This window comes from Bolinopsis microptera, chromosome 4 (genome assembly GCF_026151205.1).
Source record: "Bolinopsis microptera isolate Bmic1 chromosome 4, MBARI_Bmic_1.0, whole genome shotgun sequence".
Lineage (NCBI taxonomy): Eukaryota > Metazoa > Ctenophora > Tentaculata > Lobata > Bolinopsidae > Bolinopsis > Bolinopsis microptera.
In genome coordinates, this window is record NC_087075.1 from 526,103 (window position 1) to 598,191 (window position 72,089).

Here is a 72,089-nt window from a genome sequence, read left to right on the forward strand (position 1 = left end):
AGAAATAAATGAAACTGTATCCTAATGTATGTCGAAATCGCTCAGCATGACAAGGCCTCATGTGACAATGTGCCCTCTATTTTTCACGTAAGCAAGGCTGTACCACACATAGTAGAGCACGGCACCACATTGTCAATCTGATCCTTAATACAGGTGTTGTACCAACCCTTTGTAAAAAAGCTAGAGTACTCCATCCTTAGTCATGGAATGAAAAGTGATCCTAATATTTACAGGCCAATATCCATCCTTCACTTGTTTTTTTTTTAGGAAAACTTATAGAATACTTTGCGGCAAGCAAACTCACTGATTAAGGGAAGAGAACAAACCTTTTCATCAGGCATCAATATGGCTTTCGGAAAAATCTCTCACAAAATTATTGATGTACGATCTGGATGGACGAAATTTATATGAGTAACTCTAAGTATTATAAACCAGGAATCACCCTTTCTTGATCTTAGAAGGCTTTTGACACAGTGAAATCATGAAATATGCTCAAAATTGGCATATTATGGAATTGGAGGCATTGCTTTAACCTGGTTGTTTAGAATTCTTATCTTGTAGATATCAATGCACTAAGGTAATCAATGGCAATCTAAGCTCATTTTAGAAGTTCTGAGTGGTGTACACAAGGAAGCATCATTGGGCCTATATATTTAGTATCTTCATAAAATGACCTCATTATGCCTGTAACCTATCTAAGCCTTTCTATTTGCAGATGTTGGTGCACTATTCTTTGATTCAAACCTGCTGAAGCACATTTTAAACATGAAAATGAACTTATGACAATCTTTAAATAATGGCTCAGTGTATAAAGATCTTCATGAAAGAAGATGAAAATTCCTATTGTTTTGATTCTGTTGACCATCATGATGAAATAACCATTGATTGTAAGGAGGTAACTTTACAAATCAAGGGGTGCAAAGAGGACAATATCTTGGGCCTCATTCTTGATAGTAATTAAACTTCCAAAAGCCATGTAGATTATTTTATTGGAGGTCATGAAGACGAATTGGAGCCAGGTAAGAAGTATAGCCACTGCTACCCATTTAAATATAGGAAAATGTTGCCCAATCGCAACTAATGTTGCCACAAATTCGATTATTTAGACACGATATGATTGTAGAGTGAGCAAGACGAAACTTGCTGAACTGTCATCTGTACTAAAAGGTAGCCAAAATAGTCTCATCGTTCCAAAAACAGAGAGCAGCTTAATGGTTTATAGAGACAATGAAATGGTTACCACTCCATCTTAGACGACAACTCCTTCTGTCAAATTATGTTTAGAATCATCCATGACAATGTCCTCAAACTTTATGAACACATTTAGTTACATATCAGGAGGTAGAGGAGCGGCGAAAGCTGCATCCTTTATGTCAATAGCTCAACATCACATAATAATCTTTCAATTCTTGGGGCAAATGTTGGGAATATGTTCCAAAAACAGATCTACGGAATCTGCCCGTTGGTAAAAGCTGTAGTTGTTTCGTATAGATAACAGCTTACTATTCATCTAGAACATAGACCTAATTATACGTCGACAATTTCATATGACAATTTTTTACACTGCATCTTAGTCGCCGATAACTAGTAACTTCAAAAATTCTTTTATTGAGGCATATAGAATTGATGTATCAGAAAAAGATATTCCTTTTTTTACCTTACCACTTCTGATTGATTTTGCACTTGGACTGAATGTTTTAACTGGAGAAAGGGTTCCCAACAGTTGGGAGTTTGATAAACACTTTATATTTATTGAACCTATTATACTTAGTGGTAGTTTTATAGACCCAACATTTACAATTTTATTTAAACTTACATACTTTGTTTTTTTTTGGTGACTGTATCACCCAGTTTTTAACATTTGATATGGTACAGTTTATTGACGGTCACATTGACAGAATGGTTTGTTATATTCTAATATAATATTCTAGTTATTTTATTTATTTACAACAGACGACAACTTCATGTTTTTTCTTCTTATATTAGATACTCTATCTCTTGTACAGACTTTTTTTACAAGGTACATGGAACAAATGATACTCAAATTTAGGCATTATTATGCCTAAATATTTCACTTGCATTAGGCTTAGTAATTTATTCTTGGTCTACAGATGTTCAAATGTTTATTAATTGTTGTATGAAGTAAGGTTATAACGAGGTTATTTTAATTTGCTTGGGTATTATATTGGACTAGGTATTGAGGTTTAATGATGATAATGATTTGATTTCTATTTAAAATTACACTATGTGGTTGGGGCATTTTGCCATAGTAAAATATGGTTTACTACTCATATTATCATATTATTGATTGGTATTCGATTTCTGATTATTTCTCTAGGGATATGATTATTTTATCTCATTTGGCTTTAGGTAGGGTGCCGCTAAAAGAACGGATTTTCAGGAAGCATCCCGTGCACAGTGCTTGGTCTACCTATATATTTAAATTATTAAACCATTCATTTCTGTATGTGCGCGAAAATTTATTTCAATCAAACTCTTCAGCCAAATAAATAATTATTCATCTAGTCTGGACTTTGTCCTTCATATTATATATCTCTTAGATTGATGGGTCCTTGTAAGTACTATTTATCAAAAAATTATACCTGTCACTTTCCCGCATATTTGCAACCATTTCAAGGCCACTCAAGGTTAAGGAAATAGCCACAAGGACCTTATATGTTTTGTAAGCTCTCAATCTTACAAAAGCAAGCTCTAAACGCTTTTGCTATGAACGTTTACTTTAGGGACCCATTTCCAAATGGAATCATATTCCTCTGCTATACTTGAGATAGAGATTAATTTCTGAGTTCAAAAGCCAAATTGACCTCTACATGTGGGATAAAAATTCTGCCGGAGGGACTCTGATTATGATATAGATTATTCTCTCGAGGGAGATAGAGATCGCATGTGAGGGCTGTCTACCTAATGCTAACAATATGTTCATAGAGCTTAAATCCCTGTTGTCTGTTATTTCTCTTCTCATTTAGTGCATAATCCCTTCATGGATTTCGCTTTATTATATGATTGATTGCTTTTGATATTTTTGTGTGATTCTTTTGATATCTATTTGAAATTCACGATTCGTGGGCCCATACTTGTGCAGGGGTGCATTTTGCTCTCACATCTGTGTTTTGGTGGACCTCAGGTCCTTTGAATTTCATACATTTTGTACTAGAAAATTCTGATTTTATCGGAGTTACTTTTGAGAGATTTATTGTTATTCATTCATTGTGTAATTTGGTTATGTTTTTGATTGACATAAATTTTCGTGGCACATACAGAATGAAATGGTTAATAATTTAATATTTATGTAGACCAAGGTTGTGCACGGGATGCTTCCTGGAAGAATTCATTTCTTTTAGCGGGGCACCCTACCTAAAGCAAAATTGAGTTTAATAATTATATTCCTAGAGAAATATCAAACTCGAATACCAATCAAATCAATTATGATATATAGGAGTTAGTAACCATATTTACCTATGCAACATGCCCACCCCCATATAGTGTAAATTATATAGAATCAACTTCCATCTTCCATCATTAAACTCTCGTCAATATAATAGAATGCAACATTAAATCACTTCTTTATACCTTCTGTCATACACCACCAACAAACCCATTCTCAACATAACACCTATACAACATACAAATCCTACATCATATCCCACCAAAATCTTCACCATCATTCACCATATATAAACAAATACACATTCAATAACAAATTATACCCCTCTCAATATAACAAACACAATAATAAAAACCCACACACAAAGCGCACAGCTCTCTACTAATCCTTATTTAACAAATTAAATATCAACTATCTATACACCTCCACCATATCTAAACAAACCAATTCAATGATTTCGACAATAACACTTCTCCACATAAATCACAAATGATAAAAACAGTGACTGATCACACACGTCAACCACCCCCATACCACCACTACCTCACTCCGCAATAAATAAGTACATAAAATTAAAAGTGGTGACTATACAACTACCCAAGCTTAAAACTAGGTCATCTCTCTTCTCTTCTCGCCTCGCCTCTAGTCTCTCACCTACACTGTGCGACCCTTCTCCAGTTAAAACATGTCAGTACATTGTGCAACATCCAATCAAAATGTAAAGGTGGTAAAAAAGGGGCAAATCTTTCGATACATCAATTATATATGCCTCAGATTTATAAGAAATAGGTCCAGATACCTTAGTAATCGTCGACTATGGATTGCAGTGTAAAATTTGTCATATGAATTGTCGCGGTATAAAATATGAGTCTGTTGTCATAGTTGAGAGTAAGCTGTTTACTTATAAGAATCATAACAGCCTTTTAACATTCGGGCAGATTTCGAAGAATCTGTTGGAATCATTTTCAAACATTTTGCCCCCAAGTATTGAATGTTTTTATGTGTGATTATTGATCTATTAAAAATATTCATGGGACGTCCAAATGAAAATACCCTGGACAACAGATCGTATGGGGCTTGCCACCCCCCATTGACACATTAACAATATATCGACTCGATACTCGTTCTTCCCTGTTAATATTAAACACGTTAAAAATGAACTGGGATCTGGCACTACTAAACCTTAGTCGATAAAATATGTACAGTAATTGTATAACTAGGACTTAAGTAAAGTCTGGAAAGAATATCGAAAACAAAATATATACGTGCTAGAAAGCTAATAATAAAACTGACCAAAGAATCGTTAATCGTGATATAAAAGTTGTTCCAAAACGATCAAAGGGGAAAGTGAATAAGATCACGGGGACGAGGTAACATGCATAAGGAATTACAAGGTTGGCCTCACACACAATTTAATTACATGAAGTCAATTCTTACCTGTGAAATTGTGCCAGTGTTTAAGATGCACGCTGGTGACTGTTAATAATAAATTAGATGTCTATGTAAGTTTTTCTGTTCAAAATTCTGGTTGTATCAGTTTATCGATTTAATTTAATGTAACATCAGATAAATTCATTCACTACGGAGGAGGATTTGCATATCCTATATAGTTCACCTACAAATATTCATATGAAGGTTTCCACAGGTACGTTGGTGGACGGTAGGAAAAGTGGACGACCTTTAAAAACTGAAATCACGTCGTTTTGTCAAATAATTTAGTGTAGAAAAGGACTGTTCGTAATATAAAATGTCTAACTCAAGAAAAGTCGTAGATAAAATGCTAGAGTTTGTTGACTTTACAAATCTTCAACTCTACTGAGTAAAATAATCTTTGCAAATTATCTCGACAGTCTATGACTGATTTTAGGGGTAGTTAAATCATCCTCCTATCGACTAGCATGTTTCAAGTGGGAACCACAGGGTCTTGTTTTTTTAAACTTGCAATGTAATGGTAATCTGCTCGTACCAGTATCGGAAATAGGTCAGCGACCTGAGAGGCATCAATCACTCCCATTGGGATACCAATTACCTGTCTGTAGATCACACTCGAAAACTTAAATAAACTATTATCCATTAACGAATTTAAACATATCTATCGGTACTACATGTAAAAGACCACTTAGTCTTATTCAAACTCCGGCCATCTTGCCGAACTGGTCGTTGATTTTGATAAAATCAAGGGTTTCTTTCTAAAACATAATTTAATCAAGATGAAAATTCTCAATAGTTTATCATGGGGAGGTTGGTGTAAAAGTTTCTTAAAATCAAAACGATATACTGATTAGCGATCAGGTATTATTAGATAATATAAGTTTTGTAAAAAACAGGGGGGGGGAATATGTCACTTTGTCTTTATTGTTGGACAATTCCAATAACCAGAAGCGTCTAAGAACTTAAAGTTAAAATTTTCTTGGTATTTTAAAGTAGGTACCAAGCAGTTTAAATACCCCATCAGATCTTAGAAAGAACTTTTGTGGATGATTTAAACCCCAGCTGCAATTACCTGAAATCCAGGTCGGTTTATGAATTTCGGCAACATATAGGTTGCAGCTTTCGGCCGGATCCTACTACCTCCTGATATGTAACTAAATTTGTTCATAAGTTTGTAGGAACAATTGTCATTTGGATGATTCTAAACATTTATTTGACAGATGGAGTTGTAGTCTAAGATGGAGTGGTACCCATTTCAGGTCTCTATAAACATTAAGCTGCTTCTCTGTTTGTGGAAACGTTGAGAGCTATTTGGCTACTTTTTGTACAGAGTGTCAGTTCAGCAAGGTTTCTTGTCGTGCCAGTCTACAATATGATCTGTCTAAATATGAATTGTGGCAACATGAGTGATTGGCAAACTCATTTCTCCTATATTTATGGGTAGCAGTGCTTTACTTCTATACATGGCACCAATCTCCTTCATGACTTCCTAATAATATAATCTACATGGCTTTTGTAAGTTAATTTACTATCTGAATGAGGCCACGATATTTTGTTCTCTTGCATCCTTGATTGTGAAAGTTACCTCATTACATTCAATGGTTTAATTCCATCATGTTGATCAACAGAATCAAAACACATAGGAATTCAGTCTTCTTTTCATTGAGTGATAAATTTATTTAACACTGAGCCATTTAAAGATTGTTCATAGTTCTATTTTCATGTTTATAAATGTGATTCTGCAGGTTTGATCAAGGAATAGTGCACCATAATCTGCAAATACGAAAGGGTAGATAGGTTATCAGGATAAATGATGTCATTTATGAAGTACAAAATATATAGCCCAATGATGCTTCCTTGTGGTTACACACTCAGAACTTCTAAAACTGACTTATTTAGCCATTGATCTAGGGCATTGATATCTACAAGATAAGAAGTTCTTAAACCAGGTTAAAGCATTGCCACCAATTCCATAATATGCAGTTTTGAAGCAATATTTCATGATCACTGTGGCAAAGGCCTCTTAAGATCAAGAAAGAGGATTCCTGGTTTATAAGGACTTAGATTTACTATTTATATTTCGTCATCAGATCGTACATTCACTAAGTGTGGAGGTGATTTTTCAGAAAGCCAATGATGTCCGGATTGAAAAAGTTTGTTCTTTCCATGCTAATCAGTGTGTTGCTTGGCCGACAAAGTATTCTATAAGTTTTCCTACAAGTGGAAGGGATGGCTTATTGGCCTGTTAATTATTAGGATCATCTTTCATCCTGCCTTATGGATGGGAGTTACTCTTGACTTTTTTACAAAGGGGTTGGTACCAACACCTTGGTATTAAGGCTCAAATTGACAATATGGGTCAGTGGCTCAACTATGTGTGTTTACAGCTTGCTTAGTAAAAATAGAGGCACTAGTCATATGAGGCCTTGTCATTCTGTGAGCGTTCGAATTACATTAGATATCGTTTCATTTATTTCTTGGAATCTATCAAATGAGATGTTAGAAGTTCCTAGGAGGGTAAAAATCAGGTAAAATTAACTCTTTCATATTGGGTGGCCTGATTTTGTAAATCTTGATCCAACATTTGCCAAAATGAAGTTAAATAGCTCAGGATCATTCTATTGATAGTTGACAATTAGTTGTACCAGGGGTCATTATTGATGCCGTTTGATAGTTTTCCATACCCTTTTAAGATCATTCTTGGGCACTTTTACCTGGAAGATCATCCGAGTACATTAGCCTTTTTGCAGGTTTTAGCTAAATTTATTTTCTAAATTTCTCTGATCTTGTTAGCAAATCCAGGCCTCATTTACACGTTATACATTTGCTACATAGACCCACATTTATTGCAATTTCCATTGTTCTCTCTTATCCTTCTTTTTACGAATTCTTTAAGAAGAAAATGTGTATGAGTAATGCTATTTAAAAAGTTCAGTAGAGGTTATGTATGTACTTGTAATGCCTTTCTATGGTCTTGCAGGGAAGCAGGTTGCTTTTGCCTGTTCATTATGATTGACAAAGGCCTGGCAGTGATGCTTAAACATGGTACTTTCCAATAGTGGACTGTAAATCAGAACCAGGTGTCTAGATAGTCTAAGAATTGTTTAACATTACGTTACCAATGATTTCTGAATTTCTACACCTTTTCAATTTAGGAGCGTTATAGGACTTTACAAAGCTATCTCACCACATAATAGCTTGATGATCCAATACGTTCATCAAGAACAGGGTAGATTGAACAAAATCTGCATAACAGTTAGAGAATAAATTACATTCAATAGTAGTCTGGGTAAAAATTGTCTCCACGTTTAGCAACTCTAGTTATCCCTTGAATGGTTTGAACTAGATTGTAAACATCTCAGGTTCTATCTAATTTTTTGTATGGGTGGATTGAGGATATTATTCTGGTCAATGTTTATTCCAATCCAGATAAACCTTTTTCCCGTTCAATTTTTTTCATGCAAAAATGAATAATGATTAACTCATAAAAGTGATCAACATGCAATAATTTCCAGAGGAGATAGAAGCAGCAAACATTGATCTGCTATTCTTAGCTTCACCATAATGCTTCAATGTTATCAGCTTATCTCCCATAACCTAATTTCTGTGTAAGCTAGTTGTTTTGTTTATCATTTAAGCACACCACCCCTAGAACTGTTTGGCCTGTCGCCTCGCATGATGTAGAAGAGAGGAAAGAATAGTTATGTTGTCTGTGTCAATATGTATCATTAAAGATTCATTCTCATTAGAAGTATGTCTAGCGTATGATCTCGAATGGAGTTGATTAAGTCATTACTTTTAGCTTAATTTAGGAGACCCCTTGAATGTTACAGTGACCATGCAAAGGTTATGAAATTTGTCAGCTGAGTTGTGAATATTTGTCAATTTCACAAATCGTGTTAGTCGTTGTGTTGATTAAACTAAATTCAGTGAAACATTATCCGCCTGTAAATATTCTTCAATAAGAAAAGTTTTAAACTTGAAATCAAATTAAATATTCAGGTGGAAATGTCATGTCGATTCAAATGGTGAGGCATGGTACTTGATGTTGCTTAGCTTGTTTAAATATGACCATCCGCTGTTTAGTTGCACACTTGGTCTTCCCCCAATCTATAAATACAAGATGATTCCTAAAATCCAGATCTTTCACTAAACAAAAATTCGATTGTTCTCTTGTGGGTATAAAGCTAACAACCGAGTATTTCGGGAAGGAATCTTAGATTTAAAAAGATATTGATGTCATTTATCACTTTTATTTCTAGCATACTTTCTCTCTGCGTGAAAAATGTTTATGTCTGAATTTTTGCAGCTGGAGCCCGAGTGAGGACTGGTCAGATTATCAATAGAGCGATTGGTGTTATCAAGGGCCTTTGCTTTTCCATGTGACACTATCGGGTGACAATAAATCTATTTCCTCATGTGTCGAGGACTCTCTGGATTAAGTACAATATTAGTTCCACAATGAGTCGATGGTCTTCACATTATTTGCATCATGACCTCTTTCTTTCATCTGAGTGGAAGCGTTCATTGATACCGTTTTGCAAATGCCACCCCGGATAGTGAAATACATGTGCTTCTTTGATTGAGCAGAGGCATTGTTTTGTGCATCTAACTTGGAGAACATGCTGTGAGATAACATACACAGCAGGGGATTTGCTTTTGACCTGAAGCAGGGGGTATGGTGCTTTATGAGTGATTGTTGGTGATGATTTCCCTTTGATTGAGGTTCAGTTTCTTCTTACAGAATAACGAAAGGCTACTTGAGGTTTCGGGTGGAGGCAGACAAGGTTGCAGCCATCATTCTGCGCAGAGTAATGCTAAGTCTCATGTCATCAGTATGGTCCTGAATAGGCTGGTCAAAGCTTGTCCTGAGATTTTCTGGTTTCATAATCATTATGTCGCCATGGGAGAGAGTAAGATGGCAATGTGGGGCTTTTGCTTTTGATATCAATGAGACTCTTGTTGCTCCTACAACGATTTGTGGAAAAATCATGGCGCCTGGTGAGATGGACTCTCATCATCTGGATGGAATGGTATTCCTTGCTGCCATTTTAATCGTAGTGATCATGGCGCTGTTAAATTTCAGAACTGGGAGCTGGGAGCGTTAAACGTTCTAAAATAAGACTTTAATAAGGGTTTGTCAATTTACGGCTTTGTTGTTATGGAAGCTCCTTGTAGGCAATAAGGGAAATTCCCCAAGTATTGCGAAGTCCGATTGTTAAACGTTGTGTGATTGGGTTTCCATATCCAACTTGAGTGTCTCAATACAAAACCGGATACACCTCGGACTCAAATCATGATATGGATTATGGACTTACCACAACGTTAACAATGTTGAAGATTGTTGTTAACATCTGTAGAATTCACAAGAGATGGTTGCTATTAAGTTCAGTCACACTGCTAACTTCACAGTTTTGAGTTTTGCTTATGTTCAGAGTTAAGACACTGTCCCCGCAGAGAATGGAACCGCATTTTGTCATGGCTGAGCCTTGGGTACGTTTGTTAGAACGAGCAATTTGTCTCTCAAATTGGTCGTTTTTCTAGATCTTAGTGATACACTGGTAGAACATTTTGCTTTTGCACTGTTAGGTCTGTCACGAAGGCTGTAATTTCTGATATGGATACCGACATAGTTCAAATAAAACACAATATGCAAGAATTCAGGATAGAGTCTAAAACCGATGCTACGGTTTTTAGTTATTTTGTGGTGATTTCAGTACCTTTGCAGCAATTCAGAAGTTGGGATGAGTGGTGTCTGATATTCTTTATGTGATAGATGGCGTGATAGGTGATAGATGGGAGTTAACAGCTTTAATACGATGTCTGTAGTCTTTAGATGTCTTTATAAATAAATTATCATGCAACAACCATTTTGACATCGGACATACAAACTGTAATGGTTGCTACATTTGATTGAGGTGTTTATTTCCCACTAGGTGTCCTATTATATGTAATAGATTTGTAGTGTTGTAATTAGTTTAAAACTGTAATTGATTGATTTGAAAGATTTCATAAAAAAAAGTGAGGAATTTGATATTCAAGCTGTTTTAGTTGAGATTAAATTTATAAGCTGGATAATATTGTTTTCTTTCCAGGCCTTAAATGAGTATTTTTTAATGTCGAGCATGTATTTAAATATTAGAATTGTTTAATTATTTATAATCTTATGAGGAAATTCCAATAATACATCCTTTGTCATCTCTGATGGTAATATAATATTTTCCGTGCAATTTCATGATCTTTTGTGCTCATAAATGTCCCATACTAGGTAGTGGATTATGATACAACTGCTGTTTCTTCTAAACAATAATCCAATTATTTATCAGTGTTTATGGGATTGTCTGGTAATATTAACAAGCAAGAATGTCAGAAGGACGGACTTGCCAGTCTGAAGATCTGGATTCTGCCAGGCTCAAAAAACCTCTCGTGGAAACGTACCTAAGCTCGCTGAGTCTCTCCAAAATGTGTAATAACATTATTAATTATTCTTCATTCTTTAAACATATAGATCTATGAATTTATTATTTAGTTTAGTTGTCTCTATTCACCTAAAACTGTCAATTATTAACGAAAGAAAAAAGAAGGCTCACAACGAAGCTAAGTGAAATAGGTAAGTACTAAGTACTGCAAATACGTCGTTATTAAATTTTATTTTCGATGGCACTTCTCAATAATGGTAATAATCGCGTCAAAGATTGTACCTTCAAAATATGCTATGAGACTAAACACTGAACAGTCTGCAGTTTTATTCTATTTCTCATATATTTTAACACTATGTGACAAATAATGCATTGAAAATAAACCAGAGTTAGATGCGATGAATCACTCTTTCTTTTCCACGCTGTAGCGCTAAAGAGGTCTACATTAACTTGAATAAGGAAGGCGCATCAGAATTTGTGTCCCAGATAAGACGCGCACGTACGAATTTTAGCTAGTTTTAGCCAAATTTAACTGCATCATGCATAGCTCACGCGCTGTTACCATAGCAACCGCCCTTAGTTGTCACTCACTTTACACTTACATGAGTTTAAGAAGGTTCCGGTTAATTTCCTCCTATTACTCAAGTAATCTTTAAATCACATGTCCCCCACCGTGTAATAAATTATAAGCTCAAAGTGCTGAGAAATTAGAAATGTTTTCATTGGCTTATACCTTACCTTTAAATCTTACAACAATGAACAATCTCCATTCATCAATCATCGCGTCAACAGGTTTTCGTTAGATTAAGTGTTAGCCCGTCGAAAAATCGTGATTGGTCGTAATCGACTCGTGATATAATGCAATGTGGCTCGTATGACAATTGACATGGAACATTCTGAGAAATTGAATGAGCGCCATCAAATTCTCACGTCGAATCTGACCACATCTTGCCATATTGAGCCGGAGAACGAAAGGCAATTTTAATAATACAACTTATTTCAACTGCAGTTATTGACAAGCAGAACAAAATTTCCTCGCGGACTACTCGCTCACAGTTTTTTTTGTATAGCTACTCTACGGCCGTCATTGCTTCTTTTAAACTTTCAGTTCATAGTTGTTTTAATGCATTTAAGATTCCGCTTTTAATGATTTTCACATTAAAGTTGACATAATTCAATCTCATTTGATACCAATTGATATGTATCAAATCTGTCGTAAGTCTTCCATGATTTTAAAGCAGCAATTTTTCTGTTCCCCTGCGAGCTAAAAGTAAACAAATTTTATCAGTTGATGGTAATTTCTAAACAGTCTAAGCTGTTCAATAAGCTACACAATCGCCTAGTTACATCCCATGTTCCAAAACACGAGCTAGGTTTGTACTTCCAATGAACATTTAAAATCTTAGTGTTCAGATACTTCAGGTGAATCTGTGATCCGATATAGATAACATTAACAACCCAAGTTAATAAAATTTGGACAGGTTGAACATCTCAATAATAAGTGCTTACCCATCGGATAATTGAATAATTAAGTAACTTACTCAGTACTCACTGTTACTATGTTCACATATTACGTAATCATCTGAGGGGGGGGGGGGGGGGGGTGGGGTTTCCGAATGATTACGCTAGTGTAATTTTGACACAATAGCCATGTGTAAAACTTATTACGGAGGTGGGGGGGGGGGTAAAAATGTTCCAAAAAATGATTACGTAATATGTGAAGCCCAATATTGTTATTAAGAAGAGAATGATGGGATGGGAACCTCAGGATAAGAATACAAGGTGTTTCTGCTTACCTTATCGGACCTTATTTGGACGGACATTACTTGAACGCTGGAGGCCCTAGCGTTCATCTTAATGTCCGTTCAAATAAAGTCCGTTCAATTAATGTCCGTCCAAGTTAAAGTCCGTTGAATTTTTTTCAAAACTTTTTTCATTTCGAACTTTTTGTCCAGAATATAATGACAATTTTTTAATTTCAGTCAATTTCAATAGCTATCATTAGACTAAACTATATTGTTGAATTAATAAAAACAAGGTATTATAAAATTTTAACAATCTGAATTGTAAATATCACATTATTGCATGATCACTATCTTGAAGTTGATCTTCGGCTTCTTCTACCTCCACATTTTCTCTTACAACTGGTTGTCTGTCCAACTCGTAGTCGTACCGGGCAATGCTCGATCCCAACTGCTCTACTAGAGAGATACTTGAATGCCTAAAGTACAGCTTAAGCTGTATCTCTAGCCCCCCACTTGGTATAGGCGACCTTCGGTGGCTTATGTCAGCTACGATGCCTTCTACCATACCACCCATCTCGATAAAATAGAAGACAAACTGGGATATCTCCCTAGGTATGTGACCAACGGTATCTAATCTAGTCCTATAGGTACCTTCGTACCTTATCTGCACAGCGCAGATAAGCTTACTGTATAAAAAATGGATTTAAAAATCATTTGCTAAAATTAAAAAAACTCCAAAAAAAGATGAATAAAATTCGGATTTTTGATGGTTTTGATTGCCTTCTAGCGTTCATATTAATGTCCGTTCATAATTATGTCCGTTCAAGTAACGTCCGTCCAAATAAGGTCCGATAAGGTAATTGATGGTTCCTGGTCATTGTTAGTTTTATCATCCCACCCTTTAATTTAGATACAGGACGCTCGCCGCTCGCGGTATTAACCGGATACCCCTGGCCCTCCCACTAAATCGCTCGCCCAAATTCTAAGAAAGTTCTTGTGAAAAGGCCCTGAAGGTATACAAGTAATCTTGTTCGGTGTATTTTTGGACGCTGATTCCGAATCACCCCCCATGACGTCGGATAAAAATGCTTCCCTGGAAAGTTATGGGAAAAAAACTGTTTTGGTCACGTGACATGCTAGTAAAACACGAATTTGATTGTTTAGGGCTCGGGTTATAGGGTTAGGGTTTATATAAACCGTTTTGTTCCGCTGCAAAACCATAAAAACCATAGTCACGTGATAATTTTTGGGCGAGCGAATTAGTAAAAGCCACCGAATACAGCACAACTCGATCATGTGAAATACCGAGGACGTTATTGTTTCAGTTAAGTTTCGGGACGAGCAGAGGAAGAAGGATGAGCTCGAAAAGAGGAAAGGGCGAGCAATAGCTGAAAGAAGAGAACAAGAGTTGCTCAAAATCACCCAGAGAAACGAGGTGGGTTATAACCGTTTGGCTGTAGGCCTGGGAATATTTTGCCAGGGTTGACTGAAAAGCCGTTAATTTGAGCACTGTTTTGTCGTTTTGACTATTGTATACCTTTTCAGGGTCGTTCACATAATGTTACGTAATCATTGAGGAGGGAAGGGTTACTTCTCTGGATACTTTCATTAAACTGGTGTAATCTTTTAGAAAGCCCTCTCCCTCTCAGTGATAAGGGGTCGTTCACATACCCCCTACCCCCCCCCCCCCTCGGTAACCAGGTTTACACATAGCATTGTGTAAAAATTACACTAGCGTAATCATTTGGAAACCCCCCTTCCCCCTCGGCTGATTACGTAATATGTGAACCCCTAACGTAGTACCAGTATGTTACTATAAAATTCCCTGTTATATTTACTAATGAATGTTTCAGATTTACGCCCTCAACGAAACAATGAAACGACTCGAAGGCGCTAACTTCAAAGAATACGCTGCCAAAAGGAGTTCATGTTGCCATGGAAACGATAACAAAGTTGGAAATCGTTTGGGGGCTGTATGATGTAGATATTTAATTAGAAATGTAATTAACCAATTAAATAATCATTAATCAAGAGTATTTAAGTTCAAAGGTTTTAGTGATTTTATTATTTGTTATTTTAGACAGCCTCGTCAGCATCTCTTTTATATTCGATAAGTATGCCAATGTAAATTTCTTTTTAGCTGAATTGTACAAACGGAGGACTTGCAAAAATTTTCAGAGATTTTAGAATTGTTGCAAACGTGATCACATGTCCATTGTCCAGCTCCAAGCACAGCATATTGATTAATGCGATGATATTATACATGATATAATTACGATTGTGATCGATACTTGTGGGCGAGTAGTCTACCTTTTGTTTTGAATGGGTTCCAAAAGTATTATGATTGTACAACTAACTGTATAATAATTGTAAATATTTCGACTTTTACGATATTTAAAGAGATTGGATGTTTATTTTTTAGCGATTCTAGTTGACGGATGATACGAGTATAAATTCCAAGTTCACAATTTCTATAAATGATGAAAGCATTACTGGGGTACGCACCATCGGTTTTGTTTTTTTTGGATTGAAATAAATCTCGTCAGTTTTGTCATGAATGATGGAGGTAACGAAAATTTTCCAAATACATAATCACTAGAATATTATATTATAATCATTCGCGACGAATAACCCCCCAAAACTAGGGGGGAGCCAAGTGGATATTTGTAGATATTTGTAGATTAATGTAGAATGGATAATCCACGAAAAAAGTGGATGTCATTCTACAAATTTATACATTTATGTCCAAAAATTCAGTAGAATTTCTAGGCACATATTTGAGATTACATTTTTTGTAGATAAATGTAGATATTTGTAGATTATTGTCAATGGATAATTCACGAAAATTCTACAAATTCTACAAATTTATACATTTATCTCCAAAAATTCAGTAGAATTTCTGGGCACATATTTGAGATATACATTTTTTGTAGATAAAATTGTAGATATTTGTAGATTATTGTAATGGATAATTCACGAAAAAAGTGGATGACATTATCCAAATATCTACAAATATCCACTTGCCCCCCCCCCCCCCCCCCCCAAACTACCTATGGGGTCGTTCACATATTACGTGATCAGCCGAGGGGGGATTCAAAATGCTTATGGTTGATTATGAGGGGGTTTGGTCGTTGATTACGTAATCAAAATTTTCTTTTTTAACCCCTAGAATAATAACAATTTGACAATATTTTAATTCAAATTCCACTCAATTTCACTCTGATAGTGATAAAATTTAGAAATTTATCGGATACCCGACTATATAGTAAGTAGTTTGAAAGGTGCTTGGCCGGAAAGGTGCTTGGCCGGATGTTTCGGCTCAACATGATCAGGCCGGTAGCATGAAACGTTAAAAAAATTATTTCCAGGGAAAAAGTCAAAGGGGGGGGGGGGGGGGGGGGGGTCAGGCCATGATTACGTAATATTGCTGTCAGGAGGGGGGGGGGGGTTGGGTCTTGATTACGGTTGATTACGGAGAGGGGGGTAGAAATTGCTAAAATATTGATTACGTAATACGTGAACGACCCCAATTCAATGTACCGCAAATTTCCGACAGGAATACAAAGGAAATCTTCATCAACTTGCAACATTCTGCCGGAAAAGGTATAAATCATAAGAAAATTACAATCTTATCTTCAATATCATCAGCATTAAACACGCCTACCTGTTGTTTTGACTAGACAGGTGAATATATGTCACGTGTCAAGACAAAAATTTACGAGATTTGCACCTTCTATATTGGGGTCTTAAGTAAACCGTTCAAGATACAAAATCAGAAAAATGTGATGAGTTAAAAGACGTTGAGAGATGATGCAAATTTGTTTTAATGTGTCTTGTGACGTTACAGCGATGCCGATACTGCCCCCCCCCCCCCCCCCCCCATTCCCCCCGATACTGGGGTTCCCCGCTAAACCCTATTGTTTAGTACCTAAAAGTAAACATATCAAATGTAGCGATTCATTTCAAATAACATCAGAATAATTGTCACGACCGCAATGTTTTGATCATCTCATTGGTATGGAAGGGAAATGAATATAATGCCATGCGGCTGCATTCTTCTCATGACATACTAGTCAACAACCACTTTTTGTCTTTCTGACGTCGTCATCAATCAGATGTGACGAAATGAATCAGAACTGCATGGGCTTGTTGTCATATGGAACATACCAGTCCCACCAATCTGAACTTTGAACCCGCTTTTTCTCCGTTTTGAAATTGTCCTCTCTGAGTTTTATTATAGCTTTCTGTCTTTCTTTTTCTTTTGTGTCCCATAATTTCTGGAGTCTTCTTCTCTTTCTCCTGCAATATAAACACTAGGTAGGTTACCATGGTAACACAAATCTTAATAACCTTATGTTTATAAGTAGTTTGAAACCCTTTAGAAATAAATAAATACCAAATATATATATATATAATATATAATTATATATATATTGTTAGTCAGCCACAACTGTCATTAAAACAACGCCTTGACTTCAAATGTCGGTAAAATATACCTTTACAGTCATCCTCAATAAATGAAATAGATTTGTAGTGTTGTAATTAGTTTAAAAATTAGTATATATATATTATACAAAATGAATAACACAACAAAATTAACCACAGACTTACCTGATTCGCTGGGTAACCTGCGGTTTTGGCCTGCCGCGGATAACTCTGAGTCTGTGCGTACCTTTCTGTCGGGTTTTATAAGTTTCTCTGGTAACTACAGGATCTTCAATCAGCACCTCTGGATCCTGGAGGAAGAAATAGTTTTTATGGACACGTTCATTGAAGTTTGAGGATATTGGTAAATATTAGTGACCCTATTAAATAGCACGATGAGGTAAAATTTGTCGCACTATGAAACTATATAAACCCTCAATATTGGCTAGGATAATCGTCTCATCCTCTAGCAAACTTTGTCACATAACGATATCTTTATCAGATGATAAGATATCGTTTAAATTTGGCCGGCAGTGAGTTGTAAACTTTGTCACACTATAAAAACGTGACAGAGTTAACATGGCCCCTTGCTGCCGTGTTTGACCAAATTTTCGAATTACCAGTTCATAGGATAGTTGCATATGACTATTATCTACATATTTAGCGACTTTTTTAGTTAAATGGTATCACCAAGTAAATTCCGTCACACATTTAAGAAATTTATATGAGGGATGTTTATGACATCCTGACAAGAAATGCCGAATAGTCTAGCATTATTTTGCGAGCTGAATGTGTTAGAAATTGTTAACATATCTCATTGTTATAAGCAAATAAATTATTATACGGCAGTGATATGTTAAAATTGGCGAAATTCGAACACCTGAACATGGTAAAAATATGTAAATTTCGTCACAAAAAATATTATAACTTTATTTGCTTTTTGTTGGAAAAATAACTAGTTTATCGACATATATATGGTGATAAAGTAACATTATATTCTAATATGAGGTATGATTCTTCAAAATAGGGGCAACAAATGTAAATTTCGTCACATCAGTCATTGCATATTAGTTACTTAGTTAGATAGATTTTCTTTCACATCAACAGTCCTTATTATAGTTGGAATGGATTTACACAGGAAATTTAGAAACCCATGCTAATTTTTCATCACATTGAAATTACACTGTTAGGAAAAGTGAATTTCGTCACATTTCGGTAACTTAGTAAAATTAAACTCAGCATTGTTAAACTTGAGTTCTGATTTGCTGAACAATAACCAACCAATAATTCCTGGAAGAATATTGAATTCTAATCGAGGTATGGTTCTTCAAAATAGGGTCAAGAAATATAAATTTCGTCACATACGTTATTAATTAGCTATTTATTTTGTGGTGAATCGACAATTCACCACACTTTTTATAATTATTAAACGATCACCAAACATTTCTTTTGATTACGGAGGGGAGGGGGGGGGGGGGCGGAGGGGGTAACAATTTCCAAAAGTGATTACGTAATTTGTGAACGACCGCTTAATGCTTTTAAAGTGATGACTCAGAACAGTTCTACGATTAACAATGATAAATATAGACTTTCGCAAACCTGATAGCTCTAACCTAAATTATAATTAATCCGTTGCCATAACAACAGAATAAGAATTGCTACCTCTTCACAAACCTGTTCCGGTGCTGATATATTTCCCCAAGACGCTACCCCGTTCGGTGTTATTATACTAGGTGTAATCAGGCTTATAGAAGTCTGCATACGTAACAAATTTGATACTTCTGAAAAAGTGATTCGTGAAATCGAAAGCACATGACGTTACATGTTGGCAAGTCGCCAGCGTTGAGAGTAGAATAGAGTCGCTATTTCAGAGTCAAACGATCTATCGAGTGAGACAAAATAATATCATAAATAATATTAGTGTAACCCGTGCCTACAGCCGGGATTTCACTATCGAAGTTGAAATGCAAAAGTATAAACCCGCCCATAATATTCGAAAACACGCATTGCTTTGTCGAGTGAATGTATGAACTCTCTCTATAATAGTCCAAACAGACTGCAATGAGCCCCCCCCCCCCCCCCAATAACAGTAAATCTTGCGGCTGATACACTGCCAAATAACCTAATTATGATTCATGTACCAACGCTGCATATGGCAGAGAGAGCGAGGAGGGAGAAAAAGTGAGCCATTCAGTGGCGTAACGACCGCCCCTGCTAACCCTGCTAGCAGGGGGGCGGCACCTTAGGGGGGCGGCATTTTTCCGCCCCATTACACAATTTTGCCGCCCCCTGTAGCCGGTGATGACCCGTGACTCTTCATACCGAAGTAAAAAAAAGTAAAGAAATTAGTTGAACGTGTCTACTACTCCAAAATTCTACACGAATTTATAGCGCAACTTAACCACGCGCTGAGAGTTGCGCAAAAAGTGATAACGATACCACACTTTCATTGTTTTAACTTTAGCGCGGAGGCCAGTTTCTAATGATGCGCGTTGTGACTAAAGTTTATACGACGGTAATTGTGTGAACTCTAACCTTCGAGGTTTGCAGTTTGCGACTTTTCAATAATTTTAAATCCGGCTCCTGAGCTCTGGCCATGTTAGTTATCGTAGTAGAACAAATAGAAACATACTTATAAATTATGTTAAGTAAAATAAACATCATGATCACAGATCAAGTCAACCCAATTACAACAATTTACAAAATACAAAAAATAAATAAATGTTCAGTGGAAACGCTTGATGCGCCCTGCTTTTGCACTGGCAAATTTTTGTACCAGCTTCGAGCGATCAAGTTTGTCAACCTCACTGTTCTCAATTGAGATGAGAGCTAAATCCTTAAGTCTAGATTGTGACATAGTCGACCTTAGATAGGTTTTTATCAACTTTAACTTCGAGAAGGACCGTTCCGCCGATGCAACAGTGACTGGTATAGCTATGAAAAGCATCAAGGCTGCTACCAACTGCGGACACAACAGCGGAAGGTCTCTCTCGAAGATAAAGTTGACCAACTGGAGAGGACTTGTCACATCTTCGGTCCTTAGCTCACTCCCGTAATCTTCCTTCAGGTCAATTAACTCGTCTGCCAATGATGGCTGCAAGTCCTTGTGGTAGATCTTTACCAACTCATTCGCAGCAGTTCGGAGGTCCGTGCAACTCTTCGTCAGTATGTGTTTGGGCTGCAAACACGCGAACTTGCTCACTATCGAGTTGTGTCCCTCAAATCGAAGAAGGATTTGTTCCCGACATGTCTTCAGTGTGGGAAGAAATATCTGTACCTTAAACAAATCCTTCTTCGATGGTTCTGGTAAGTTCTGGCCACGAAGTTGACCAGAATATCTGTAGAGGTTCCGGGCCATGGTGAGCTGGAATGACTGCTCGGCCCCAGCATAGATGGCTTGCTGCTGAGCTTCTACTATGAGAGTATCCCAATTTCCCTCTAGATTTCGGAGAAATCTTGTAAAGCTGCTGAGAGCAGCTGGCACAACTCCAATGTCCAGGTTTTTAGCCTGAAGCATGTTAGTAATAGTCTGTGCCTTGGAGAGCAGCTTCTCGCAAAACACCAGAGTAATGGTGAACTCGAAAGTTCTAACTCGACTCAAAAGTCCCGCAGATGTTCGGCAGTTGGTGAGTGATAGCTTCGTCAGAAGTCTGATGATATCTGGCTGCCGATTCTTGATGGCCCGAACGCTTTCATGACGAGACGACCACCTCGTTGGGCAAAGTTTTTTTAGGTCTAAGCCCGGAGAGTTCATCTTCAGCTCCTCCCAGCGTAATGAGCTCGATCCAACAAACGTAAAAACCTGGCCCAGACAGTCGAAGAAATCACTGGTGTGGTTGGTAGCAGCCACAACATCTTTTATCACCAAACACAGATTGTGGGTCGAACAGTGCACGAAGGGAACAGGGTTCGTGGTTCTGTTCTTCAGTATCGTCTGTACTCCCCCATAAACTCCCGACATAACACTGGCTCCGTCAAATCCCTGTCCTCTAAGTTTGTCCAGCGTGATTCCCAGCTTCTGGAGTTCTTCAATAGCGAGATTAGCAATAGCCTCTGCTTTTCCAGATGACATTGCGATGAATCCGAGGAAGGTCTCATGCACCTGTACTTGAGAGTCTCGAACGGAAACCCAGCGCACCACCAAACTTAATTGGTCTACCTGTGAGGGAAATATGTCAATAAAATAGCTTCTAGATTCTAATACACATCCGATGGAAGAAATAAATGTACAACATAGTGAAAAGGGAAGGTGCAACGGTATTTTTCTTTACCATTGTCCACTGTACAGACATAATCATATTACATAAACAAATTTGAAATCAAAATGTATTTGACCAAAAGATGGAACGAACCTTTCCCAGATCAACTGTCGAATCAAGGATAATCGAAAAGTAGGGGCTCTTTAGGATATCCGATACCAAGGAGATCCGCATTTCCTCGGCGATAAGGGAGATCAGCTCGTTTTGGATCGCAGGGCTCAGATATTTAGTCTTCCCCTTGGGCGTGGCGATCACTTGCTTCAGGAGACCGTCAAACTGGGCAAGCAGTTTGACCAACTCTAGGAAGTTGGCTGTTGGATCCCTCACAAACTCCATCCCCCACAACCTCTCTGTGTCCACGTAATCCAATGTTCATAGAGGCAGCAGCTATTATGATGGCAATAACCCGCTCGACGACCAGAGTCCACTTTTTTTCGTTCTCCTCGATGATCTTCAGCTCTTGAAGATCGACTGGGCTTTTGATGAAGTGCAGTCGATTTTTATGCGCCTCTGCGTGGCTCTCGGACGTCTCATGTGTCTTCATCTTCTTGGAGATGCCATACTTCTTACTGGGAAGAATCTTGTCTGCCCACGGTGATTTGGCTTTATCCCCGAACAGCCAGCATGTCTCGCAGTAGGCATATTTGCCTAGTGGTGAATAGCAGAGCCATTTTCTTCGCAGTTCGAGTCCATTCTGTTGCTTACTAACATAGTAGTTCGACAACGTTGAGGGTTGACAAGGTCCGTGTTGCAGTATCGCCCGCTTGTCAGCGATGCTGAGACATTGTCTGTCTTTGAACAGCTCCTTGTCGCTCGGCCAGTTCACCTCCAGTGATAGAGCAGCTGCAGCTTCCACTACAGCATCGACTTCGTTGCTTCCTTCACCTGGCGCAGATTTCATGATCAACTGTAAAAAGCAAGCCAAAAATGAAGATGTTTCTGTGAAAAGAAATTTAAGGATGTGGCAGTCAATCTATGATGTAGGTAATATCTAAGATCACACCATTCACGACGAGATAATAGACTGATTATCGTATCATACTCCGTATTACTATTTGTTAGTAATTAGTTATGAGTTATGATAACAAGTCAATTATATGTACTATCTTGCACTAACAGGAGTTTTAGAGAATCATGTCACTATTTCAGTAAATTAGTAAAGACCTATTATTTTGGGGTTCCTCCAGTAATTTTCTTACCTGTTTCGTCGTCCGATTCAAATAGGAGAGAGTCCAACTCTTCATCTGGTTCCTCGACTGGATCGGGACGGCTCTCCTCCCGCCAATACACGTCTTGTGCTGCTACTCGGGCTTCTGCGGCAGTAGGGAACGCTGGTCCTGCAGTTGCAGTGAAGCTTGTTATCTTGGGATAGGACTTCATAAACTCCTCCTTCTTCTTCTTCTTGTTTCTGTACGCTGCCCCAGATTCTTTAGTACGCTTCATGTTAACTGTTGTGAAAAAATAATCAATCAAGAGGTTGGTCGTCGTCAATTACAAATTGCAATGCGATTGATTGTCGAATTAGATATATTGTATACATGATGATGAGTAGTGAGCAGCCTGCAGCTTATTATCATGTTAATAATAATAATAATAACAAATTATTATATAACCAAGAATGGTACTAGCTACTAATGTCAGAGCGGCTCTCCTAACAAAGAGAAAACTATAATAATTTATAATAATAGTATTGCTAATTTTCAAACCTAAAAAAAGTGGCTCTCGGGCGGTAGGACAATGGACATATCACATGAGTGATGAGTGACGGAATGTTGGCTATCGCGGAAAATCACAGACTATAACAAAAATGTACGCATATGACACATGTAGATTAAATTGGTGGACAACAGTCATGCAACATGCTTTAAAAATCTATGTCAAGTGATGAGTCAACTACATTAAAGCTAATTTTAACACATGCTTCAGTAGGGGTACGAGGGTAGGATATTGCACATCAGTACAGGAATAAACGTTATTACTAATATTAATTAACTTACGAAGTTCACGTTGGAAGACGAAAGTCGGGTGGCCCAAGTGGGTACGTGACCAAGAATACAGTAGCGCTTGCAGTCCTTCCAGTTTCCCATTTGACCGGACGGCGGACTCTGAAAATATCCATGCGACAGTAAGATTCTATGCAAAATGCAAATCAGCCCTCAGGGATTAAATCCTAAGGGCTAAGACCTAACTTATCAACAAACGTCATACAAAAACATCATTAATACTGTGACTCGTGAACCGGCCAGCGCAAAGCTGAAAGGCGAAAGCACCGCTGACCTTAGGCAATTCCGATCAATGATCAATGATCAATCAACAAAATTGAACGTCGACGGTCGAGTTCACAATATTGCAACTCATTACTAAAAACTAGTCATAGCAGTTAGTCGTGGCAATCTGCACACTGCAGGCAGCAGGTTAACAATGGAGTCAATTGAATTGATTATTGATCTATAAGATTAACAACCGTTTACACTTTACTATACCGTTAATAATACGAGATCTAAATGAGCTGTTGAAATACTTAATATAGAATTGATCAACAATTTACTTAAATTAAAACTTAAGATTCAAGATTAAGATTGATAACTTTTAAGTGATAGCAGATAACGATAAATGATAACTGTTTACTGTCAACTGATAGCTCATAGGCATGGAACTTATCAGATAACGGCTTAGTTTCTGCACTCAGCAGTCAGCAGTGAGCAGTCAGAACTCAGATTTCAGAAGTCACAAGTGACAACAAGTCTACAGTTTACACAATTACAATCAACAATCAATTATCAACAATCAACAATCAACAATGTACACGTATGACGTAGACGCCACTCGCCAGAGCCCAGACGGTAGACGCAAGACGTAGTAAAGTACATTCTAGGGCACACGCCATACGGTAAAACCAAGATAACAAACGATTAGCATTCTGATAACTACACGTGCGTCGTGTATCGGTGTCTCGCATTGATATCATCGACCGACATGCAATTTCCCACAGTGGAAAATGTTGGGATTTTAATTTCGCAGAAAACGATTAAAAAATAATCGTACGATAATCGACGATAATCGTCGCGCGCGCGTTAAACGCACAATAATCGTCTAATCTGACGATAATCGTCATATTTGGCGAATAACGCTATTTCGCGACGTTTATTAGGCGATAATGAGCGATATCACGATAATCACACAATAAATCATGGAAATAAAATGTATTTGTTATTTCATGTAACGAAGGAAGTATTTCGGTTATGCTTCAATATGGAAATCAGAAATCGGATTCATATTTACAGTCTACTGGTAATGTTCCGCAAGCTTCGTAATCGTAGTGAACGCAAAACGAATAAAATTGAAAATGTCATGTTTCACAATGAAATTTGATACTTTAATTTATTGTTATTGATAAGATTAGTTACATATATGATATAAGACAGCGGTAGTAAATATTAAATATTTATCATCTATCTAAGTTTGGCACGCAGCGCGCGGGCCGGTATCTTTTGTATAATGTATAATATGTAGTTTCCTAGTGTAATGTTTAACCCGAGAAGTAATTGCCACAGTTTAAAACTTTAAACCACATTTAAACTTCTGTTCAATTGTATGGGGGTTTGCAGCAAAAAATCACATTGAATCACTCTTCTCACGACAAAAACAGGGTATCAGGGCAGTAATGCCAGGTCACATTAATTACTTTTACAAAGACGGTCGACTGCCAGAACACACAAAACAATTTTTCAATAACAATGGTATACTCACGGTGCACAGTGTTGTTGTAAAAAACACACTAATTCTCATGCACCGAATCAAACATTTCCGCAGCTCAGTCCCTCAACAAATCTGTATGACTATCCCAGAAAATGCACCCACTGCAAACTCAGATCACGTGACTGCAGCATCCTGGTTAGCCGAGTACAACACCACACATTTCAGATCTTCGATGTTCTTCAAAGGACCTTTACTCTCAATTTATGCTGTAAATGCAAATGTGAGCACCCTACCCACACTTTTTTCCATAAACCTTTTTAAATCGGCTACAAAACGCATGCTCTTGAACCTGCAGAGTGAAAATGACGATGACACGTGGCCCAGTTTCTTATTACATAATATTCCAGGTCTAAGAAGGTCACAACGTGTCTGAAAGTTACTGGACACAACGGTCATTATATCAGTTTAGTGAATTAGTTAATTAGTTAATTAGTAAATCAGTTATTAGTCATATGGTTATTATTAAGTACTATATATTATATGATATTACAAAAATAAACTATGAATATATATTTGCACACAAAAAAAACCAGAACAAACTGATCACAGACTAGCGGCAACTAATATTAATGGATAAGCCACACATCCTAAATTCCAGGTCCATATTTACACTGCCACATTCCCCACTATCACTATTTTCCTATCAGCACAAACCGTAATTAATTGATTTCAACAATCACAAACACTACATATCCAAACTAATGACATGGCATAGCAATATCTACGATATCCTAAATCAGTCCCTAACAAACTTAGCGCGAGTCTGAAAGGCTGTTGGAAGCACAGAGTGCTCCATATTTTGTTTTATCAATAAACCTTTTTTTTTCATTTTCATTTTCTTTTTTTTATAAATTTATTAACTGCGTGCAAATTTGTGTTTCAGATTTGATCTATTTATGATATATATTTATGATTATGTAATAAAGTTATTAATATTATATTCGTAAACATTGGCTGGCTTACAAACCAGTCCCCAAACAGTGAAAAATTAGATTTTATAAAATTATATTATTTATTTTAACTATTGTGTTTAGTGAACAAATTTTAGCGATCATTGAAAACATTTGTCAAATTGAATTTAAATTAATGTCTAAGCGGCGCGCCAGCGCGTTATTCTGAGCCGCGCACCAAAACAGATTTTAATGGACTTAGAATTCATAATACGAATCGAGCGCCTGTAATGTCGTTCGAGACAGATACGCTCTCCTTGGTAACGAGCCAAGTCTATTGTTTACATTTTGTACGTGATAAATCTGATCGGGCCTTGTGATAGGAATTTAGTAGTCGGCAGTCAGAACTTTAATGACGATTATTTAGATACATGAAATTGTGTAATTTGCAATCATAACTGTTTTGACTTTTGAACCACGCAACTAAATTACTCTTGGTAATCAGTAAAAGTAATAACACATTCACAATAGAACTCAAATGGATAATTCGAGACTGGTAATGTTCGCCGGGCTTACTGAGACGAATCAGCTGAAGCCCCTGGGCTCAAATGAGCTCAGGGGGAAATGCTGGCAGTGAGTTATCTTACCTCAATTATGAATATTCAAACATAGCATCAAAAAATTTCATTTTGAACAACACTTTAATAAAAAGATTTTATCCGTTGAGAAACTAATAATCACCAATTCAATCCGATTTTATTGAATCATAATTTCAGACACTTTCGAGCACGGTACCCCGGGCTGAAGGAGACATCCTATGGTGAGTTACATGAGTGCAATGGTGTCTCTGTCGCACAAAGCGGCGGCTCATGACAAGAACGAGACCAAAAGCGGCGATATTCTGGCACGGAGAACACCAGTGGCCTACTGCGATGGCCAAGAATTGCTGACAAAAACACTTGTAACGTTGAAGAATACAGGTGGTTAAGTTTTCTCTATTTCTGTTCGTCATAGTATTAACATTAGGATAGAGGCTGTCTTGTTTATTATTATTATCAATATCAATTTGGAAAATCCCAAACACTCTGTAAATGGTGACAATGATGTGACCAACTCTATCAATCCATACCAAGATTTGAGTCGAGGAGTTTTTCAGTTTGTTGACACTGCCAAGTTAGATATAGAAACCCACTATACTCATAAGTTTGAGAATAGGGCAGTTGCATATTACGGGGACTTTCCCTACGCTTACAATGGAGGCTTTCATAACACAAGGCCAGTAGCAGACAATCCATACCTAAAGTCTATTTTAGAACGCTTACGCTCACAGTTCCCAAAATTGAAATTCAATAGTGCTATGATTACAAAGTATAGAAATGGTCAGCAAGGAATTCCCTTTCACTCGGATGACGAGAGGTCAATTTCACCAGGCTCCATGATCTCCACCATCTCTTTAGGGGCTACTAGAGTCCTAAGCTTCAGATCCAAACTTAGAGCTCATATTGCTGACCTCACCCTCTCCCATGGTGACATAATGAATATGACCAGACAATCCCAGACCAGCTTTGAACACAGCCTCATCCAGGACAAGTCTGAAACCATGAGAATAAGCATTACTCTGCGCCTAATTGATGGCAGCGCAACCTTATCTACTCTGTCTGATGTTTCCAGTCAAGTTAAGAACACTGAACCCTCGGCCCCTAAGACTAGATCAATAGAACATTCTGGTAAATCTTTGTGTGTCTACATTAGCTCTAGTATGTTCTCCAAATTAGAGGGAGAAAAGCTATCGTCCAAACATCATGAGGCACATGTATTCAGCTACCCTGGTGCCACAGCCAATGCAATCAATGAACGGTTTCAATCAGATGTAAGAAAAGACACTCTTAATACCAATAATGTGAAAAGCATTGTACTTATGTGTGGTACAAATGACGTGGACTCTATCCTGAACAGCCCTCGCAACATGAGGACTAAACTTCTGTGCCCTGATAGTTTTTCTGGTGATGCTAGAGCTCTTGACTTTACAAACAATTGTATTGAAAAACTTGTACTTTTCCTTCACAAGTGGGCACCTGGAGCTGATATTAAAATTGTTAACTTATTACCTCGGGAGAGTTTCTCCAGAAACAAGGTTATAACTGATATCAATGAGTGTATATCAAATCTGCAAAGAAAATACACCTATGTAAAACTGCTCTCAACCGAGACAAATCGTTTCTTGTTTAGTGATAAGAAAGGCTTTAGAAAATCGTCATTTTTTAGTAGTTATGGAGAGGATAATGTCCATCTCAATGATTATGGCATAGTTAAATTAGCAAGGCACTTGAAGTATCATGCACACCATTAGAATACTGCTGAATACTGACATAACACTCCTACCATCAGTTTTATTTTTACAGTACGACATCCAGACAAATACAACCTGCTTTTATTCTGTTTTTTAGTTTAAACACAACTTTACAACTTTTATTCATTCCATTGTGAATTAATAAGATTCACAAGATGACAAATTTTAATAATGCAGCTGATAGGTTTCACAACCTCTGCATTGGTCATTGTAACATTCAAGGAGGGCTTCTCAATTTAGCTAAAAGTAATGAACTTTCCCAACTTATTAGAGATCATAAATTAGACATACTTTCCCTAAATGAGATGAATCTTAATGATACTATTGACACAGACACCATAAATATTCCTTCCTCCTTCAACCTTATGCGATGTGACAGGCCAAACAGTTCTAGGGGTGGTTGTGGCTTAATGATAAACAAAAAACTAGCTTACACAGAATTAGTTATGGATAGTAAGCTTGATAACATTGAAGCATTATGGGTGAAGCTTAAGAATAGCAAGATCAATGTTTGCTGCTTCTATCGCTCTGGAAATTATTGCAGTGTTGATAACTTTATTGAATACATTCATTTTTGCATGAAAAAATTGAATGGGAAAAAGGTTATCTGGATTGGGGATATAAACATTGACCAGAATAATATCTCATCCACCCAGTACAAAAAATTAGATATGACCTTGAGATGTTACAATCTAGTTCAAACCATTCAAGGGATAACTAGAGTTGCTAAACGTGGAGACAATGTTACCCAGACTACTATTGATGTAATATTCACTAACTGTTATGCAGATTTTGTCCAATCTTCTGTTCTTGATGAACGTATTGGAGATCATCAAGCTATTATGTGTGAGATAGATTGTAAAGTACCTATAGCTCCTAAATTTGAGAAGGTTGAAATTAGAAATCATTGTAAACGTAATGTTAAACAATTCTTAAACTATCTAGATACCTGTTCTGATTACAGTCCACTATTGGAAAGTACAGATGTTGAAGCTATCACAGCTGGCCTTTGTCATCATATTGAACAGGCATATGCAACCTTCTTCCCTTGCAAGACCATAGAAAGGCATGAAAAGTTCATACATAAACCTTCTACTGAACTTTTATATGCCATTAATCATACACATTTTCTTCTAAAGAAATTCCGTAAAAAGAAGGATAAGAGAGACAATGGAAATTGCAATAAATGTGGTACATGTAGCAAATGTATAAAGTGTAATGAGGCCTGGGATTGCTACAAGATTCAGAGAAATATTAGAAATAAATTAGCTAAAACCTGCAAAAAGGCTAATGTAATCGATGATCTACAAGTTAAAAGTGCCAAGAATGATCTTAAAGGGATATGGAAAACTATCAAACTGGCATCAAATATGACCCCTGGTACAACTAATTGTCAAACTATCAATGAGAATGATCCTGAGCTATTTAACTTTCATTTTGCAAATGTTGGATCAAGATTACAAAATCAGGCCCCCAATATTGAAAGAGTTAGTTTTACTGATTTTTTACCTCCTAGAACTTCTAATATCTCATTTGATAGATTCCAAGAAATAAATGAAACTGATATCCTAATGTATGTCGAAACGCTCAAGAATGACAAGGCCTCATATGACAATGTGCCTCTATTTTTACTTAAGCAAGCTGTACCACACATAGTTGAGCCACTGACCCACATTGTCAATCTGAGCCTTAATACAGGTGTTGTACCAACCCTTTGTAAAAAAGCTAGAGTAACTCCCATCCATAAGGCAGGAATGAAAGATGATCCTAATAATTACAGGCCAATATCCATCCTTCCACTTGTAGGAAAACTTATAGAATACTTTGTCGGCAAGCAACTCACTGATTACATGGAAGAGAACAAACTTTTCATCCGGCATCAATATGGCTTTCGGAAAAATCACTCCACAACTTATCTGATGTACGATCTGATGGACGAAAAATATATGAGTAAATCTAAGTCTTATAAACCAGGAATCATCTTTCTTGATCTTAAGAAGGCCTTTGACACAGTGAATCATGAAATATTGCTTCAAAAATTGGCATATTATGGAATTGGTGGCATTGCTTTAACCTGGTTTAAGAACTTCTTATCTTGTAGATATCAATGCACTAGGATCAATGGCAATCTAAGCTCATTTTTAGAAGTTCTGAGTGGTGTACCACAAGGAAGCATCATTGGGCCTATATTATTTAGTATCTTCATAAATGACATCATTTATGCCTGTAACCTATCTAAGCCCTTTCTATTTGCAGATGATGGTGCACTATTCTTTGATCAAACCTGCAGAAGCACATTTATAAACATGAAAATAGAACTTATGACAATCTTTAAATGGCTCAGTGTTAATAAATTATCACTCAATGAAAAGAAGACTGAATTCCTATTGTTTGATTCTGTTGACCAACATGATGAAATAACCATTGATTGTAATGAGGTAACTTTCACAATCAAGGAGTGCAAAGAGACAAAATATCTTGGCCTCATTCTAGATAGTAAATTAAACTTCAAAAGCCATGTAGATTATATTATTAGGAAGGTCATGAAGAGAATTGGTGCCATGTATAGAAGTAAAGCACTGCTACCCATTAAATATAGGAAAATGTTTGCCAATGCACTCATGTTGCCACAATTCGATTATTTAGACACGATCTATTGTAGAGCTGGCAAGACAAAACTTGCTGAACTTGACACTCTGTACAAAAAGGTAGCCAAAATAGCTCTCAACGTTCCAAAAACAGAGAGCAGCCTTAATGTTTATAGAGACATGAAATGGTTACCACTCCATCTTAGACGACAACTCCATCTGTCAAATTATATGTTTAGAATCATCCATGACAATTGTCCTACAAACTTTATGAACAAATTTAGTTACATATCAGGAGGTAGTAGGAGCGGCGAAAGCTGCAACCTTTATGTCAATAGATCAACATCACATAAAAACTTTCAATACTTGGGGGCAAAATGTTGGAATAATGTTCCAACAGATCTACGAAATCTGCCCGATGTTAAAAGCTTTAGTGATTCGTATAAGAAACAGCTACTATCATCTATAACAACAGACCCTAATTATACCGTCGACAATTCATATGACAAATTTTACACTGCAATCATAGTCGCCGATAACTAAGTAACTTCTAATTCTTTTAAATCTGAGGCATATATAATTGATGTATCGAAAAGATATTCCCTTTTTTACCACCTTACCATTCTGATTGATTTTGCACATGACTGACATGTTTTAACTGGAGAAGGGGTTCCCACAGTGGTAGTTTTATAAACCACTTTTAATTTATTGACCTATTATACTTAGTGGTAGTTTTATAGACCACATTTAATTTATTAACTTATCATACTTAGTATTTTTTTTTTGGTGACTGTATCACCCAGTTTTAACATTTGATAATTGTACAGTTTATTGACGACACATTGACTGAATGTTATTTTATATTCTAATTTATATTCTAGATATTTTATTTATTTTACAACAGACGACGACTTCCTGTTTTTTCTTCTATATTAGTTACTCATATCTCTTGTACAGACTTTTTTACAAGGACATTGACAAATGATACTCACATTAGGCATTCATTATTGCATCTAAATTATTTCACTTGCATTAGGCTTAGAAATTTATTCTCTGGTCAACAGATTTCAAATGTTTAATTAATTTGTAGTATGACAGTAAGGTATATAAGAAGTTATTTAATTTTGCTTGGGCTATTATATTGACTAGGTATTGAGGTTTAATGATGATATGGAATTTGAATTCTATATAAATTTACACTATGTGGTTGGGGCATTTTGCATAGTAAATATGGTTACTACTCATATATATCATATTATTTGATTGGTATTCGATTTCTGATTATTTCTCTAGGAATATGATTATTATATCTCAATTTGGCTTTAGGTAGGGTGCCCCGCTAAAAGAACTGGATTCTTCCAGGAAGCATCCCGTGCACAGAGCTTGGTCTACATATATATTAAATTATTAACCATTCATTCTGTATGTGCACGAAAATTTATTTCAATCAATTATGAATTAAGTTTTTATCAGCTGACTAAAATCGGCAATTAATGTTGCAGGACAGTTACAAATCGGGAGCGATAAAAAGATTTACACAAAAATTTTTATCGATGCAGACATAAAGTCGACAAAAGTTGCGATCAATGTCCTAAATCAACCTAATTGCAACAGCTCCTATGCCCACGCTATGTTTGTGTACACAGAGGCTCCTGACCATCAGCGAAACATGGATGTGATTTTCAAGGTATATTTCTTTATAAAATGTAAAATTTGATCTGCCTTTCGTGAAATTATAAACCCAACATCATATAAGTATAGACCTGATGACACACAAATGTAAGGTTGACACCACAGGTGGTAAATCGGGAGTTAATACAGCTAAAAACACTGTCATTCTGTGGAGCTGATGTTAAGCTGATGTTGTGTGCAGACACCAAAGCACTGTGGGCTGTGTTAGGAATGGGCAGCAACGGGACTTATCCATGCCCAATGTGTGAGATACACAAAGACCTCATGAAAGTTCCACGAGCACAGAGATCAGCTGCCAAACCCCGGACCTTTGCTGGAATCAAGCGAAACTTCGAAGACAACATGAGGTAATGTAGTTTCAAAATTGAACAACTTAATCCACTCTCTGCTTGCATCGTAAGGAATTGAGTAAACCCTGTTAGGTACTCTGTTATGAAGGACTTGACCCTGAATTTCGTTTTCCAGGATGACCCAGTGTAACCCGAGATCCCAAGCGAAATTCCTGAATGTTGCATCGCGACCTCTCACAGACTGTTTCGGGAATGATAATGATGATCTGATTAACTGGGTCGCTGTTCCGTTCTTGCACATAGTATGTGACACGAATTGAAAAACTGTTGATGTTCATTCCTGTTTCAGTCGTGCTTTATTTATTTGAATTAGCTAATTTTCATCGTGGAAAACAGTCACGAAACCTTGAGCTTTCTCAGACCATCAAAGTGGGGACTGTCCTGTGGACTGAGTACGGTAAATTGTGCGAGGACATTGACTTTGTGCTAGCTTGCAACGTCACGGACGGATTTCTCCCCAACTGTTATAGCAGCACAACTGACTTCGGTGCCATGATCCTCCGCATACAGCAAGGTACTTGATAAATGTCTTGTTCCAAAACAATACGAGGGTTTTCGAGTAACAATTAAAATTAGAAAGTATTTTCGTTAGATGGTTACAATAAACAAATTCTCTTCTTAAGGTAATCGTGTAGCCACGAAATGTAACAGTGGCCCGCTCTCCTCTCAATATGAGAAGTTTCTGAGGGGAATTAATGTAATACCTGAGGCTTATCATGGTGTGTCGCTGACGGGTGTTAGAGCTGGATACCTGCTGAAAAGTGACGACTCCCAATTCTGGAGGGAACAGTTTTACCAAAATGAGTGAGTTGCGTTTAATCAGAACAGTTAATCTCATGAACAAATAACGAATGAGTTGATAAATCTCCTTTGCAATTGAAAAGTTACCACGTGAATGACAGGGTCTGTATTCAGGAATTTGAGACCACAGGACAAGGTGCATTTTCAGCATCGACTCTTAGCCCTCGACAGGATTAAGACCGCCTACAAAGATCTCTTGGTTGTTGGAGGCAAGAGCGGGAAGGCAGAACCTCAGGATATAAAGACTCTGATACAGTCGAGAGATATCTTTTTAGAGGAGTACAGGAAATTTGGACAGTCATCGTCTATCAAGGTATTGTTGTAGCTTGTAGCGAAACTGGCATTCTTCCAACTCCCAAGATAGCCTGCAACAATTTAGGATTCGTGCTTAAGTCTGATATTGGAAAATTCTAGTCTGATTAATTGTAGTAATTCTCCAGCATCGTTTTCTTAACAACCTTTCAATTTAACTAGATCCACATGCTCGAGGATCACTTTGTCGACCAGATCATACTGTGGGGGATGTTATCGGGCTCATTTAACGAGCAAGGAGGAGAGAGCTGTCATTCCCTTTTCAAGCGACATGAACACCTGACTAGTACGAAAATCAGCTAATTTAAGACAGTTTGATCAACTCATTTGGAGACAGAAGTTTAAGTCAACTCGTTATTAGCATTAATCACGTTTAAAGTGTACAAATAATCTCTTTCCCCCTTTCAATTTTCATGCTAGACAGTCACTATACAGTAGAATCTTAACAGCGACAATTTTCAGATCACATTCGCAACGAAGAGGAAAGAGTGACTAAGAAATGTGAAATAGCCACCAGGAAATATCTCCTTAAACTTAAATCACGGCAAAAGTCATGAGCGGACACTATTATGATATTTGAAACACATCTTTCGGAAAACGCTGCCTATTCATTATTCTACTAAAAAGTTTTTGTAAGCAGCGACTGCAACAAGATTCGCGCACGCGCGTTTTTATCGCCGCGCGAAGCTTTTAAAATTTTGATTACGTGTCAAGAGTGTGCGATTAACACAATGCTAGACCTGTACGAAACCTTATTGAAGCTCTTAAAACCGATTAACGTGCAGTTTTCAAGCATAATTCCGAGTTTTCCGGTCAAAAATGGATTCAAAACGACTGAATAGTGAAAATAGTTTCAATGAAACTCGTTTATTCAGCAAACATGGAGAATAACGCTCCTTACAGCTCGATGCATTGTTTTAAGTGACTTTCAGGTATTCGAAACTGAGATGCAAGCAAGTCAGCTTAATTCTGACCCATTGATGAGGCATCAAATATTAAATAATGGTAAAGAGACCGGTTCCTCCCAAAACCTAGTTTTAGAACCTACTTAGATGTCAGACTTGGGTGAACCATGTAGCTGTTAAGATATATCAACTTATTTGATATGTGCACGCATTCTACATGAGTTACTGATCATACTCAAATCACAACCACCATGCAAATAAGCAGATAGCATACTAGGAGTTTTATCCTCGATGGGCGAGCAATAATTGGACGTTTCTCGTCATTCTGACGTTTATCGTACGATAGAGAGGCGAGAAACGATTATCGTGCGAATATCGACGATAATCGTCGGGATGTATAATAATTGCGCGCAGCAGACGATTATCGTCGATTATCGTCAAACTGCACGATTAACGTACGATTATTGTGCGCGACTAAAATCTGCGAAATGGCCCATATTTTCCACTGTGTTCCTCCAATCACAAGGCAAGCAGCAGACCACGTGAATAAATTTTATCCAACGCGAACGCGCACAAAATTAATAGAGGTCGATATAATGGTATATTTTTGCTGCCTATGCGCGGCTCGATTTTAATATTTCGTGGGTTTAACACGCGCGCGTCTTGGTCAAAATTTAATTTGCTTTGTTTTCTTAGACGTCGTGTTGGTAAACATTACTGATTACACAATATACACACTACACTGTAACCTCACGCGACGGACAAATCTCGGCGAGCGAAGCGAGCCGGCTCCGGATAGGGGCGGCAAATTTCAATTAGCAGGGGGGCGGCACAAAGTAACGTTACGCCACTGGAGCCATTTCATGTCACATTTGTGGTACAAAACCATCAATTAAACCACTTATAAACTCATATGTTTTACCGTTTTCTTGATCAAGCCGCTCGGAAATTACACGCGCACAGACAAACAGACAGACACGCATTTTGAGATTATTAGTATAGATATATACATCATATATATGCTGCGCGCGTCTCTCGCGCGAACTGATCAACCATTTATACACTAGTAATAGAGTCGTAGACCCTTTTATGTTACTTCTAGCAACTTGAAATTAGTCTAGTTCTGATGCCCAATTGCAACAAGACTGTTAAATATCACGTACTGTGTAATGTGAACGAACACTGAAAATAAGCATTTTATAACAAACATAAAACAAAATAGCCTACCCGGTGAGATTGTTCTACTATGGCGTTGGGAGGGAGGATGTTTGGGTATTTTATATCTGACAGTCATTGGGATTTGAGATTTCCAGGGTAAGAGGGCGCTGCTCTCCGTGTTAGTTTCCAGTTGAGGTATAGTTAATACCCAGGGTCCTCGACCTGCACAAAATTTCATAGTAAATTATATCGAATAATCTTTTGTTCTAACGTCTGATAAAATTAATTCTACTGGAAACCTGAGATCTCTAAATAGCTCTCTAAATAGCTCTCTAAATAGCTCTCTAAATAGCTCTCTATTTTTAAACCATGTTACTTTATAAGGTCCCTACAATTGTAAACTAAAACCCATAAACATTAGAATTGTGAAGATTAGAAAACACCAAGTTGTGATCTGTACGTATCAGAATGACAGTACAGATGGCATCTTGCACGTGAGATAAACTGAATTCAATCAGCCCAAGTGCCTGGAATGTTTCAAATAACTCGTGTTTTGCCTGGCCTATGTCCAGGAAACTGACATTTTGCAAATTGTTTAATTTTTTCAGCAGTTTTATTTTTAAATAGCGTCACTCTATTTAACCATGTCACTTTATGAGATCAGAACTTCAACACACTATGAACTCCAAAGGTTGTATAGTGTGTTACCATGGACACCAGATTAAAGAGTTTAAATACCTGATTCTAAAGAATTCTAACTTTAGTCTACTTTATTCTACTTTATTCTACTTTACTCTACTTTACTCTACTTTCTCTACTTTACTCTACTTTACTCTACTTTACTCTACTTTACTCTACTTTCTCTACTTTCTCTACTTTACTCTACTTTACTCTACTTTACTCTACTTTACTCTACTTTAGTCTACTTTACTCTACTTTACTCTACTTTCTCTACTTTACTCTACTTTACTCTACTTTACTTTCTCTACTTTACTCTACTTTACTCTACTTTACTCTACTTTAGTCTACTTTACTCTACTTTCTCTACTTTCTCTACTTTACTCTACTTTACTCTACTTTACTCTACTTTACTCTACTTTAGTCTACTTTCTCTACTTTCTCTACTTTACTCTACTTTACTCTACTTTACTCTACTTTACTCTACTTTACTCTACTTTACTCTACTTTACTCTGCTTTACTCTACTTTACTCTACTTGATTCTACTTCAAAGTATTTTTGTAATATACGAGATTGATCCGTAACACAGTACAATATATCAAATTCTTGGCAATGAAATATTATGAAAATACGTTCCTTTGACATCTGATCACAAAAAATACTATAAATCAATCTTCTAAATTATTTACTGAATTATTAAGTTATTTGATTTTTTCTAATAATAATGCTAATATTTATATTATTCAGACCGCCAAGACAAAAGCAGCAAAGTATCTGGAAGCTGGCAACATTATGGGCTACAAAGATGTCAAGTAAACTACTTCAGGAACTAACTAAGATGCACGGCCTTGCTAAACCTCCAGAACCACCAAAATAATAAAAAAATTATAGAATAAATAATACGATAACACACTTAAATTTTTTTCAGGAATATGTCTCTTTAATTAACGTAGAAAATGTAGTTAAATTATCCTCATTTTATTTTGTATAATTACCCAATAAAGCGAATGTAACAGTAATATAAGATTTTCAATTTGCAACCTTAGAGACAATTCAAAGTAGCAGCTAAACAAGTATAGTAGTTTTTAAATTAATTATAAGATTAATTACATTGATTAATTGAATTCTCACCTTTGTACGGGACACCAGGGCCTGTTATAGAGTCAAATGTAGAGAGTTTTGATACAGTCCTCAACAGCGGACTTGGAACTAATATTCTTGATAGCATACTAATAGGTTATTTAAGTGAACACTTGTAAGATAAACTTAAACCGGATGTCTATACTTCTTAATAATTTGTCTTTATTCGTAAGATAATATTTGATAAATTAAGTTATTTCAGTAGTATATAGATTATAGATAAGCTTGGAACACGAAAAGAAAACAAACTGACAGTAGAACATTTTTGAAATATAGTCTAGAAATAAAGAGCTGATCCTTGATTCCTGATAAAAAGGAAATATTCTACTGTAATCTGAACAACTCCAACGCACACTTATCTGAAATTTTCTTTAGCATTAATTTACATCATATCCATGATATCTATGTACACCATTTACACAAGTCAAACCAAAAGTAATATGATAATATGACTTCACATTGATTTATAATTGTGCGATTATAATTAGCATGCACATTATAATCGCACATTTGTTACCTACGCCAGATTTTGATCTTTTCAGACCCCTCCCCTCCGTTGTATGTTATCGCACGATTGTGGATGATTCCCGAATATTTCTCAGCAACGCGGCACTAATATATAAGTTTCAATATCGAATTTTAGATATGGCCAACGATTCGTTTAACACCATATAAAAAGTTACAAAAGAATACTTAATGTTGGTTGTTGGTATATATCGATATTAATCCATTATTATAAAAATAGTATTTGGTTGGTTTATAAATTAACTATTGATTACGTTCGATTTTAAAATATTAAAACAACTACGTACAAATACATTTCACAAAACAAAAACGACGGGGACACAGAAAGGAAGAAGGACAACACATCACACGGACGGAAACTGCTGCTGTTTATGAGTATCAGAATTATATTAATTATGGTCTCTTGATCAATACAATAGGTGTGATCATACTTCTAGAGTAATATAGGGGGCTGCACAGTATGCGCAAGGTGTTAACAATGGGTCCAAAACCGGGAGTGTGATACAACTTATTTTCGCGATTAACGTAGTAGAATACAAAATATAAAATATAAGATATAAATGACTGCAAGTTTACGATATAGCGCGGCGCCATCTTCATTATTCTGGCGCGGTAAATCACGCTGGGTAATGAAAGATAAAGTTAAAACAATGTTTAAGGTTTTTGCGCGCTATACCTTGATTGACAATGTCAACCTTCCAGAATCGTTGCACTCTGCGAACCATAGCAACGATCGACGACGACGACTGACGACGACGATGACGCGCAACGAAGATGCGACGCAAGAATGCCTCGTTCGCGCGCGCGTCCGAATCGGCGAAGACCTCCAACACACTAACCAACAATTCAGTCCCATATCTACTTCATTAAGCCTTCCGAAAAACAAGTGCGAATATAATAATTTAATATAAAATACCAAATGCACGGTCTACCTCGCATAAAGTGTTTTTCCGTGATTTCTTTTTAGTTTTCTTAATTTTTACCTTGGCACGCCAGTCCCACTAGCGCTTCACGGCGCTTTTTCAGCTTCATGAACGATCGCGAAACAGGAAGAAAAATACGTGAGAGGAGCAAACAAGGACTATCACTAGGTAATGTCAAAGCACAATCCCAAACTTTTCAATTGTTAAGAAATGCGACCCAGCCGCTTTGCCTCTTTAGTAAAACAAAGTATTTTTAGTAAAACAAAGTAGTTTATATATTAGCAGTGCAATCGATTATCATATGATATAATTATAAAATATAATAGTATGTCACACAATTTAACTGTTACGTTCGAGTAGTCGTGCCATGGCTAAATTTACTAGACCAGTGGTTCCGATTAACATTTTAAAAGGTGATTCCTAGTGACAACAAATGGAAAATTTTAAGAAAGACGGATCAAAACTCAGATCCCCAGGACAAGGAGACCCCACCTGCAGTCCCATACTTCTATTGGCTTGTGCATGGCCCATAATGTTCCAGTTGTCCGAAACGAAACGTAAGCTGGTCAACTAGTTTGGAATTCAGCCTAGCTTGATGAGTTCTGGGTTTCTAGATTGCGGATTTGATGGTGCCCGGTTTGTTCAGGCGGACAAGGAAATTATGCGAGGAATAATCGGAATAGAAAATCATATCAATATAAAAAAAGATCCAAAAAATAGATCCAAAAGATTCACACGGCAGTCAGGTGAACTACCATCAGGATGCTTTTGAAACAGGATAATAGCGCTATGTGTAATTAGTATATTATGCAAGGGATGGGATGCTGATGACTAAGCTGTCAATGCCCCACCTATTTAGGGATCCACTCAATTTCACGCCCTAGGTGTTGTCAATTGCTGGATTCACAAGTAAGAGCTTTTGATACGGCTCATGAAAATTGAGATGGGAAGAAAGGTCGGAAAAGAAAATTTTACTATAGCCAGGGACCCATGACATTGTTTGTACTGGTGGAGAAACAAAAGGAAGCAGCGTGCGCTACTTCGAAGAAATTCGACGAAGTATAAATTTGCAAATTCCATGACTGAATGCATAGCAATTTTTGTAGGTTTATAACCTACAAAAAAAAACGCGTGGCTGACTTCGTCGACGGTCTTGGGAACAAATACTTTACCAGTATCACCCGTCAAGTGACGTTGTCGCCTCGTACGCTGACGCTGAAGGCGCACATTCATGTTGCAACTTAGGAAACACTTTGATTGTCGATTTATAAGCATTATAACATGCATTGAATCTGTAACACAATGGACCATCGCGTATTTGCACAAACAATTTTTAAATCGAGCGCTAACGATCGTACAATTTTATGAAAAAATTCACACAAAACGGTTGTTAATGTTCATAGTATAGTAACCTGGTACTCAGGGTCGCTCAACATAATACGTAATCACCGATGGGAGGAAGGTTTTCCCAATGATAAACTGATAGGTAATTTTTGACACAATAGCATAGTTAAAACTGATTACGAGGGGAAGGGGTTTAAAAATTGTCCAAAAACTGAAACGTATTTATGTGAACGACCCCTAATAGCTCGATTTTTGAGTCGCTTGTACCTAACAGGAACTCCTTTTTCGGCGTGTGGTAACCCGGCAATGTGCTTTGACTGTTTCATTTCCTCTGTATTATATAAAAAAGATGTTGATTGACACTGTACTTGACCTCACAAATCGACAATCTATGCACACGTACTACTACAAGATGCTTCCCCAGGAGCTATTTAAGATTTACATTGAATTGTGTCCAGTCAAACATTGTTATATTGAATTGCATGAAATTAAGTCACCTAGTAAACGCTGTTATCTCAAATTATTGTCTTCAATACTTAAATTAATCATTATTTGTTTTTCACAATAATAAATCTTAATGAAGTTGTTTATATATAATTACCAGTTTTTAGCATTACTCTTATTTAAGATAAGAGGTGGATGTTTTGGGTTTAACTACATAAACAAGTTATAATACTGTAATATTATAAAAGTTAACTTGTTGTTCTGAAAACCCCAATCTCTCAGAATAAGAGTTTAAATCATGAAATTGGGACACAATGCCAAGTTAACTACTATGTTTATAGGTAATAAAATTGTGATATATTTTAAATTCAATCGACCAATACTTAGGTTAAAATATGTCAGATTAAATCATAACTGTGTCCATGTTAAGGTTCCATCTATCTATAACCAATGAGCGCTTTAATGGCATACTCAAACAGAGACATTACTTCATAACAAAAAAACCCTGAAATTAGATAGTTTCAGTTTAAAACTTACTTTTCAGTGAATATATCTTGCTACTTCTACTACGGCATTAGTCCAAGAGAAAATAACAAGAGGAACATATGGGGCTGAAAATGAGAGTATATTTCTACACCATGTATCTTTTCTTTTGCCAGTTGCTCATCAATGCTAATGTTCGCCAAAGTATTGGTACTACTTAATCATGTCTAAAATACCATGTAGCAACAAACCATGTGACTATTAATAATTGGCTATTATTTTAGAAAGCCTAGAATAGTGATCAATGTACCTGAAAGTGCTGAACATTGGTGTCTGATAAATACACATAAATTACAGGAATACTTCTGTGACAGACTCGCCTCCGGACAAGACACAGCATACCGAGTTTTATCTGCGAGTTACTTACGTTGGAGCCATGTTGGCTTCCAATGCCTCCCTTAAATGGGTCAACGTATCCGACTCAAAGTGTTGGAAAGAGTTGTAAAACCCATCCCGTGATGCTGCTTGGGAGTGATATTAGCTGAGTACGTTAAAACAAAGCAGATGTCTGGGGGGGGGTTTATTTTATGATGTTAAATTTGAACAGGAGAAGCTTGCTCCTTGTATCACAATTGTGAGATAATTGAAAATAACATGACAATAATTGTTAAGTGACGATAACTATAGGTTTATTTTCCAAATTAACTCAGAGAAAAAAGGTATAATATTGTCAAGTACCTGTCGGTGATGTTGATCAGTAGTTGGAGTTGCTCTGTTCATGTATAAATACGGTCAATCTGACGGCCCCGGGCCGATCGCTCATGGATTACGATTGTTTCTGGTGAAATGTTACTCTCACATCCTGACACTTGGTGAACACGAACACATAAACTAACTACTTATCGTATCAGAAAGCTTTTTGATTTTATGTGAATTGACTTAACATTTTGATCAATCGTATAATCTGCACAGATGCCGTCAGTTTACTTATAATTAAACCGATTTGATTAAAATGTTTAAATACTTTAGACCAATTAAAAAACATGCCAAGTATTACAGACTTCTCATCGCTGACAAATATAAGCCCTGCTCCTTGCAGCTATTTTCCATGTCGACATCCACGATTTCACTAAATACTATTCACTACATACGGTCTAACTGTGGGCCAAGAAAAAAGAGAGGACACGGAATGAAAGCTCCTACATTGATGTTAATGATGAACCTGTACAGCATTGTGTAAGATATTTCAAACATTATATAAATTCCTATCAGATGAGTGTATATCTCTGAACATTTGCAATTGGTTGGTTAAATGCTGTCACGTGTCCATAAATTAACTTCCGTGGCTTCTTCTTAAGTTATAATAAGAGAGATGTAATGTGCCTACATCAATGAATTGACAATATATTTCAGGATGCATACGATATCTCTGTGGCCATGGAGAGACGGGAAGCCCCACATTCTGCACAAAAACACCCCGAAGTCGTTCCCGGAAATCATCACTTTCGTGATTATGCCAAAGTGCACTCGTCAAAACTTCATCTCATCACCGTTGTCTGAATGTTCGGCCCCTGAGTGCTCCATCATACCACTACCCGTAAGTTTTTTAACACTCCTGGGATCTTGTCGTTTGTTTGGTAATTCCACGGGCCCACCCGTCAGTGGATAGGTACTGCTGTTGTCTTTGCGGACTCGTCCTGAACGATAGTTGGTAAAACTGGTCAGGTTGAGAAACTCTGAAACATTTAATTTAGGTGTTATATGGGTTTAAAATTTTCTGTCTCCACAGCTGATAAAATTCACGTTTATTCATAAAAAAATTGCAACCAGATAGCTGTATTTTACGTTAAATCCCTTGAAATTTCATCTTAACATAACAATAGATTTTTTGCTGACAGTTTTCTGATAACATATATTATCTATTCATACCGTTATTTGATTATAATTATATTGAAGTTTAGTTTAAATAACATTTAAGTTAGTTTCAGATGTCTCATGTTGTACCTTTAGCTCAATGTCTGTTTAGAGGATTAATATTTAACTTGCAAAATTTCACCTTTGACCCCTAGACTTTTTTAGTTATATTCTCTGACGGGATCAAAATATTTATATAGAGGTTGATGATAATACAATTATTATCAGAACATTCTACATAACCGACTACGTAAAAATGATGATTTGGTTACCCGATATAGTAAGTAATTTGTGGATGTTAGTATACGTAATGACCAACAAAGCCTTAATTTTTATTTCAATGTTTTTATTTCGCTGATTAATGATACAGAATCAGTTTTACTGACTTACATAAAGTTGGCAATATTCTAGATTAATCAAAGCTTTGGTTTATTTGCTCGATTCATTCTATTATGTGAAAGCTCTAATTTTTGCGTTCCTGAATTGTTTAATACATCTTCCTACAGACTCTAAACATCTAAAATATCCATAGTTTATACAAATCCCACCCTGTAGCAGAAATGTCGTAAGGGTTCAGTATCCCCCAAGCTCGAGATCGCCTGGCCTCCAAAACTCGAGAAAAGAGCAACAAGTATAAAACACCTGACTTGTTCTACAAAGACCATAAGACGATGGCACACGGAGGCAGATCTGAGCAACACCCGAGACTGTGTGCCCGACCTGCCGGAGAACAGCGAGGTGAAGAACGTGTACAAGTTGTTAATAAACATACAATGTACAAGTGTTATAAACGTTTAAAAACGTCTTTTGATTAATTATATATCGTGGCTATGCGGGTACTATTAATTCGAGTAAAATGTATCGAGGGAATAAGTTATGGGGCACATAATGGTATGTTTTTTCTTGCAGAGTGCGAGAAATTCTGAAGTCTGCCCCAACCAAAGGCTTGGATGGATGCCACTAGGGGAAGAGGTAAAAGTGATGCAATTGTTGCGGAGCAAAAGTATGGTCACCGAACAGGAGATAAAGAGTGTACTTAGCCTCTAAATGGAACCATCAGAACGAATCAATTCGTAAGATCACGAGGACCAATGTAACACATGATACGGCAGAAGGTATGAAATTGCTTGAAGCTAGAGATCCATCGTTGAGGTCTACGTGAAATTGCTAGTTTAGAAGTGTCTTATACAATTTATCTGACCCGATTTGCCCATCAGTAATGAACCGATCAGAATTCCTTTGATTCAGCTTACACATTTATTTTTGAAAATCCAATCAAGCAATAAAAATTGATGTTATTACAATTATCAATTAATAATTGATGAATGAATGAAAGAAAGCTTCTTGAAATCGGGTAGCCTGTGCAGACACGCCCGATTCAAAGCTATCTACAGACCTACACAATTGCAAGTAAGTAGGTAAATATTCATGCTAGGCAAGTGGCAATTTAATTAATAATTAAATAATTAAAATAATTCTCAACACGAAGACCAGGATGTAGGAGGCACACCAAAAAGAGTTAGTGAGGATAGCTCAATTGAAAGCAATGATGTAGAGAAGATACTAGTGGTTGGCAGTGATGAAGACTCCGAAAAAAAAAAAGAAGAAGAAAGAAGAAGATCACGAAGAAGAAAAGGAAAAAAGGGGTCAGATCAATCCACGGAGGAGAAAGATACAGATCATGGAAAAAAAGAGGAGTTCAGAAAAGAAAAATAAAAAGAAGAAAAAAGGAGACTACATCCGACGGACAGTGAGGATTCAAAAGAATGATCATGAGTTTTCGAGTTTTCTGAGTTTTCTGAACTACGATTTAATCTATAAAATACTGACAAAAAGTTATTTCAATAAAGTACAGTCAACCTAGAATGTTCACGGGATAACAAGAAAACAACTATGATATGGATATAAAGGTATAAACTCTTGAATTAAACAGTTTATTTTGTCTACAAAGATCTCAAACAGGCTACGTTTTTTTGACCAACTACGACGGAATTACAGTTTTGACAAATATTAATTGACTTAACGTCTACCACAGCCCTATTTACATTTTATATGTGATTGTTAAAGTACGAACATGATTTTATAATGTTAAGAAGATACGAACAGAAGTAATTTCTTGTGTTTTAAATTGAAGGCAAAAATTAGAGTCATATCATTACAACTGTATTGCAATGTTTGCTTTTGGAGTGCCATAATCACGAAACCCTGCTTTAATATCCCGGACCGTTATTATAAATGATCTACAGATAACGCATGCTGTAGAGTGTAGACAACAATTATTAAGAAACACAAGCACAACTGAAAAGCCAAAAGATCCTCAAACTAAACGATATCCTTCCCCTTCACATCATCTCCCGATCCGACCCAGGACCTCACAGCATCAGCTACCATCGAGTGAGATCGTCTTCCTGTCCCGCAAATGATATCTCCTAAATAGATACTGTTCTAACTACAGCACGCCGACTCTTGTCGGCGTATTTGTTTTCAGGCACTTCAAACACTCCTTCCATTTCAAGTGACAAATCATTATTGAGTGTAGTTGATATTGAGACTAGGAAAGTACAGCATATGTATCAAAATCTCACGATAATCCGCTGTATGCACGTGTGAAGTCAGGGATGGGAAGGTATTCGCTACTGGGAATAGAACGAAGGTTAAGTTTTGAATTTTACTTTCTTTAGTTAATAAAGCTCAGTTATTATTATTGAATGTTTTCAGTGAGGTTGAGTAATAATTCTGAATATCTTGCTGATTCTCCTCAAAAAGTCCAAAATATCATTCAATCTTTCCAAATTATAGCCTTGTGCATTTAACACACTTTAACCTAATGCTTTTTTCCCAATTTACAGTTATAAAATTTGGGATCCTGAGAAAAGAAGAACCCATCGTGATGAAAAAACCAAGCACGACAACTTCATCTCCTCCTCTCAGTCGATTCCACAGGATCCACCCGGTAGCTGCATCTGGAGAAGGTCGCCTCTCTGTCTGGAACTCTCACGACAACGCAAACTCATAGCACTATCTGACAATTGACAGTGAGCTGTATTAACAATGACGTGGTGCGTACCAACAGTAAAGTTGTGAGCGGGACGGATATGGGGTGTGTTGAACATTTTATCGTGGACAACGGGGGGAAAAATCTAGACAGGATACCCGTTCAGGAGAAGTGAGCGTGGATACTGTGTTTGTTATTCTGAGGATATTCCAAGTTTTATGGATGTATGGACGGTGTTATCCGAGCTACCTCCCTCTTTCCTCACAAACCCTGACCCACATTTGGGATCACTCTGATAACTCTATATAGGACTTGTGTTTTCGCATGATGAATGAGGAGATCTTGTCAATAGGACAGTGATTATTTTGATCCGGGCGTGGTCCGTCGAGGAAACTGATGAGGATATTAAGAACTTTCTAGTTGAGGACATGATAAGGATAGTGGTGATTCAGAAGGATATGATGATGTATGAGTCAATTCGTCCAGAAGATGAGCAACCAAGAAAAAGAAATTAAAACTTAGTAGTTTCGAAGGAATTAAGTCGAACGAACCTGCTTGATTTTTTCTCAGCGGACTTAGCTAGCTTACTTTTGTGAACGTTTATCAGAGATATTGACTACCGTTTACTCTTTTATTTAACATATTTCTTTTACGCGTATCATATGACTATAGTAAATGGTATTTAACTGCCTAATTGACTGTTCTCAATTCAATTTTGATTTTATAAACTGTAATTAATTGAACGAATAGTTAAATGCAACATTCACCACATTAATTTCCATACTTTATAGTTAGCTGAAACAATGGTTTATCTCAATCGGTTTGGGAAGGAAGTGCAAACGACGATATGAGTAGGGATTGTGCGGGATGGTGAAGTATTGTCCAACCCCCCGACGCCACCTACTGTCTCCCACGGGTCACGGTTTCTTACCACGTCACAACCGCGCAACATCACCGAACAATATCCTCAAACTAGTCAAACAGGCTAACGAAGTAAGTGCGTTTAAAACTTAACATACCAATCTCTGGACTTTCACCGAGCCATACTGAAACTGTTTGTAGTTATGTATGGAAAAACGTGCAGCTTAACAACGTATCCTCTCTTTCCGGCAGCAGGTGTACAATATCCGATAATAGACTGTGTGAGTTATACTAAAAGGACCGGTCATGAGCGCCGCTAGGCAGCACTGCAGTTGTAGCGCGCACCTGGCCGCAACTCTGGCACATTCCTCTCATGCCTGTTAACATTGTACGCACCAGGTTTGATATGGGAGACAGGTCTGTATTACATGTTTGATTGTGATTAATCTTGTAGTTTCTTCAGAATGATAGTTCTCCGTGTTTTGTGCAAACAGATTTTCAATCCATTTCTCAGTTGATTGAGGACAGCCCTTGAATTTATTTGTTTAAAATCTACAAAGGAAAGATATTTTACATACTCTGCACATGGATAAGGAAATCTATGACAGTGTAAATTATTTCCGATATCAAAATAAGAAATGTTTAGAATTGATTATAATGCAGATTATGTTAATAAGAAGGGTAATCAATACAATAAAAACGTCTGAGGTATACTGAATACAAAATAATCATGTGTAATGTATACTGACCAGGTAACAGGTTCAAGATAACCCCACAGTAACTCTACGTGTCGGGAGGCAATACACAGGTATCAGTTACATGAATCAGAGATACATGATATTCGGTGAAACCCTGGATATAGCTGTCGGCAATGTCTCTGGACAGGTTTTAGTTTTAAACGTTTAATCAAATTTAAAGATTAAATCTCCGCTTTGTTATTTCGGAAAACTAGTTTTTTGTTAGCCAAAACTTTGTATCTTTTTATTTCACATTGAATCTGGCCGGACTTAATCCAAATAATACGCTTTCATGCAGGTTTGCCAGAGTGTTGAAGTTAAGTAACGACCCCGTACTGATACAACATTGACAGCTAGCTAAACAGGGAAAAAAGATTATTGAGCTACCTTACTGTGTCAAAAAGGAATGGTATGTCAACTTTTTTCTGGTTATTCGCAATAGTTTATTCTAGCAGGAACCCGTCTAACCCTAAAGTGTTTTAAATGACTCGAGAGACTAAAATGATTATTACTATTTAAATTCGCGTTTTTGACACCACGTTTGGGAGTCCATATTGTTTTATTTTGGGCACTAAAATTAATTAATCCTTGGCCAATTTTTTATTTTTTCATGCTGATATTGAAGCCATTAAAGCATTTGACCCAGTCAAAAAGATTCATGTTGTATATCTTTATACGTTTTTGCGGAAAGTTGCGTAAAGTTGATGCCGTGTTGTCAGTAAAATGCACGGATATATACATACAAATATATCGTACTCGCTTTATATATAGTAATAACTCGGATATTGTTGCATGTAATATCTTCTTCCATAACAATCAACATCCCAATCCTCCGACATTCAATTTGCGTCACCCTGCTAATTTTCCAGGACTTGTTATCGCACATTGAAGGGACTGCTGTACAGATCTTGCGGCAGGAGACTGCACTAAGCGATCTTTGTTATTCTTTTACAGGTTTAGCCATAACCAATCATCTGTGCGTAAAATTAACAGGTTCACGTTATTAAACGTCAACCAGTTCAAACTTTGCAGTTTTGTTGAAACTTGCCGATAATGCATTTATATCTGTTGAATTTAAACAAATAATACTTTTATTTCCATGAAACATGTTCGGCGAAGCTGTGGAGATAAACGAACGAGCATCATCTTCCCAACAACGACAATTCCTCATGCTCCACCATCATCTGGTTCTGCATTAAATGATAAGCACCTCTATCAAGACCACCTTTAAACCACTATTAATTTATTGACCTATTATACTTATGGTAGTTTATAGACCACATTAATTTATTAACTTATCAAAATTAGTATTTGTCTTTTGTGACTGTATCACCCAGTTTTAACATTGAAAATTGTACAGTTTATTGACGACACCATTGACTGAAGTTATTTATATTCTAAATTAATATTCTAGATATTTTATTTTCTTTTACAACAGACGACAACTTCCTGTAATTTTTCTCTATATTAGTTACTCCTATCTTCTTGAACAGCTTTTTTACGAAGACATTGACAAATGATACCCACATTAGGCATTCATTAATGCATCTAAATTTTTCACTGCATAGCTTAGAAATTATTCTCTGGTCAACAGATTTCAAATGTTAATTAATTGAAGTATGACAGTAAGTAATAAAGACGTATTTAATTTTGCTTGGGCTATTATATGGACTAGGTATGGAGGTTTAATGATGAATATGGCATTTGAATCTATATAAATTTACAGCTATGTGGTTGGGGCATTTTGCATAGTAAATATGGTTATCAACTCATATATATCAATTATTATGATGTGGTATTCGATTTCTGATTAATTTCTCTAGGATAAGAGTATTATATCTCAATTTGGCTTTAGGTAGTGCCCCGCTAAAAGAACTGTGATTCTTCCAGGAAGCATCCCGTGCACAGAGCTTGGTCTACATATATATTAAATTATTAAACCACCATTTCTGTATGTGCACAAAAATTTATTTTCATCAAAACATGAGGAAAAACCTGTGTAGACAACGTAGGAAGAATTCATGAAACAGTGATGCTGAATCGACCTGTCACCAATTACTGCGAATCTCTTCAGTTCAGTCAGAGATGGGCATTCATATGTTCATTTGAGAGATACAAGTATAGCGGATCCCGAGATAGAATAAGAAAACCGTGGAGATCCCTGATAAAATTGCTACACTTGCCTGAAAATCATGAGAGTTCGTGGCCGACGGAAACTCCAGAATGAAACAGCGATGTTTTATCAACCGTATAAGAAGGCGAAGGGTTATCTGCCTGAACATTCAGACAATGAACCGGTGATACATCCAGAGTCTAGCATATTGACTCTTTTCCATTGGAGGTGAATGCAAATCCTCTTCACTGAAATGAACAACCCATTCACACGCACAAGTGTACTCCAAGATCCAGTTTTACAGGATACCAGACAGAGTCGGCTCACTACAAGCACTCTATTCCATAAGGGTCAGTCACTGTGCAGTACGATATATAGTTTCACCATCAGATCAATAATGGAAAGACGTGCCAGTAATTATCTTCTCTTGATTCAATGGAGCAGTTATGAAATTTGGAAAGGATCACAAAAGAGCTTGGTAAGTGGCTGCCTGTCGGAATTTTGGACTCTACAATAGGATGGACCATTAACCCATATCTTGGCATGTGGATACAAGAACCTGTTTTATTTGGGTAATAAATGATGTTATAAGACCATCTGTTAAATCTCAGCGTGAACTTTTTGCCAATTTAGTCCATCTAGAATTCAAGATTGAGCAAATTCAAGAGGCCAATCAACTGCCCAAGTATTTTCTTGTCCTCTTTTACAACTCGAAATGCTGATTTAAATAGGAAATGTACTCTTTATAGAACTTAGTCCGTCGTGAAGCTACGCCCCAAAAACATTGGTGTCCAGTCGTTGTTGGCTTTGATGACTTTCCATGACAAAAACACTGCTTACTTTGCCTAACCTAGTCCCAGGCTTTGACAGATATGGCGAACGGATTTACCTGCACCTCAATGGAAGGGAGTGGCCAAACTTGCTACTTAATTCCGTAATACTGTCCTTGTTAGATGCATGAGGGACTGATAGGAGGAAGAGGTGGGGAGGAGGACGGTAAGGTAGGTTCAACACTTTATTCTCATCCCGCCGGAGGACAGCCTCCATGTTGAAGGCATCAGCCTCCACATGAATGTTCATTAAAAGAGGTCTGTAGCCCACAGTTTAAAAAGTATTTACTTAGTCAATCTATCAATTGAAATCTACCACTGTAATTGTCCCAGTTCACTCCCTAGATGTTTTAACACCAGTGACAAACAAATAAAAAAGTTGACTTGTACTGCAATAATTGTATCCACCTAGCAGTAAACCGTTTTATAACCCCTTTAAGCTATCTGAATGAGACAATGATGACAGCACAGATGCAGATGAGTAATACGTAAAATCTCTGAGGTACTTGAAAGGCTGTGACTCTTATTCTTGTAAAAGACATAAACCGCACCTTTGCTAACGAATTACAAGTCAAAACTCACTAATAATTTAAAATCTTGATGCAACAAATCAAACTTTGAACCGCTTGCAATTGAAATAGCTAGGTTTAACTAACAAATTCTCCTGTAATATGGACTTGCTGAAAACGAATGAAGGCCCTGAATGAAAAACTTGTACAACTCACAGGCTATGAAGCAGTCTATCAAGAACCTTCGACTCGAAAGTAAAAGGCTCAGGATTAGCTCTATAATTCCTGACTCTTCAATGCTGTCAAAAATAACACCCTTCACAAGTAACAGAAAATCTAGAAACCCTCTTTGTAACTATAAGGTAGTCTAGGAAATTCTACTTCTATATAGTACTATAACCGCCCTGCCAAGTGGCAAGCTGACAAGCTCACCAAGAACTGTCGTCATACTTATAAAGCACCAAAACATACACACATTGCGTGATTTAACTATAATCTCCATAGTAACCAACAGTAGCATTAATGCACAGATATGAAGAATGTTCCTATTTAAGTAGAGGCTTCTTTCCATTGAATATCATTATCAACTCATAAAAGCCTGGATGTAATGCCTCGTGCATCGACACACATACAGTACAAATGACCTAGACTCTGGTTACTGCATCTGGAGTCATAACTGATCACATATCTCATCACCTCCCAATTATTTAACAATATAAGACTGGGAGAAATTAGCAAGACCCAAAAATATTCACAAGCACACTCAAAATTATGACTATTGTAAATCAAACAACATGATAATTTTTCGGAAGTCTTGGGTAACAAACTAGAACAAGACAATGAACCAAATATAGAATTTTAACTAACTTTCAATGATATATTTAAAAACACATTGACGAAAAACTTGCAAACTAGCTGTACCCAAAACCACTAAGCGCACTATCCAGAACACCCCATTGATACTGCGGGATAAAGCCCTCAAGTAAACCACTGGCCATGGGCTGTACGATGACTGGTGCGAAAGTCCGGAACGTTAAGTGTAAACAAAGCGAAACTGACACAAAAGGGGCACATCACTGTGTTCTATCTGCTGTAATAAAAGAAAAACCGTTATGTGATGACAAACAAAAATATAGAAAGGCTCTAAAAAAGGTTCGTAAAAAAGCTGTATCTGAATATTTATTCAGACGAAGTTACCTGAAAACTCAGGAAATTTCCAGAAAACCTGGAACTGATAAATAAAATTCGTGCAAAACAGAAACGTGATTATCAGACCTATAGTTTCCATAGAACAATGCAAGATAACTGCTCGCAGATTTATAGCTAATGAATTCAATAAGTATTTTGTATCCCTAGCATCTAAACTTAATGCAGCCTACACAAACTAGGAGAGATACAAATAAATCAGCTTCCAAGTTTCTGTGACTTCTTACCTAAAAAATTTCCCGAAATACAGCTAATTATAAACTACAGACTAGCTCACCTGAGGAGTGGCTAAGATCAACGGAACTTAAAGAATGGCAAGGCTAGCGACATACCAGTACATATAGTAAAGGCATATCATGCATAATTAGCCCACCTACTATCGGGTATTGTAAACGAATGTATGCAACACGTGACTTTTCCAGAAACGACCTAAATGTAGTAAATAAGTCAAATATATAAGAAAGAAAATGTCTGAGCTTCTTTGAAAATACAGGCCTAACTCATCTCGCAATATTTCTGTAAAAATACTTGAAAAAATCATATTTCTCCAGGCTTTAACAGTTTTCTTTCAGTCGCAAGGATTATTATATGAAAAATCAATAAGGCTTAGAAAAAATCACTCGACAAGCCATGCACTCAACTTCACTGTCGACTACATTGAAAAAATCATTTAAGAGAATAAAAATCACGTACTAGGCATCTTCATTGATAAAGTAAAGCTTTTGACAATCTGTCATGAAACCTGCTTAAAAAACTGAATGATTTATGGAATTTCGGGGGACGGCCAAATAAATTGATAGCACAGTTACCATTTCTAATAGACACAATATTATCAGTAACTTGGAGAAGACTCCGAAAAAAAACCTGTCTGTAAATATTTGGTGTCCTCAGGGGTCAGTATTAGGTCCCTTGCTTTTCAATATCTACATCAAAGAAATAACAGAGTAACAGACCTAGGTAAGCTTATACTTTTTGCCGATGACACCAACATATTGTTGTAGATAAATGTATAAAAACACTTTACTGCAAAGCTAATAAAATTCTTAAACTTGTTCAATCAGTATATGAAGAGTAACTTGCTGCATAACAACATAAAGAAATGTTGATATATCCACTTTAAGCCGACTGTTAGAAATGATCAGATTCAAACACCAATGAAATAGACTGACACTAAATTAAATATTAGAAATTAAAAATGTGGAGGAAACTAAGATTTCTTGGAAGTCATTATTGACCAAACTGAACTGGGATGCTCACCTTAAGAGCGGTAAACCGTAAATTGAATGTGAGATAGGTAGACATGTGGAATTAGACCTGTGTACCTAAAAAACTATATAGGACCTGTACCACACCCTTTTTGAACACCAACCTCTGTTATGGAATATCTTTTGGGGAGTGTGTATCAATAATAAACTAGAAGCCATATTTATTAAAACACAAAAGAAATGCAATAAGAATTTCACTTTGGTGAGAATGATTCATACTTCAAAAAGTTCAAAACATGTGCCAGGAGTAAGGCCTATCACTAGGGAAAAGACCGTAAAAGTTATCAAGCAGATGTTAGGCAAAAGATTTCTTGAACTAGAAACACAGTAAACCAAACTGTAAGATATACCTTCCTGCCCTGTCCACAATCTTCATAAGTTGCACTGTTTACTGAAAGATGTTTAAATTAATAAATTTCAATCACCAGTCTCAATGTTTCCCTCTTTATTCAACAGGTCACAAGACGGACAACTACTTCATCCTCCCACTCCATCCTCACTTATTCCATCTATCAATCAACTCGTATTTGGACTCACTTGCCGTAAGTCAACAAGTGAAATAGACTACTCCACTCCCATCGAGTATATTCAAGAATAATCTTAAGAAATCATTGTTAGAACTACAATCTAAATAATGACCGACAAGCATTTGTGCAGTTACAACTTTGATGCAATTTGAATTATCATGAAATAGTGATTTAGTAAACATAATCATATGAGTAAACCCACGGAGTTTTAGCGAATAAACCATGACAAGATATCAGACCTATATTAATACAAAGAGACGACAAAATACGAATCATCATACAACAAATTTTTAAAATCCTGCGCACAGGATCCTGTGTTTCCTACTCTAACTCTCCCAAACCCCTCTCTCCTTCTCCTCTCATCAGGTTTATTCTTCAATTTTTTTAAAATTAGATAGCAATATATTTGTCATTTACTGAAGTAATGGCATTATACATTGTTTGTTATTCGTAGTATGTGTGTATAGTGTTTGCTGACTGGTATATGCTATATATTTTGAGGCTCACGACGTCTCGTCCCATGGGTGAGTTTGTAGGTGCTAGTATGTTTCAAAATCTCTACATCGTAAAGGTGAAACACTGAAAACGGTTTGCCTTAGCCTATTGGGTCGAAGTGTTTGCCCACCGGGGATCACACATATATGATTATCATGCCATTACTTTGACACATAAAAACTAATCAAAACGACTTAGATGATTCCAAAAATTTTTACTAACTGCAATTAGCTAGTTTAAAGTAAATAAACACGATCGCAGAATAGAGTGCGAGCACAATTGGTTTCCTTGTTCTGCGACTGTGTTGACCTCGGTGGCCACAGGTTTTTTGTTGTGTAGTAGTGCTGGTGAAAAAAACGCTTTAACTATCCAATGAGTCAATGAGAGTACAAAATTTTTAATTCTTGCCTTAGTGCCACAGATTTCAGTGGTAAAACAAATTTATTAGTTAAACGTGATATAATGTAGAAGGGCATGATTTACTCCACACACTAAGCACTGGATGAAAATTGCACACAAAGATAAACTGACCTTTAAACATGACCACCAGCTATACCACGTAACCATACTCCGAAATAAATAAATTGCTCTACATATAACATCTGGCCTGATCCCATCACATTGTGGGTCCCAGGGTTCGTAAAGCCCTTACAGGCAACTGGGTCCTTTACCACCACAAAAAAATTGATCAAGCCAGTACTGCCCAAAACTTAACCCAACTAGTTTTTAAAAATATAGAAATCTTTTGCTAATTTGAAATTTAATCAAAGAGCAATCTTCTCAATTTTTAAAATTTTTAAGAATTATAATTTAACCCTAACTATGATGTGGAGCATTTCATACTTAACTAAATTTCAACTTGAAAGTAAATAGATTATTATGCCAACAAATATAGTTTAAGACATCCATTCTGCATTGTTTTTCCATATTAGAAATTATGATATGTATGATTGAATAATGGTAATAAATTTTAACTTTTGTTTTATTAACTTTTGTTTTATTATTTGGCAAAAGGAGCCAGTTGCCTGCAAGAGCGTTAACTAGCACCCGATTACCACTTTTGGGCACAAACTCAAACCTAAAACCGCCAACACAAAGTATGTTATCGCACGATTGGTGGGATTGATTCCCAAAATAAGTTATCAGCACGCGGCACAATAATATAGAAGTTCATTATTCAATTTAGATATGCCATCGAGCGTTAACACATATATAAAAGGTTATTAAAGAATAATTAATGTTGTTGTTGGTATATATCCGATATTAATCCATTAATTTAAAATAGTAATTGGATTTTGTGTTATTATTAACAATTGAGTACGATCGATTTAAATATTAACACACTACTACAATACATTTCATCAAAAACAAAACGACGTGGAACACAGATAGGAGAAGGACAACACATCACACGGACCGGAAACTCTGCTGTTGATGAGTATCTGATTATATTAAATTATGGATCCTTGTTCATTTCAAATAGGTGTGATCATACTTCTAGAGTATATTGGGCTGGCACAGTGCTGCAGTTAACATTGAGGTTCCAAAACCGGGAGTGTGATACAACTTATTTTCGCGTTACGTTCGTAAGAGATACCAAATAATAAAATATAAAGAACTAAAAGACTGCAAGTTACGGATAAGCGCGTGCGCCATTTCATTATATCGGCGACGGTAAATCACGCAGTGGAAATGAAAAGATAAAGTTTATACAATGTTTAAGTTTGCTGCGCTTATCCCATGATTGACAATGTCACTCCGACCAGATCGTTTGCTCTCGAAGCAAGCAACGACGACGACTGACGACGACGACGACAGAAGACGCGCATCTGAAGAATGCGAAGCAAGAACTGCAATTACGCGCGGCGTGCGTCGACGGCGGCTAAGTCCTCCACACAATACCAAAAATCAGATCCCAATATCACTTCATTAAGCCGTTCGAAAACAAGTGTCGACATATAAATAATTAAATATAAAAATCAAAATGCACGTCCTACCTCGAATAAACGTGTTTTTCCGAGATTTCTTATTTAGTTTAACTTATTTACATGGCACGCCAGTCACTAGCGCTTTCACGGTCGCTTTTTTCAAGCTTCATGAACGTCCTGCTTCCAGGATGAAAAATCCTTGAGAGGAGCAAACAAGGAACAATCAAGCTAGGTAATGTCAAAGCACAATCCCAAACTTATTCAATGGTTAATGAAATGCAGACCCAGCCGCTGCCTCTTCGTAAAACAAAGTATTTTTAGTAAAACAAAGTTTTATTTATTAGCATGCACTCGATTCATATGAATATAAAAATAAGAATATAATAGTATGTCACAACCTATAATAACTGTTACGTTCGAGAAGTCGCGCCATGGCTAATTTAACTAGGACCAGTGGTGTCGATTAACATTTTAAAAGGTGTATTCTAGTGACACAAATGGAAAATTTAAGAAAAGACGGATCAAAACACAGATCCAAGACAAGAGACCCCACTGCAGGACCCATACATGCTATTGGCTTGTGCATGGCCCAAAAGGTTCCAGTTGACCATGAAACTGGAACTTATCTGTTCAACTAGTTATGAATTCAACTAGGCTTGATGAGTACTGGGTTTCTAGAGTAGATTTGATTGTGGCCATTGTTTCAGGCGACAATGGAAATTAAGCGATGAATATATAGTATATAAAAATCATATCAATATTCAAAATAGATCCAAAAATAGATCCAAAGATTCACCCAAAGGCAGTCAGGGAACTTCCAGACAGGATGCTTTTGAACAGAATAATTAAGCGCATTTGTAATTAGGTTGTATGCAAGGATGGGAATGCTGATTGACTAGCTGATCATGCCCCAGCTATTTATGGGAGCCACTCAATTCACGCCCGCAGGTGTTGTCATCGATCTGGGATTCAAGTAAGAGCTTTTTGATACGGCTCTTGATAATTGAGATGGGGGAAGAAAGTCGGAAATTTACTAGAGGCCAGGGACCATGACATTGTTTTCTGGTGGAGATCAAAGGAAGCAGCGAGCTCTACTTCGAATGAATTAGACGAGTATAATTGCAAATCCCCAAACTGAATGCATTGCAATTATGTAGGTTCATAACCTACAAAAAAGCCCCGCGTGGCTGACACTCGCGACCGTTCTTGGAAACAAATTATTTTACCAGTATCACCCTCAAGGACTTGTCCGCCTCGTACGCTGCGCACATTCATGATGCAAATAGGAAACACTTTATTGTCGTTTATAAGCATTGATAAACAAGCATTGAATATTACAAATGGACCATGCGTAATTTGTGCCAAAAATTTTTAAATCGAGCCGCATATCGATCGTACAATTTTTATGAAAATATTCACACAACGGTTTGTTTATATGTATCATAGTATATAACAGGTACCTCAGGGGTCGCACACTATATTACTAAACAGCCGAGGGAGTAAGGTTTCCCAATGATAACGATAGTGTAATTATGACACAATCGCTTTGTGTAAAACAGATTAACGGAGGAAGTGGGTAAAATTGTCCAAAAACTGATACGTATTTATTGAACGACCCCAAATACTTGATTTGGAGTCGCATGTACCTAACAGGAACTCCATTTTCGGCGTGGTGGTATAACCCTGTCAATGTGCTTTGTCTTTTTCATTTCCCGTCTGAGTATATATAAAAGATGTTAGTTGACACTGTAACTTGACCTCACAAAATCGACAATCTTTGCACAAGTACTACTACAAATTGCTTCCCCAGAGCTATTTAATACTATGAAATTGTGTCCCAGTCAAACAGTTGTATTTGAGATTGCATGAAAATTAAGCACATAGTATAAACCTGTATATCTCAAATTATAGTCTTTCATTACTTAATTTCTCATTATTTGTATTTCCACCAATATATAAAACTAAAAATGAGTTGTTTATATAATTTACACAGATTAATTAGCATTACTCTTAATTTAAGATATAGAGGTGTTGTTTTGGTAAGCTACATAAACCAAGTTATAATTCTTGTACTATTATAAAGATAACTGTTGTTCTGATAACACCATACTCACGATTTAGAGTTTTTTTATATCATGAAATTGGGACACAATGCAATTACTACAAATGTTTTAAATGTAAGAATGGTGATATATTTAATCATTCGACCATTACTTATGTGTTCAAATAAGTTCAGTAAAATCCAGTATCTGTGACCCATGTATAAGATTCCATCTATCTAACTAATAGAGCGCTTTAATGGCTTTTACTCAAACAGATGACATTACATCATAACAAAAATTCCCTGAAATTAGAATATTCATTTATTTAAAACTAACTTTTCAGGAATATTCAGTTTCTACATCAACTACGGCATAGAGTCCAAGAGAAAATAAACAAGATGAACATATGGGGTCTGAAAATGAGAATATATACTACTCCATGTTTCTTGACTTTTGCCAGTGCATCATCAATGCTATGTTTCGCCAAAGGTATGGTTACTACATAATCATGTCCTAAAAAACCATTTTACTAACAAACCTTGATATGAACTATTATACTTGGCTATTATTTTAGAAGCCAAATAGTGATTCATGTACCTGAAAGAGTGGTCTAACATTGTGTGCTGTAAAAAACACTTTAATTACAGGAATACTTCTGGTGACAGACTCGCCTCCAGGACAAACACCACATACCTAGTTTAACTGCGAGTTACTTACGCTGGAGCCATTTTGGCTTCCAAATGCCCGTCCCCTTAAATGTTCAACTAATCCGACTCAAGCGTTGGGAAAGAGTTGTAACCCCAGTCCCGTGATGCTGCTTGGAGTATATTAGCTGGTACTTTAAAACAAAGCAGATGACTGGTTTTTATGATGTAAATTTGAACAGGAGAAGCTTAGCTCCTTGTAACACAATTGTGAGTTATTGAAAATAACATGACATTAATGTTAAGTGACGATAACTTTGGTTTATTTTCAAATTAACTCAGAGAAAAAGGTATAAATATTGTCAATACCTGTCGGTGATGTAGATAGTAGTTGAGTTGCTCTTTGTTCATGTATAAAGACGGATAAATCGGGACGTCTCCTGGATTTACATGATTCTGGTGAAATTTACTTCTCACATCCTAGACACTTGGTGGGTACACGACAAAAATAACTACCTTCTTAACCGAATCAGTTACTTTTTGATTTATGTAATGGACTTAACATTTTGATCAAATCTGTATAATCAGCACAATGCCGTCGTTTACTATAATTAAACCGATTTGATTAAAATGTTAAATACTTTGACCATATAATACTTGGCCAAGTAGTAAGACTTCTCATCGCTGACAATATAGCCTGCTCTTGCATGGCTATAGGTATCCATGACCGTAACTCACGAATTTCCACAATTAAAAGGCACTTACAGACGGTCTTACTAACTGAGTGGCTCAAGGAAAGATAGACACGGAAATGAAATGCCACAACATGAAGTAGATGAACCTGTCAGCAATGGTAAGATATTTTCAAACTTTATAACATCCTAGCTGTGAGAGTTATCTCCTGAACATTGCAATTGGTTTGGTTAATTGCTGTCACGTGTCCATATATTAACTTCCGTGGCTTCTTAAGTTTATAAATAAGAAGATGTCTATTGCATAATCAATTATGACAATATATATCAGGTGTCATGACGAATTCTCTGTTGGCCACTGGAGAGATCTGGGAAGCCCTCACATTCTGCACAAAACACCCCGAAAGTCGTTCCCCCGAAATCATCAACTTTACGATATTGCCAGTGCTCTCTGGTCATAACTTCATCTTCATACCCCGTGTCATGAAGTGTCGGGCCCCTGATGTTCTCCTCATAGACACTAACCCAAGTATCTTTACAATCCTGGGATCTGTCGTTTTTGTTTGGTAATGCATATGCACTGGCCACCTCCGTCAGTGGATAGGTATGCTGTTGTCTATGCAGGGACTAGTCCAGAACGATAGGTTTTGGTAAAACATGTACACGGTTGAGACACTCAGAAACAATTAATTTGGTGTTAAATGGGTTAAAATTATCTGTCTCCACAGACTGATATCAATTCCGTTAATTCATAAAAAAATTGCAACCAGTATAGCTGTATTTTATTTTAAATTCCCTACTAAATTTCATCTAACATTAACAATAGTTTTGTCTGACAGTTTCTGATAATCATAATTTTATCTATTCATAACGAATATTATGTTTAATAATTATATGGGAAGTTAGATTAATAACATTTAAGTAGTTTCAGATGTCTTATGTTGCCTTTAGCTCAATTCGGTCTGTTTTAGGGATTTAATATTTAACTATCAGAAATTTCACCTAGACCCCTAGACTTTTTAGATATATTCTCGACGTGGATTCAAAAAAATTTATTCGAGTTGATGATAATACAATTATTTTTCAAGAACATGCTACTAACCTGACTACGTACAATGATGATTTGGGTAACCGTATAAGTAAGTATTTGTGGATGGTTAGTATAACGTATGACCAACTAAGCTCTTAATTTTTATTCATTTATTTATTTCGCTGATTTCAAGATCAGAATCGAGTTTAAAACTGACTACATAAAGTTGGCAAAAATCGAGATTAATCAAAGCTTGTTTATTTTGCACATTCATTCTATAAATGAAAGCTCTAAGTTTCGTTCACTGATTGTTTAAATCATCTTCCTACAGACTCTAACACCTTACTAAAATATCCATTTTATACAATATCCCAACCTGTAGCAGAAATGGTCGAAGGGTTCAGTATCCCCCCAACTCGAGATCGCCTGCTCCAAAACTTCCGAGAAAAGAGCAACAAGTAAAACAACTGGACTTAGTTCTAACAAAGGATCCAATTAGAAGATGGTCACGGAGGCAGATCTGAGCAGAACCCGAGGCTGATGTTCCGCCCTGCCGGAGAACAGCGAGGAAAGAACGTGTACAAGTTGTTTATATACATACAAGGTGTACAAGTTATTTAAAAACGTTTAAATACGTCCTCTTTTGTGATTAATTTATATTCGTGGCTATGCTGGTACTATTAATTTCGAGTAAAATGTTTTCGAGGGAAATAAGTTATGGGGCACATAATGTATGAATTTCGTGCAGGTGCGAGAATATCTGAAGTCTGCCCCAACAAAAGGGCTGTGATCCACTAGGAAGGAGGTAAAAGTATTCAATGTTGGCGAAGCCAAACATTATGGTCACCGAACAGGAGATAAAGAGTGAACTTTACTCTAAAGGAACCTTCGAACGAACAGTTTCGAAAAGCACGAGGATCCAATGTACCACAAGATGCGGCAAGAAGGTATGAAATTGCTTTGAGCCTAGAGATCCTTCGTGGTTCTACGTGTATTGCTAGTTTTTAGAAGAGTCGATTAAAATTGAACGACCTGATTGCCAATCATAAATGAACGATCAGTATTCTTTTTGATTCAGCATACACATTTATTATTGAAAAACCAATCAAGCATAAAAATTGTGATGTTATTTACAAATATCAAATTAATAATTGATAATGATGAAAGCAGCTTCTAAATTCGGATAGCCTGTGGCAAGACAACGCCCGATTCTAATGCTCTACAGACCTACACAATGCAAGTAAGTGGTAAATATTTCATGCTAGCATGAGGCCAATTTAAATTAATAATTAAATATTAAAATAATTCCTCAGCACGATGACCAGGAATGAGGAGGCACACCAAAAGAGTTGAGGATATGCTCAATGAAAGCCATTATGTAGTGAAGATAAAAGTGGGGTGGCAGTGATGAAGACTCCCAAAAGAAAAAGAAAAGGAAGAAGGAAGAAGTGCAAAAGAGAACGGAAAAATTCAGATCAATCCAGCGAGGAGAAAGAATAAGATCATGTAGAAAATGAGGAGTTTCAGAAAAGAAAAATAAAAAGAAGAAAAAAGAGGAGACTACATCCTCCGGACAGGATGAGGATTCAAAAGATTGATCATGAGTTTCTGAGTTTCTGAAGTTCGACTACGATTTAATCTTAAAATACTGAAAAAGTATTTCAATAAAGTACAGTCAACTAGAAATGTACGGGATTACAAGAATACACTATGATATGGGATATAAAGTATTATAACTCTTGAATTAAACAGATTTTATTTTGCTACAAATTCTCAAACAGCTACTGTTTTTTGACACAACTACTACGGACTTACAGTTGACAAATATTATTTGACTTAAAACGTCTACCAACAGCATATTTCTTATTTATTGTGAGTTTTAAATTACGAACTGATTTTCTAATGTTAAACGATACGAACAGATGTAATTTACCTGTGTTTTATTGAAGGCAAAAATAGAATCTTATCATTAACTTTTGGCAAATGTTTTGCTATTTGAGTGCATAACACGATACCAGTCTTATATCCCGGACCCGGACCGTTATTATAATGATGATCTACAGATAGCATGCTTAGAGTGTAGACAACAAAGTTATTAATAAACACAAAGCACAATAGAAGAAGCCCAAAAGATGTCGACAAACTATACAGCCTTCCCTTCGACATCATCTCCCCATCCGACCCATGACCTCACAGCAGTCAGCACCATCGGAGGTGAGAATCCGTCTTCCTCTGTCCCTGCAAGATGATATCTCCAAATAGATACTGTTCTACGCACGCGGAATCTGTCGGCGTATTTTGTTTTCAGAGCACTTCACACCTGTCCATTTCAAGTGACAAATCATTTTGTGTGTGTGATATTGAGACTAGGAAATTACAGCATAGGTATCAAATGCACACGATAATCCGCTGTATGAACTGTGTGAAGTCGGGATGGGAAGGATATTCGCTACTGGTGATGAACGAAGGGGAAGTTTGTTTTACTTCATTAGTTTTTTAAGCTACAGTTATTATTATGAAAGTTTTTTGTGAGGTTGATAATAATTCTGAATATCATGCTGAGCTCCTCAAAAAGTTCAAAATTCATTCAATCTTATCCTAATTATAGCCTTTTGGCATTTAACAAACTTTACCTAATGCTTTTCCAATTTACAGAGTATAAAATGTGGGGATCTGAGAAAAGAAGAACCCATCGTGATGCATAAACCAGAGCACGACAAACTCATCTCCCCTTCTTCAGTCGATCCACAGGATCCACCCTGGTAGTCTTACAAATCTGGAGAAGGTCGCACGTCTGTCTGAACCACGACAACGCATCTCATAGCACGTATCTGACCGAATGTGTACATGAGCTGTAACATGTTACGTGGTGCATAACCAACAGTAAAGTTGTGTGCGAGGGAGACGGAGAGGGGGTGTTGAACAAAATTTACGTGGACACTGGGGGTATAAATCAACAGGATACCCGTTCAGGAGAAGTGTAGCTTGATACTGTGTTGTGTATTCCTGAGGAAATTCTAGTTTTAGGATGTATGGACGGTGTTATCCAGCTACCTCCCTCTTTCACACAAACCCCTGACCCACAACTAGGGGATCACTCTGATAACTCATAGAGGCCTTTTGTTTTGTCGCATGATGAAGAGGAAACTTGTCAATAGACATGATTATTTTGTCGGGCGGGTCCGTTTGAGAAACTGGATAGGATATTTAAGAATCTTCTGTTGAGACAGTGATAAGGATAGTGGATTCAGAGATAATGATATGATGAGTCAGATCGTCAGAAATGAGCAACCTAAGAAAAAGAAATTAAAACATAATAGTTCGTAAGGAAATTAAGTCCTAACGAGACTGCTGATTTTTTCAGCGACTTAGCTTAGCTTACATTTGTGAACGTTTTAAGAGAATAATTGGACTACCGGATACTTTTTATTTACCTAATTTCTATTTACCGTATAATTGATCTAAGTATGGTATTTTACTGCCTAATTTACGGTTCTCATCAATTTGATTTTATATACTGTATAAATTGAACGATAGTGAAGCACATCATCACAATTATTTCCATCTTTATAGAATTAAGCTGAAACAATGTTATCACAATCTTTGAAGGAAGTGCATACAAGATAGGAGTATGGATTGTGCGGGATGGTGAAGTATTGTCCAACCCCGACGCACCTACTTGCTCCCACGGTTCCACGGTTTCTTACCACTCACACCGGCGCAACATCACCGAGACTCATATCCTCAAACTAGTCCAAACAGGCTATCGATTAAGTTGCTGTTATGAAAACTTAACCATACACAATCTCTGGACTTTCACCGAGCCATCACTGAACTTGTATTGTGTTGTTTTGTAAGGAAAAACTGCAGCTCTAACAACGTAATCCTCTTCTTTCGGAAGCAGTTGTATCAATATCCGATATGAACTTGTGTGAGTTATACTATCGGACCGGCATGGGAGCGACCGATAGTCAGCACTGCAGATTGTAGCGCGCACTCTGAGCGCAACTCTGGAACAATCCTCTCAGCTGTTAACCATTTGTATCGCTCGATGTTTGAGATTGGGAGAACAGGTCGATTACATGTTTGTTGTGAATTAAATCTTTATTTTACTTCAGAATGATAGTTCTCGTGATTTGATGAAAACAGATTTCTCAATCCATTTCCAGTTGAGATGAGTTACAGCCTTGATTATTTGTTTAAATCTACAAGAAAAAGATATTTTACATACTTTCTAGCACATGGATAAGGAAAATCCATGACAGAGTAAATTATTCCGATTATCAAAATAATAAATGATTACAAATTGATTATAATGCAGATATGATGTTTAATAAGAAGGTTAATCAATACAATATAATCATCTGAGAGGTTATACCTGAATAACAATATAATCATGTGTATGTATACTGACACAGGTAACAGTGGCAGATAACCCCACAGTACTCTACGTGTCGGGAGCAAAACACAAGGTTAACAGTTACAAGACTCAGAGATACAATGATACGGTGAAACCCTGATATAGCAGTCGGCAATGTCCTGGGACAGGATGTAGTTTAAAAACTTAACAAATTTTTAAAGATGTAAATCTCCGCTTTGTATTTCGTAAAACTAGTATTATGTTAGCCAAACTTTGTATCTTTGTATTTCAACATTGGATTCCTGGCCGTACTTAATCCAAATAAGACGCTTTCATGCCAGGTTTGCCAGAGTGTTGAAGTTTAAGTAACGACCCCTGTCCTGGATACAACATTGAGCAGCTTGCAAACAGGGAAAAAGTTTATTAGAGTCTACCTACCTGTGTCCAAAGAATTGATGTCAGTCTTTTTCTGGTTTGTCAAGATGTATATCTAGCAGGAACCCGTCCTAAACCCTAAAGTGGTTTTTAAGACTCGAGAGACTAAAATGATTAATTACCTATTTAATTCGCGTTTTTGACACCACTTGGGAGCCCAAATTGTGGCACTAAAATTATTTATTCCTAGGCCAATTATTAATTTTTTCATGCGATTATGAAGCCATAAAAAGCATTTGACCCAGTCAAAAAAGTTTCAGTTGTATATCTTTACGGTTTTTGCGGAAAGTTGCGTTAAAGTTGATGCCGTTGTGACAGTAAAATGCACGGAATATACATACATATTAACGTCTCGCATAATATATGTAAATAACTCGGATAGTTGCATGTAATATCTACTTTCATAAACAATAACATCCCATTTCTCGACATTCCATTGGCGTCACCCGGCTATTCTTCCCAGGACTGTCTATCGCACATTGAAGGGACAGCAGTAACGATGCCTTGCGGCAGGGAGAACTGCACTAAAGCGGATCTTTGTTTTTCTATACAGGTTAAAACCATCACAACATCCACTGATGCGTAAAATTATAACATGAGGTCCACCTTATAACACTCACCAAGTTCAAACTTACAGTTTTGTATGAGAACTTGCCTGAAATATGCATTTAAATCTTGATTAAACTAAATAATACTTTAAATCCAGAAACAGTGTTCGCGATGCTGGAGGAGATAACCGTAACGAGCGATCTACTATCTTTCCCCCACCGACGACAATTCCTCATGATCTAGCCATCTTCTGGTTCTGCATTAAATGATAAGCCCCTTCTATCAAAGACCACCTATTAAACCACTTCTAATTATATATGACCTATTATACTAGTGGTAGTTTTATAGACCACATTTAAATATTAAACTTATCAACTTATTTATATATTAATTTGGTGAACAGTATCACCCTAGTTTTAACATTTGATAATTGTACAGTATTATTTGACGACACATTGAACTGAATTTTATTTTATATTCTACTTTATATTCTAGATATTTTTTTTATTTTACCACAGACGACAACTGTCCTGTTTTTTCTTCAATATTAGTTACCATAACTCTTGATACCGACTTTATTACAAGACATTGCAAAGATACACACCATTAGGCAATCATATTTCATCTAAATTATTTCACATGCATTAGGCTTAGAAATTATATTCTCTGCGTCAACAGATATTCAAATGTTTAATTAATTATGTAGTATGAAAAACCAGTGTTAAAAAAAACAAAAAAAAAAGAGTATATAAGAAGTTAATTAATATTAGCTTGGGCTATTATATTGAACTATGTATTGAGGTTTAATGAAGATATGGAATTTGAAATCATAAAATTAACCTATGAGGTTGGGAATTTTGCATAGTAAATAGGATTACAACTCATATATATCATATTATTTGAGATTGGTAATTCGATTTCCTGAATATTACTCAAGGAATATGATTATTAATATCTCATTTAGGCTTTAGGTAGGTGCCCCGCAAAAAGAAACTTGATTCTTCCAGGAGCATCCGAGCAAGAGCTTGTCTACATATATATTAAATTAATAACCAACATTCTGTATGTGCACACGAAAAATTATTTCACTCAAACATAGGAAAAACCAGTGTAGACACCGTGGAAGAATTCATCGACAGTATGCTGAAATCAGACCTTCACCAATGACGGCGAATCTCTTCAGTTCAGTCAGGTAGAAAGCATTCAGTATGTTCTTTTGGAGAGAGGTACAAGTATAGCGATCCAGAGATGAGAACTAAGAAAACCGTGGAGATCCCTGATAAAATTGCTACACCTTGTCCTGAAAATCATGAGGATTATCTGTAGCATAAGAAACCCTGTAATGAACAGCGTGTTATACAACCGCAATGAGAAGTGCGAGGTTATCTGCCTGAACATTCAGACAATGAACCGGTGATACATCCAGAGACTAGCATATTGACTCTTCCATTGGGAGGTGAAAGCAAAAGTCCCTTTCTCTGAAAAGACAAACCAGTTCACACGCACAAGTGTACTCCAAGATTCAGTTACAGATGACCAGAAGGAGTCAGGCTCACTACAAGCACTCTATCCAAAGGGTCAGTCACTGTGCACAGTACGATATAGTTTCACCTCCGATCAAATAGATGGAAAGGAAATCGTGCCAGTACATGTATCTATCTCTGATTCAAATGGAGCAGGTATGAAATATGAGAGGATCACAAAGGAGCTTTGGGAGTGGCTGCCTGGTCGGAATGGTTTGGCTCCTACAATAGATACATAACCCATATCATGCTGAGGATACAAGAACATAGTTTTATATGGTGGTACTAAATGATGTATAGAAGACCATCTGTATAAATCTCAGCGTGAAATTATTTGCTATAATTAGTCATCTAGAATGCAAGTAATGAGCAAAATCAAGAGGCCAATCCAACATGCCCCAAGTATTTCTTCTTTGTCCCTTTTACAACCGAAATTGCTGTTTAAATAGAAAGTTCTATACTTTATAGAACTTATTCGTCGTCAGCTACTCCCCAAAAAACTTTTGGAGTCCAGATACGATGAGAGGCAATGAATGCTTCCTTGACAATAACACTGCTTACTTTGCCTAACCTTGTCCAGGGAGTTTGACAGAAATGGCCGAACGAATTACCTGTCACCTCAATTGGAAGGAGTGGCCAAACTTCTACTTAATCGTAATAACTGTCCTTGTTAGGATGCATGAGGACGATAGAGGAAGAGGGGGAGGAGGGACGGTAAGGAGGTTCAACACTATTTATACTCATGCGCCGGAGGACCGCCTCATGTTTGAAGGCTATCAACACTCCTCCAACATGAATGTTCATAAAAAAGAGGTCTGTGCCCACTGTTTAAAAAGTATTTTACTTAGGACAATCTATAATTAATGCAACCACTGCAATTGTCCAATCCCTCTAGATGATATTAACACCAGTGACAAACAAAATAAAAAGTTACGTTGTACTTGCCATAATAGTAATCCACCTAGCATTAAACCGTTATAACCGCAATTAAGCTACTGAATGATGGACAATGAAGACAACAGCTGATGCAGATGAAGTAATAACGTAAAAATCTCTATTACTTGAAAGCTGTGACCATATTCTGTTAAAAGACATAAAACCGCACCTTTGCTAACGAATAACAAGTGCAAAACTCACTAATATTTCAAATCTGATAGGCAACAAATCAACTATGACTCCTTGCAATGAAATAGCTAGGTTAACTAACAAATTCTCTGTAATTGGTCCTTGCAGAAACGAATGTAGCCCCTGAAATGAAAAACTTGTACAACTCACAGGCTAAAGAGAGCATCCATCAGATACCTTCGTGATCGAAAAGTAAAGGCTCAGGAGTACTCTATAAGTCCTGAACCCTTCAAGCAGTCAAAATAACAACCTTACACAAGTAACAGAAAACTATAAACCCACTTGTAACTATAGGGAAGTCTAAGGACATCAACACAATAGGAGTTAATATACCGCCTCCAAGTGGTGCAATTCTGAGCAACTCACCAAGAACAGTCGTCAATACTTGATAAAGCCCCAAACTTACACACATAGCAGGTGATATTAACATAATCACCATAGTAACAACAGTAGCATATAGCATACAAAAAAAAAACCAAAAGTATGAAGAAGTCTCCTATTTGTAGAGGCTTCTATCCATTGATATTCAAATAGCAACTCATGAAAAGCCTGGATGAAAATGCCTCGTGCATCGACAACCATCATTACAAATGACCTAAGACTCTGTTACTGCCTCTGGAGTCATAACTGATCACATAATCTCTCACCTCCCTATATTTACCATATTTGACTGGGAAATTAGCAAGACCAAACATATTTCACAACACACTCAATATTATGACAATTGTAAATCAACACTGATGAAATTTATGCTAGAAGTCTTTGGTGAACAAACTAGAACAATGAACCAATTTAATAGAATTTTACTAACTTTCATATATCTTAAAAAAACAGCATAGACGAAACCTGCAAACTAAGCTGTACCAACAACCACTAAGCGCACTATCCAGAACAACCATGGATTACTGGCGTATATAGCCTCATAAACCACTGCCAAGCGCTGTATGAAGACTGGGCGAAAGTCAGGAAAGTTTAAGTGTAAACAAGGCGAAACTGACACAAAAGGGGGCACAAGCCTGTGTTCCTATCTTCTGTAATAAAAGAAACCGTTATGGATACTACAAAGAATATAGAAATGCTCTAAAAAGTTCGTAAAAAAGCTGTATCTGAATATTATTCTGACAAGTTACTTGAATAACATCAGGGAAATTCTACCAAGAAAACTGGGAACTGATAAATATAATTCGTGGCCAAACATAAACGTGATATCAGAACCTATATTTATTACCATAGACGAAGAAAAGATAACAGAGCGCAAGTTTTAAATCAAATGATTCAATAAGTAATTGTGTAACCCTAGCATCAACATTAATGCAGCCTACACATGACCTAGGAGAGATACAAAATAAATCAGCTTCCAAGTTTCTTTACTTCTTACCTTAAATCGACTACAGCTAATATATATCTACCATACGCTCACCTGAGGAGGTGCTAATAACATATCGGAACATAAGAATGGCAAGGCTAGCGACAATATACCAGTAACAAATAGTAAAGGCAGTATCATGCAAAATTACCACAAAGTAACTACGGTATTGTACAACGAATGTATGCAACAGGGACGTATTTCACCAGCGACCTAAAAGTAGTAAAAATAAGTCCAAAAATAAGAAAGAAAAAGCTAGCTTCTTCAGAAAATACGGCCTATTTCTCCACCCCAACCTTAAGCAATAACGTAAAATACTTTGAAAAAATCATATTCTCCAGGCTTTACAGTTTCCTTTCAGATCGCAAGGATTAAATATATGAAACACTATGGCTTTAGAAAAATCACCGACAAGCCATTCACTCACCTTCTCTGTCGACTTACAATGAAAAATCTTTAGAGATAAAAATTCACGTACTAGTCCTCTTCAATGATTTAAGTAAAGCATTTTGACACAATCTGTCATGATAAACTGCTACAAAACTGAATGGATTATGGAATTCGGGGGGACTGCAAATAAATTGATAGCCATTACCTTTCTATAGACAGCAATATGTTCAGTACTTGGGAGAAGAATCCGAAAAACTGTCTGTATATTTGTTGTTTCCTCAGGGGAACATATTAGGTCCCCTTGCTTTTCATTATCTACATCAATGAATATACCGATAAATCAGACCTAGGTAAGTATATACTTTTAGGCCGATGAACACCAACGATAATTTTGTAGATAAATGTAATAAAAACACTTTACTGCCAAGAGCTAATAAAATTTCATAAACTTTGTTACATCATATATGAAGAGTAACTGGCAGCATATCAACATAAAGAAATTTTGTTAATCCACTTTAACCACTG

At 36.7% G+C, this 72,089-nt stretch overlaps 3 protein-coding genes across 3 annotated transcripts; 2 read left to right on the forward strand and 1 right to left on the reverse strand.

The window, feature by feature from the left end:
* Positions 1 to 9,828: 9,828 nt before the first annotated feature.
* Positions 9,829 to 15,107, forward strand: LOC134814325 (uncharacterized). The gene is made up of 5 exons (XM_063822421.1): positions 9,829 to 9,838; positions 11,164 to 11,271; positions 11,412 to 11,447; positions 14,327 to 14,436; positions 14,855 to 15,107. Exons 1-5 carry the CDS (start codon positions 9,829 to 9,831, stop codon positions 14,978 to 14,980), a joined length of 390 nt encoding a protein of 129 aa, XP_063678491.1. The 3' UTR covers positions 14,981 to 15,107.
* Positions 15,108 to 17,082: 1,975 nt separating this feature from the next.
* Positions 17,083 to 38,397, reverse strand: LOC134814113 (uncharacterized). Its single transcript, XM_063822148.1, has 5 exons — positions 38,301 to 38,397; positions 36,560 to 36,712; positions 19,101 to 19,207; positions 17,613 to 17,737; positions 17,083 to 17,300 (listed from the first exon to the last, which is right to left on the reverse strand). The coding sequence occupies exons 1-5, from the start codon at positions 38,395 to 38,397 to the stop codon at positions 17,132 to 17,134; spliced, it is 651 nt and encodes a 216-aa protein (XP_063678218.1). The 3' UTR covers positions 17,083 to 17,131.
* LOC134813983 (uncharacterized) lies at positions 32,903 to 34,984 on the forward strand. The gene is made up of 8 exons (XM_063821940.1): positions 32,903 to 32,959; positions 33,070 to 33,311; positions 33,430 to 33,556; positions 33,675 to 33,828; positions 33,938 to 34,118; positions 34,230 to 34,428; positions 34,590 to 34,713; positions 34,890 to 34,984. The coding sequence occupies exons 1-8, from the start codon at positions 32,903 to 32,905 to the stop codon at positions 34,982 to 34,984; spliced, it is 1,179 nt and encodes a 392-aa protein (XP_063678010.1).
* Positions 38,398 to 72,089: the final 33,692 nt, after the last annotated feature.

Coding starts and splice junctions, on each gene's coding strand:
- LOC134814325 (XM_063822421.1), top strand. Junction 11,272..11,411: donor AAAAAACCTCTCGTGGAAAC/GTACCTAAGCTC, acceptor TATTAACGAAAG/AAAAAAGAAGGCTCACAACG. Junction 14,437..14,854: donor AAATCACCCAGAGAAACGAG/GTGGGTTATAAC, acceptor TGAATGTTTCAG/ATTTACGCCCTCAACGAAAC.
- LOC134813983 (XM_063821940.1), top strand. CDS start 32,903: ATGTTTGTGTACACAGAGGCTCCTGACCATCAGCGAAACATGGATGTG. Junction 33,312..33,429: donor AACTTCGAAGACAACATGAG/GTAATGTAGTTT, acceptor TTCGTTTTCCAG/GATGACCCAGTGTAACCCGA. Junction 34,714..34,889: donor GCGACATGAACACCTGACTA/GTACGAAAATCA, acceptor GACAATTTTCAG/ATCACATTCGCAACGAAGAG.
- LOC134814113 (XM_063822148.1), bottom strand. CDS start 38,397: ATGCTATCAAGAATATTAGTTCCAAGTCCGCTGTTGAGGACTGTATCA. Junction 36,713..38,300: donor CCCTGGTGTCCCGTACAAAG/GTGAGAATTCAA, acceptor AATTTTGTGCAG/GTCGAGGACCCTGGGTATTA. Junction 17,738..19,100: donor ATATATCAGCACCGGAACAG/GTTTGTGAAGAG, acceptor TTCTTCCTCCAG/GATCCAGAGGTGCTGATTGA.